We start from the raw sequence: 66,191 nt of genomic DNA, 5'->3' as shown, positions 1-66,191 counted from the left end.
TCAGACATAGATACGAAACACAGGAAAAGCAGCATGATAAACCCCAATGCTTAATCAAAACCGTTTTAATTTCTCGTGTTTGACGTTGAATCTTATAACGAGTTCTTCTTTTTACAGCCGATTGTCAAGTAAACTATTTGCCACTGCCGCAGGGAAATCTTAATTAAGACTTTCAAAACGATAGACGAGGTTTTACAGATCGTGCAGTGAGTTAGAATCTTTGTCAGGAATTATATTTACATTCTTAGCAGAATGCTATAAGCAAAGTCAATGTTTATTTTCGTTGCAATTTCTGTATTACGTGTCGACGGATTTCAATTCCAAGAGACCGGAAGACATAGAATGATTTGAAACATGCAGCGCTCGTTCACTGTACTGTTGTCTTGTGCTAAGATCACGTTGTTTTTAACATGTTCTGCAGAGCACACGATCGGGAAAGATCGTGTCGATGGTTTATATATATGCGTCGCACATTTCGAATACTGTTATCTTAAAATGCTCTGGCCAGTTATTCTGATCTGACATCGAATAAACAATATTAAAGAACAGGACAGAAGAGAACGAGTTATGTTGTATATGTGCCATCTATCCATTTATAAAAATCACAGTGACATACACTAACAATTCATAGATGTTGGTCAAATTTATTTGTTCTGTTTGTGTGAAACGCATTGCTTATCGGCCAGAGGTTTCTCATTCTGCAATACATTATGTATGTTTCGCAAGCTTTGGATTGACTCGAATGGGAAAGAAGATAATGTTTTATTAGACTTGCCATACTTTATGAATGTCGGCGTTAAATATGTATGTGCTTAGTAGACAAAACTCCCTCGTGCCTCGAAGATTAACGAATGTATAACACGTACCTTAAACACTTTTCAAGTTCTGCGAGTACAGCAAATAGCCAACACATTAAACTTCAACTTGTCTGTTTTCGAATAAGAATCAGGATACGAGGTTATCTTTAACCTATATATGTTCGCCGTCGTCATCATTTCTAAGTACACCGGATTCCAAGCAGTGTTACTTCCTTGCAGTAAATCACTGTCACCATTCAAATCACATGATCATGGATAGATATCACGTGATACATAAATAAAGAATACAAGGTATTGCTAAAACGTTGGTATGTTCGTCGTCGTCATCATTTCGAAACCGTCCTAGACATATATGCACTCTTACTCTAATAATACAATTGTTTTAATTTATCATATGGGATGATTAAATATCAAAAACAATAGTTCTTATGAAGGATGCCGTGTTTAACTTTTAACAATGGTGCAGACAACACGGTATTTCTACCTTATGCGACGATAGTTGATCACTGTAAATTGTTTAGGACTCACCAGTCATTAAATATCTGTGCGTTTTTAACTATTAAATACATTGTTACAATCTCTTTATCAGTAATTAATATTTTGTATAAATGCATTATTTGGTACGAAGTTAAAGGTTTAACACTCAAAATATATGTTTGTTATACATGTGTATGTATTGATTTTTAATACGAATGTCACTTTAACATGAAACTTAGTATATTAAACTCCACGCAGTGTTACTTATCTTACAGTAAATCACTGTCACCATGCAAACTACATGACCATAGATAAATATCACGTGATACATGGATAAAGGTTGTAAATAATCTTTGATTGTGATTTTGTTTTCTATTTCAACCTTAATTCACCTTGAATAACTGAAAATATTATAAAACTTTCCCCAAAATATGTATATATTTTGCCTTTTATAAAAATATATTAAACAGCTGATTTCAAGCTCATGATGGCAAAGATACTATTTTGTTTGCTTGTGTTGGAGATCCCTGCGTAGAAGATTGTTGGTACACATGTTCTCAATGACAAAATTAACTCAATCTTGGTGAATACCATTGCATAAATACAGAGTGGTGTGTTGCACTTAGCAAACGTATTCGTGTATGGTATTGTTCCTAGGATCATATTATATCACAATCCGGACTCTGGTAATTTGATATTGGTCATTGTAAATAAAAATGTCGCTATATATGTTACATTGTCCTGTCCCTAACTTAGCAATTATTCAAGTCGCCTATATCGAATCAAACCTCGTTCGTTTTTGGATGTAACGTCACTCAAACGGGGAAAGTAATCGCATAAACACGTGTGATTTATTTGACCAAAAAATGACGTATAGACGAAGCAACGATTTCTAGCACAACGAACAATCAGGAATCCAAGACGGTGACATTTCTTTTCTTTTGCAGGCAAATAATGGGCGTATATTACATTTTGAGGACCCCTGTTTCGTAAAGAAATCGAAAAGTGTTCTACAGAACTGCTTTGTCACGGTTTACTGATTATCCTTTTCCGACTTTGAATGACGACGGATGTTGTTCCATTCATATGCATAGTACTCTGGAGGGTTTTAAGAGGGAAATACGTTTTTTTTTTCTAAGCGGACGCATACATTTTCTGACATGACATGTGTAATAAACTATGACCTGAAATAAAACATAACTGTATAGATCATTTAGAAGTTAATACACTTGTTAACCCATTCAAAACACACTGGCCATTTTCCATCGAAAACCAACCTCGGACGAATGCCGGTACATCAGTAGAAGTAGTTCGTGTTTTTTTTTAAATAATAGTATTAAATAATTGTAGTGTTTTGACGTGTATTATGTATAACTAAGTTCAAATTGATTGCCAGTGAAATGTATTATTGCATAAATAATTAGGATCCCCAAGAGTAAAATCCTTTACTGCTATATTGGAATCACTACGCAATATACTTGCAGCGTAGGAATTTTTTTCTGATATTGTAAACCGTCCACATCCGAGTTTGGTTTCGAGGGGAAATGGCCGAGGTGTCGTTATTACACTTCATCATTTTCATTCCATATGTTTTCGCCAAAAACAAATCACTCTACTATTTTACCTATCCAGACTATGGATTACTATATGTCTGTCAAGGTATGAGGCGACAAAAATAAACCGAGTGCCGGGATGTGTTGTTGTTGATTGCAAAGTGATTCCCGCTGCACCTAAGCCATTAGACTTTGACTATATATAGTTGGGAAGCCAACTCCAAACAGAAACAGGTAATTCAGGTAAAACTATTAAGGAACTCACAATGCTTGAAATAAACCTTCTTATTTCTGATGTTCTGCAGTTGAATCTTATAATATAAATTATTTACCCTGCTAAATTTCACTCTTTTCTCTGCATTGTTTCACCTGGATGTCTAGTTAACTACACGCCCATTTCCCAGGTAACTATTACTAGTCCATTATTGAAAACGTCCGGTATTCTGGTTAAAGCCTAATTCTGAGCATTGACGTAATCTATGAAATTCACGATAACGTCTTTGGCTGAAGTTTGACAGATCGCACAATGAGTTAAATCCTTTTTGTCAGAAATTTCATTGAAAATCAAAGTGGAATGGTTAATGGATATCCAAAGTTTATTTTCTATGCAATATCTGTTTTACGTGTTGACGGTTGTCAATTCCAAGAGACCGGAAGCCAAGGCTCGAATGATTTGGAACATGCATCATTCGTGCAACGCACGTCATTGTAACTCTTCAGGCAAGAACGAGTGCGGGTGGTATCAGATTCATACGTCGAATGTTTTCACTTTATACTCCCCAAACATCATGTCCGAAATGGTGCATTTTGAGCTTATTTTATTACTTTCCCCCCGATATAAACATAAAAGTAAACTTGGACGATTTTCCTTCATGGCAAAAAGGAGAATACAATTTAACATCAATGGATAAATCTCTCTCTAATATATATAATTGCAAGGTTCCGATTGCCTTCCTGCCAGGCGCCCTGTATATCGGATGTTCATCAATCAAGTATCCTCGTAGACTTTATAATAAATATTTTACTTGACTTTTACTCATATAAGACATATTTTGAGAGCTTTGTAAAGCATCCGCATACACAATGCAAAGCTTTACTTAATTATATGCCTCCACAAAAGTGATAGATACGAAAGTCTGTACATACATAAGTACATCTAGAGAAAGATCGACTTGCAAATGGCAAATACATGGTCGTGTGTGGTTTTGGAAAATCAGTGTCCTATGGACACTAACCATCTGCTCGTTTAAAACTTTCATTATATTTCATTTAATTGTACAACAATATTCGGGTTTTAGTTTTTATTGAAACAACACAAGTCGAGTTCAAAATTCGATGGCAGGTTTTGTACATTGTTAAACATGGATAAATATGTGAAAGCTCGTAGAAAGTACATTAAACATTCTATTAATTATATGACTGTACAATATTTTCGTTTCAAAGAAAAAAACAACGCAAAAGCTAGTTTATACTATAGTCTGTCAGACATTGAGATTTGGTTGTTCTAATCTGGCTTCCATAAAACAATATTATGAAAAGAGGAGAGTGATCGTGTTTGTGCAGAGCACTTTGAATAAACCACGTATATGACCTATCAATGGGCTCTACTCTATTTTGTCTTACATGTTTTCCGGTCACCGACGATTTATTGCACATTTCTATGTATATAGCTTTAAATAACCTCTATCGTAACACCATTCATGGCGGCGATTTTTGAATCAAACTTTGTTTCGTTTTGAGATGTAATGCCAGTCAACCCACAAGAATAATCGCATAAACTTGCGTGATTTTTTCGACCATCAACTAAGAAAAGGCCGATGCAAAGATTTCTTGAACAATGAACAATCAGAAATCTAAGACGTCGCATATTCCATTTCGCGGACCGCTGTTTCGGAAAGAAATCAATAAGTATCCTACGGTATTGTTTGTCACGGTTTACTGATATTTCATTCTTTGAGGGATTTCTCTGTTGGAATTATAGTGAATGATATTCTATCCAAATATTCCACCCAAATGCGAAAATCTATGGTTTTCGGAGAGACGACTAGCGGTAGCTTTTGGGGTGAATTATGGCGAGACCCATCCCATGTAGCATACGGTAAAAGGCTTTGCATAGGCTCATGCAAGTTGATTTTTTGTTGATCTCTATAAAATCACGGCAAAAAACGTTGAATGCGGGAGTCGGAGAGTTTACCAGTAAATGTGAGGAGAAAAGAAATCGCAAACGATTTTAAGGCCAAAAACGTTTCCCTGTAAGGGTAATTACAAGTTCAAAAAGCGCTTCGCAGCCCCTATAATTACTTCACTTTAGGCTCCAAAACAGGACTGAGGCATAAAATATATTGAAGAAAAACAAAACACAAACACCAAGATTATATATTTGGCCGAGGTAATTACTCAAAACAAACCGTTTGAAGATCATTAATAAACTTGTCAATTGTAATGGCATGCGCACGTCCAATTGCTGGCATATATCATATGGTGTGCGCAGCACCGTTTGCTGGCATATATCTGCTATGGTCGGACCACCGTTTGCTAGCATATATCTCATATGGCGTGCGTAGCATCGTTTGCTGGCATATATCTCGTATGGTGAGTGCATCACCGTCGGCTGGCATATATCTCATATGGCGAGTGCATCACCGTTTGCTGTCATATATCTTAAAATGCGAGTGCATCACCGTATATCTCATGTGGTATGGGCATCACCGTTTGATGGCATATATCGCGTTATGCGAGTGCAGCATCGTCTGCTGGCATATCTTTCATATGGCGAGTGCGTCACCGTATGCTGGCATATATCTCCTATAGCGAGTGCCTCACCATCTGCTGGCATATCTCTCGTATGGCGAGTGCATCAGCGTTTACTGTCATATATCTAGTATGGCAAGTGCACCATCGTCAAATGGCATATATCTCATATGACGTGCGCCCACCGTCTGGTGGCATATATCTCATATGGCAAGTGCGCACACCGTCTACTGGCATATATCTCATATGGTGTGCGCACCACCGTCTGCTAGCTTATATCTCATATGGCAAGTGAATCACTGTTTGCTTCCATATATCACATATGGCATGTGCGTTACCGTTTACTGGCATATATCTCACATGAGGTGCTCACCACCGTTTGCTGGCATATATCTCAAATGACGTTTTCATCACCGTCTGCTGGCATATATCTCGTATGACGTCTTCACCACCGTCTGCTGGCATATATTTCGAATGACGTCTTCATTACCGTCTGCTGGCATATATCTCGTATGACGTCTTCATTACCGTCTGCTGGCATATATCTCGTATGACGTCTTCACCACCGTCTGCTGGCATATATCTCATATGACGTCTTCACCACCGTCTGCTGGCATATATCTCGTATGACGTCTTCACCACCGTCTGCTGGAATATAACTCATATGACGTCTTCATCACCGTCTGCTGGCATATATCTCATATGACGTCTTCATCACCGTCTGCTGGCATATATCTCATATGACGTCTTCATCACCGTCTGCTGGCATATATCTCGTATGACGTCTTCATCACCGTCAGCTGGCATATATCTCATATGACGTCTTCACCACCGTCTGCTGGAATATAACTCATATAACGTCTTAATCACCGTCAGCTGGCATATATCTCATATGACGTCTTCACAACCGTCTGCTGGCATATATCTCGTATGGCGAGTGCATCACCGTCTTCTGGTGTATACATCTCATATAGTGCGAAGCACAATCTGCTTGCAAATATCTCATATGGCGCGTGCATCACCGTATGCTGGCATATATCTAATAATGCGAGTGCATCACCGTGTGCTGGCATAAATCTTATATGGTGTGCGCACCACCGTTTGCTGGCATATATCCAATATGACGGTCGCATCACCGTTTGCTGTCATATATATCATATGGTGTGCGCATCACCGTCTGCTGGCATATATTTCATATGGTGTGCGCACCACCGTCTGCTGGCATATATCTCATATGATGTGCTTATCACCGTGTGCTGGCATATATCTCATATGGTGTGCGCATCACCGTCTGCTGGCATATATCTCATATAGCAAGTGCACCACCGTCTGCTGGCATATATCTCATATGGTGTACGCATCACCGTCTGCTGACATATATCTCATATGGCGAGTTCATCACCGTCTGCTGGCATATATCTCATATGGTGTGCGCATCACCGTCTGCTGGCATATATCTCATATTGCGAGTTCATCACCGTCTGCTGGCATATATCTCATATGGTGTGCGCATCACCGTCTGCTGGCATATATATCATATGGCGAGTTCATCACCGTCTGCTGGCATATATCTCATATGGCAAGTGCACCACCGTCTGCTGGCTTATATCTCATATGGTGTGCGCATCACCGTTTGCTGGCATATATCTCAGATGGTGTGCGCATCACCGTCTGCTGGCATATATCTCATATGGTGTGCGCATCACCGTCTGATGGCATATATCTCATATGGTGTGCGCATCACCGTCTGCTGGCATATGTCTCATATGGCGAGTTCATCACCGTCTGCTGGCATATATCTCATATGGTGTGCGCATTACCGTCTGCTCGCATATGTCTCATATGGTGTGCGCATCACCGTCTGCTGGCATATATCTCATATGATGTGCGTATCACCGTGTGCTGGCATATATCTCGTATGGCGAGTGCATCGACGTCTGCTGGCATATATCTCATATGACGTCTTCATCACCGTATGCTGGCATATATCTCATATGGCAAGTGCACCACCGTCTGCTGGCATATGTCTCATATGAGAGTGTGAACCACGGTCTGCTGGCATATATCTAATATGAGAGTGATCACAACCGTTGGCTGGCATATATCTCATATGACGTCTTCATCACCGTCTGCTGGCATATGTCTCATATGGCGAGTGCATCACCGTCTGCTGGCATATATCTCATATGACGTTTTCATCACCGCCTGCTGGCATATGTATCATCTGGTAAGTGTATCACCGTCTGCTGGCATATATCTGATATGGTGTTCGCATCACCGTTTGCTGGCATATATATCATCGGGCGTGCGCACCACCGTTTGCAGGGATATTTATCTCATATGGTGTGCGCATCACCGTTTGATGGTATATATCTCATATGACAAGTGCACCCCCGTCTGCTGGCAAATATCTCAAATGGCAAGTGCACCACCGTCTGTGGCATATATCTCATATGACGTGCGCTCCAACTTTTGAAGGCATATATTTCATTTTCTTTTAACAGAAATGGATTGGGTGTATCAGGGTCCAGCCATGCAGAGGGACACTTGTGATTTGCAATCAAATAAAAAATGGGGTGGGAAGATTCCTTTCAAATTATTTTAATTTCAATTTTAATTCGACGGTTTATAGTTTGTTTTTATTTGGTTTGAGATTAATTAATTTTTTTATCCAGATGTTTGTTTAGATGCGCCGCTATCAACAAAAACTCCAGTATTTATCTTGAATGCTTAATATTACCTGTGTTGATTGTGAAAGAGTGCTAGTTTTTAAGCATAGTATTTTAAAAAAATCTAGTTCGTCAATCTTTAAGTATATGGCTTTATGATCTAAACAGGTTTTGAAGCCCAAAACAATAAAGTTAATTATCTTGGAAAGGAAAGTGAGGTAGAATGATAACCAGAGATTTTAACATCAGAATGTAACTTTACATTTCGAAAAAATGAAATGCTTCAACAAGCAAAAATCACATATGTCTAGCTTAATATCTGGCATACCATTTAAAAATGAATTATGCACCTTTTGTTATATGGAAGATACACACCTGAGTGCGTGCTTTGATATGAAGTATTTTTTGCAGCCACAGGTTGTCCATCTTTGGAGTTATGTGCCCATGAACTTAAATAATTCACTAATTGCTGTATGACAGTTTATCTAATGAACTTTTCCATGAGCTACTGTCTTTAGATTTTCCTGATTAGATGCACCAGTGTTTAACATATTAACATTTATCTTAATAATTGTTCAGACATAGATACGAAACATAGAAACAGCAACATGATAAACCCCAATGCTTAATCAAAACCGTTTTAATTTCTCGTGTTTTGCCGTTGAATCTTACAATGAGTTTACTCTTCTTTTTTTCACAGCCGATTGACAAATAAACTATTTTCCATTGCCCCAGGGAAATCTTAATTAAGACTTTCAAAACGACAAAAGAAGTTTTACAGATCGTGCAGTGAGTTAGAATCTTTTTTGTCAATTTTTTTATTTACATTCTTAGGAGAATGCTATAAGTAAAGTGAATGTTTATTTTCGTTGCAATTTCTGAATTACGTGTCGACGGATTTCAATTCCAATGGACCGGAAGGCATAGAATGATATGGAACATGCAACATTCGTTAACTGCACTGTTGTCTTGTGCTAAGTCTACGTTGCTTTAACATGTTCTGCAGAGAACACGATCGAGAAAGAACGCGTCGATAGTGTCTAATAATGCTCTGGCCGATTCTTCTGACCTGGCAGCGAATAAACAATATTAAGGAACAGGACAGAAAAGGACGAGTAATGTCGTATATGTGCCATCTATTCATTTATCAAAATCACAGTGACAAACCCTAACAATTCATAGATGTTGGTCAAATTAATTTGTTCTGTTTGTGTGAAAAGCATTGCTTATCGGCCAGAGGTTTCTCATTCTGCAATACATTGTATATGTTTCGCAAGCAATGGATATATTCCAATGGGAAAAAAGATAATGTTTTTTTGATACGTGTCGTACTTTATGAATGTCGGTGTTAAACATGTATATGTTCTTAGTAGACAAAACTCCATCGTGCCTCAAAGATTAACAAATATATAACACGTACTTTAAACACGTTTCAAGTTCTGCGAGTACATTAAATATTCAACACATTAAACTTCAGCTTGTCTGTTTTCGAATAAGAATCAGGATACGAGGTTATCTTTAACCTATATATGTTCGTCGTCGTCGTCATCATTTCTAAGTACACCGGACTCAACGCAGTGTTACTTTCTTACAGTAAATCACTGTCACCATTTAAATCACCAGTGTTACTTTCTTACAGAAAATCACTGTCACCATTCAAATCACATGATCATGGATAGATATCACGTGATACATAAATAAAGGTTGAAAATACTCTTTGATTTTGATGATTTATTTTCGTATTTCAGCCTTCATTCACATTGAATTACTGAAAATGTTATAAAAATCTACCCAAAATATGTATATATATATTGCCTTTTATAAAAAAAATTATACAGCTGATTCCAAGCTTTACTCGCTCATGATGGCAGAGATACTTCTCTCTTTGCTTCTGTTTGAGATCACTGCGTAGGAGATTGTTAATACACATGTTATCAATGACAAAATTAACTCAATCTTTCCATTGAATTAATACAGAATGATGTGTTGCACTTAGCAAACGTATTCGTGTATGGTATGGTTCTTAGGATTATATTATATCACAGTCCGGACTCTGGTAATTTGATACTGGTCATTGTATGTAAAAATGTCGCTATATATGTTACATTTTCCTGTCCCTAACTTAGTAATATTTCAAGTCGCCTATATCGAATCAAACCTCGTTCGTTTTTGGATGTAACGTCACTCAAACGGGGAAAGTAATCGCATAAGCACGCGTGATTTATTTGACCAACAAATGAGATGTAGACGAAGCAACGATTTCTAGCACAACGAACAATCAGGAATCCAAGACGGTGACATTTCTTTTCTTTTGCATGCATATATTGGATGCACTTTACATTTCTTTGTGGACCGCTCTTTCGTAAAGAAAAGTATTCTACAGAATTGTTTTGTCACGGTTTACAGATTGTCTTTTTCCGACTCTGAATGACGGCGGATGTTGTTGCATTCGAATACATAGTAGTCTGGCGGGTTTTGAGAGGGAACTACGAGTAATATGAGGTTTTTTTTCTAAGCGAAAGCATACCTGCTCTGACATTACATTTGTAATAAACTATGACCTAGACAAAAACTTTAACCATATACATCATATAGGAGTTAATACACATTTTAAATCCATTCGGAAACTTCGGCAGGTACATCAGTAGAAGTAGTCGGCGATTTTTTTAATAATAGTTTTAAATTATTGTGAATTTTGTATTTCTAATTTCCAATTGATTACCTGTAAGTGTATCATTTCATAAATAATTAGGATCCCCAAGAGTAATGTTCTTGACTGCTATATTGAAATCACTACGCAATCAACTATCAGCTTAGTTAAAAGATTCTGATATTGTAAACTTTCCACATTCGAGGTTGGTTTCGATGGAAAATGCTGATAACAAAGCAACCAAACTTAAACATTAATTTCATTTAAAAAACAACAACAAAAACATAACATCTTCGCATGAGAGATACCCTGAGTTAGAGCAGTTCGTGACGAGGCCGACAGTGTTTGCGCTGATGCCTGTGCTTCAGTTCCCGTGAAAGTCAGTGATCTACACCAGAAGCGAGATGATACCGAACTGCTTCTTGTAGGCCAGGTTGATGACAGGGAACGCAACCACGTCTGTTGCTTCTTGCTGAACATTGCTAACGTCTAAGGAATAGTCAAGGAATAGTCAAACACATACGGCCTCTCGTGACGAAAGGTAGAACATGGTATTGCATGAAACGGTCAACTCAAATCAGTGTCAAAGCCTCTTACAAAATAATTAAACAATGTTATAATTTATTTCAGACGATAAAATAAAAATGGAAATATCGTTGCGTTAAATTAAGAATTAAATAGCATTACAAAACATTTCCACAGTACCAATTGTTTTGACGTGTTCCTTTGAAATACTGCAATTAAAAGCATCTGCGAATAGTAGAATCTTCTTTTACATCGTGAAGGCCACATCAAAACACTCTAACGAATATTTACGGTATTTTGGGACGTTTTCAGAACAAATTGGTCAAAAGTGTTTTCGTTGGCATTCCGTGTTTAGAAAATATCGTTTGAATGTTCCCAAAAAGTAAAACGTTTTAAAAGACTTTACGCACATTTTCTGAAAGCTTATGAATTGGTGCAGTTGGTAGGCTAGGTTTCGGATTTAGGAGCGAGTATATGCAATTATCGCTGCCATGTACACCATTTTCAATCGCTGCTGACATCGTCGGGTTGTGAAACTCGGCTGTTACCGGTACAAGTGCGCGTTGTACCGGAAGATGTCTCAATGTGTTTTTTTAGCACACCAGCTTGTGTACCGATTATGGATAATTGACACATCCGGTGTTTCGGCAGAGAAATAAGGTCCTTCTATCCGAAGTTGAACATCTTTTTTTGTTTGAATTATATCGGGTGATGCAATGCCAAATTCTCTAGGAGTCACTCACGTCGTACAAAAAAGTACGCCATTTTTGGTGTATTTTAAATGCGGATGTAGTGACCCAAGGCATATTTGACATAGTTATATTTGAGGTGAACAATCAAATCAAACGCCGATGAGATTTTAATTGCAAACTACGGATGATAGCCTTTTTGTATTAACTGTTTGATTTTAGTTTTGAGTTTAATGACACGAGACGAGCCTATTAAGATTAATGTTATCTAGATTTTCGTTCAAACATGTGGCATCAACAAATAACTCGGATAGTAATCTTGAAAGCTTAAATTATTTCGTAATACATTCTACCTCTCTGTTGCCCCGGTCTTTGGTATGTGCCCACTGTTCAGTGACAGTAGACCGCCATGAAGAAGAACCTGGGATTTTGGTAGATTAAATAGATTTATGCTAAAGGAATTCAGAAAATATCTCTTTTATAAATATCAGAAATTAAAATCTAGCTTAAAAAGGGACCTTTTCAGTGGAAATGCTTCGCAACAACAGTATTGTGAACTATCAATTCGTTTATGTATACGGTATCACATGTCAAAAAAGCATATTGAGAGTGAGTTTTAAGCTGTGTAATTTTGCAACGACCAGGACAACACTGATCTTGGTAGTCAAATATATTTCCAATGAAGCTTTATTAATTCATAAGTTTTGAATGTGATTACAAGCCATTAGACTTTGACGATATATAGTTGGGAAGCCAACTCCAAACAGAAACGGGTAATTCGGGTAAAACTATTATGGAACGCACACTGCTTGAACTTGACCTTATTTCTGATGTTCTGCAGTTGAATATTTTAATATAAATTATTTACCCTGCTAAATTCCACTATTTTCTCTGCATTGTTTCACCTGGATCTGTAGTTAACTATACGCCCATTTCCCAGGTAACTATTACAAGTCCATTATTGGAAACGTCCGGTATTCTGGTTAAAGCTTATTTCTGAGCATTGACGTAATCTTTGAAATTCATTTTAACGATTTAGGCTGAAGTTAGACAGATCGCGCAATGAGTTAGTCCTTTTCAGATTTTTCATTGAAATTCAATGTAGAATGCTTAATGGATATTCAAAGGTTATTATCTTTGCAATTTCTGTGTAACGTGTTGACGGTTTTCAATTCCAAGAGACCGGAAGCCGAGTAATGATTTGCACATGCATCATTCGCGCAACGCACCGGTTTCCCGTGTTAAGATCGTCACTGTTACATATCTGGAAACTGAACTTAAAAAGTTGGTATGGGGGTTTGGGATACACTCCAAAAATCATGTCCGAAATTGTGCATTTTTGAGCTTATATTATTACTGTTCCTTCGATATTGACATAAAAGTAAACTTGGACGATTTTCCGACTTGGCGAAAAAAGGAGAATACAATTTAACATCAATGGATAAACCTCTCTCTCTCTCTCTCTCTCTCTCTCTCTCTCTCTCCCCCCCCCCCCCCTCTATCTCTAATAAATATTTTACTTGGCATTTTACTATGGCAAGTCATATTGTCAGTGTTTTGTAAAGCGTCCGCATATACAATGCATGGCTTAACTTAATTGTATGCTACCACAAAAGAGAGAGATACAAAATTCGTACATACATAAGCACGTCTTGAGACAGATCGGCATTCCGGTGGCAAAAACATGGTCGTGTGTGGGTAGGGAAAATCAGGGTCCTATGGACACTACCCATCTGCTCGTTTAACTTTCGTTATAGTTCTATTGTACAACAATATTCAGGTTTAAGTTTTTATTTAAACAACAAAAGTCGAGTTCAAAATTCGATGGCAGCTTTTGTACATTATGAAACACGGAGTAAAAGCTCGTAGAAAGTACATTAAACATAAACATATAGCACTGTAAATAAAAAATAAAGAAAATAATTCATTAAAACTGTTATGCCAGTTGTTTATTACTTCGTTTGACGTAAACCACCCACATGTTATAGTGATTTCAAAAACAGAAGTGCATGGTTCTACATATAAGTGCGTTAATAAAGTGCATTTCAACAGCACTCTAATGAACATGAGGTCAATGTTTAATGCTTATGCAAAAATATAGGAAGTACCAAAATTAAAAAAATATATATATTGTAAGCAATGAAAAATGTCTTTGACATCGTGAATTCAATAGCAAAGTTTAAGACATATACAAAGTAGTGATTGCAAATTAGTGATCAAAACGATGATTGGTCAATTATATACTGCTATATGTCAAAGTGTTGGCAATAGCGATAGATCGATATATTGACACGTCCTCACATTTTTTTAATTTAGGCTTTCTCGAGTTATATACCGTGTGTTGTGGTAGATGGACAGAAAATAAAGAGTTGTGTTGTATCTATATGTAAGGCTCAGTCCATAGTTCCGTTTATCAAGATCACTGTTCCTTCTATTGAGGGAATAGGTGCTTGGTCAAACTCATTTTTGTGTTGTTGTTTTTTAAGTATTGTTTACAGGCTAGAGGGTTCATTTTTGTCAATCCTTGTACATTTAATGAGCATTTGACGTACTTAAACGCGAATATATTTCATGTTTTCTGATCAAAACATGAAAACTACAGGCACACGCCTGGAAGACAATCGACAGGCACACGCCTGGAAGACAATCGACAGGCACACGCCTGGACGACAATCGACAGGCACACGCCTGGAAGACAATCGACAGGCACACGCCTGGAAGACAATCGACAGGCACACGCCTGGAAGACAATCGACAGGCACACGCCTGGAAGACAATTGACAGGCACACGCCTGGAAGACAATCGGATATCAACCCTGTTTCGAGGCACAAGGTCAGGGCCACAACGGCACAGAACGAGATACACAAACCAACACACACCACAAACAGACCACATATACATCAAAATAGCTTTATCACTTACACGGTCAGTGAAACACTGGAGTTCACTGAAACACAGGAGTTCACTGAAACACAGGAGTTCACTGAAACACGAGTTCACTGAAACACAGGAGTTTACTGAAACACAGGAGTTCACTGAAACACAGTTCACTGAAACACGAGTTCACTGAAACACGAGTTCACTGAAACACGAGTTCACTGAAACAAACACGAGTTCACTGAAACACGAGTTCATTGAAACACGAGTTCACTGAAACACTGGAGTTCACTGAAACACGAGTTCACTGAAACACGAGTTCACTGAAACACGAGTTCACTGAAACACTGGAGTTCACTGAAACACGAGTTCACTGAAACAAACACGAGTTCACTGAAACACGAGTTCATTGAAACACGAGTTCACTGAAACACAGGAGTTCACTGAAACACGAGTTCACTGAAACACGAGTTCACTGAAACACGAGTTCACTGAAACACTGGAGTTCACTGAAACACGAGTTCACTGAGTGTTTTGATTGGTGTATATGTACAAAATCTCAAACTTGTTCCAACACTATGAGCATCGACTTAGATAAACATCTATTTTGTCATTAACAACATATTATGATTTTTACCAAATACACACCTGAACTGTCAATCATAGTTACTTTGCGCATGGACAGAATGCAGAGCGATCTATGATAAATTGACGACTGTACCAAAGTCACTATGATCTATGAAAATAAATGATGTTTTCACTATCTGCTATACATGGTATGGAGCTACAGTGAAAGGAGTTTTATCCTCGATTGGCATTGGCCAACAATTAAGTACGAATGCAAAATAAACGTGAATAACACTAACAAAACAAATACATAAATATATATTCAGTGTGTCGCCTGCATGATAACCGTTGGTTATTTATAAGTTTCGTTGAAACTAACACTTATTATCCACTTATTTAAAACCGACTGAACATAATAGCATGTCTGTATTCGGAAATAAAGCACACAAACATTTTAATAGCTTGGTTTTGTCTGCAATGTTGACGTTAAAAAAAGTACATTCCGGACAATGATGATAATGCAAGGGCATTTAGCATAAGAAAGGCGCTGTATATGTACGATTTCCGTCTTCATAGCTAAGAGAGAGTTCATGGCGCCTTCATCCAATCGAACCTTGTTCGATTGTGTATGTAACGTCAGTCAAACTAGGAAAGCAATCACATAAACACGAGTGATTTATTTGACCATCAAATGAGAAACAGGCGAAGCAAAGATACCATGAACAACGAACTCTCAGAAATCTAAGACGGTGACATTTCTCTTCTTTTGCAAGACTTTATTTGATGTATTTTACATTTCGCGGACCGCTGTTTCGGAAAGAAATCGAAAAGTATTCAACAGAACTGTTCTGTCACGGTATACTGACGTTTCACCCATTGTGCCTTTCCCACTTGAAATGGCAATGGATGTTATTCCATTGAAATACACAGAACTCTGGTTTTTCTGACAGGAAAAAGGCAATTCATATGAGGGAGTGGGGGTTTCTGAACGGAAGCATTCCTGTATTGATATTAATTAACTGTGACACATTCACGATGTCTTAATTTAAAGCTCACAGATTGAACGTTTGGACAACTTTATTATTTTTGTTTTGGAACCATCCATTTTTTTTTTGCAAAAATGCATGGAAACCTGTGATATATAACTGCCTTAAATCGCAGTATTTCATGATCAAAAAATGATATTTTATTTTTCTTATAGCGTTAGTAACGCTATTAACCATAAATCATTTATTTACGTAGATATGAACATCTACGATCTGATCTTTTGTCAGCAGTCCTATATGTTAGATATTTACTCAAAAATTGGCTCATTCAAAGACAACAAAATAAATAAGTGGTAAAAACATATGTGAGAGTGCAACCTTAATAGTGTATATTATACGATTTTAATAAGTTCCCAAATAGGCATGCAAAAGCAAAAATCAGATGGTCAAAATTGAAAAAAGGACAACGAGCATACCTGAATATTAAAAACAATTATATCATATTGGTTTTGGTAAAAGTAGTACAGGTGGTTCGATGCCCGAACCGTGGAAATTCACTTATGATGTACACTATAAAAACATGTTATGTTTTCTTTTATTCTAAAGCTGATCTAGTGAACCAATGCTAATATGATATATCAAATAATCAAACAGAAAAATACTGCGGCCGTGAGATTCTTTAAAGATAATTTTAATTGGTAGCAAATTGAGTTAACTTTCACGGGACGAGCCTAATTATGTAATATTTATCCTTATTTCTGATTAAACATGAGCTGTCAAGTAAAATCCGGTAGTAATCTTGAAAGCTTTAATCATAATCGTAATAAATGCTTTCTATTTTTACACCCGTCATTGATGTTTGCCCATTTTTCAATGACAGTAACCTGCCATGAACGAGGTTCATTGATACTGATGGTTGAACAAGATTTATGTAAACAAAGTTCAGTTCATTTCTGTCTTATCCAAACATTAGAAATAAAAACCTAGCTTGAAATACGAACGCACCGGAGAAGACGTGAATCTATAATAATGGTATTGATATGTCTAAAGTAAATCATCCGATGAAATGTTAATAAGTTACATTGAATCCTGAAATCCTGTTTTCAGTCACTAGTTACCTCGGCTTTTGACACCGTAAACATCTGTTTTTTTAAATGCTTTGTGTAGGATAACCAATTACTTTGCCTTTACTCTTTTGTTACTGTAGAAGGAAGAAGATATTGACATAATATTTAATTCAGAACAATGCTTCTGGCATACACTAATCAGAGGATTCCACAACAGTGGTGACAAAGTGTGGTACAATTTATATATAATATAGACACGTATTGAATATTTTGTAGTCCATTGTCATACACAAAAAAAGAAGTAAAACCAAATCATGATGCTGATTGTATGGCGTTGCTTAATGAACTTTTGACAAGCCGTAACTTTTGAAAAAAATAATGCTATATGCTTGTTAAACAAGAGCAAATGAGATATTATCTCCATAACAAATGTTACCCAATTCGCTAAGTACTAGAGTATGAAAGGACAGTCAAAGAGAACTTCGTTAAATTTTGACAATTGAACTTCCATAGATCTAGAGAGAATAATTATAATAGTGTGATTTAGCTGATAATCAAACTTTTTTCCAAATACTATGCTCTTAACAAACTGCTTACGTATAGGAGAGCGGTTGATACTTTGATCTGACTGATGATCAAACTCAGTCGAGATATAACACCCATTAACATTGTGGCCAAGTTTATAACAAATGGAATCTTTGAACAGCGGAAGAATGACACCGCAGACGGGGACGACGATGACAACGACGACGCCGGAAAACCTGATCCCTGTTTATTAATATGCCATGCTTCGCAGGCGCCATAACAATTAGGTGGAAACTAAAAGAACAAACTCAGTACCCTGAAATTTAACCAAGATTCTGTTTAAATGTATTAGGACCAAGATCTAACAAACACCAAACAGGAGACACATAACGCTGCAAGACAGAATATTGCCAATGGTTACTATCTGGAAGTCCTCTTTAACTGGATCCTCCCTGAACGTTCAGTTTTAAATTCTATCGGTCGGAGAACACAGAAAATATTAAGCACTTCTGCATGATTGTGTATAAATAAAATGCAATAAGTAAACTATGCATACGCAGGGCTCAAGTCGGCACCTTTGAGAACGGTTTCATGGCATAATTCCGAACAAAGAATCGTCATATATGTAGGATACGTCCCTATATTTAATGGGTGCACCTCACATAAGTGTATGGGAGATCACATCAAATATAAGTTTATCGGTTTCATATTTAATGATGCACCCATGTAGCTTTTGAGTATTATTCATTTATGAAACTTTAGCAGGAACCGCATTTGATGTCATAATTTTATGTAGCCATAATTAATATCGACTTAAATAATGTTACTCCCGGCTTGCCTTGAACCCTCCATTTTCACTTAATTTTAAGGTTATTATAAAAATCTACTTGATTGGTCTATAGAACAAATTACAAATAAATAAAATATTACCACTTATCTGATGCGAAACCATAACTATATGATGGAGACTTCACTGATCAAGTCCTCGCCTTTTCAGAGAGTTCACAAGTCATCAGGGACACGGGGTTGGAAAGCCATCTTCAAACATTCAAATATTTTGGCCCTTGCCTTGTACCACTAAACAGGGATTATTTTTGGATTTTCGACCACAAGGCTTGTCTCTCTAAGTTTTATTGTACATGTATTATTGTTTAATGTGTCATATGAATTTGATATTGAGAAAATCACAGCGCTTGAATATAAATTGCTGCAATTAACTTCGGTATGCAATTAATGAGTTTATTAAGCTATTGATATAATATACATTTCTCTGAATTGTTTCAGCCGAATTTCTATTACGATTATCTCGTGACCCAGAAAGTTCTTATTGAAATTCATCAAACGATTTATAGTTGAAAATCTCTGATATTCTATTTAAAACTAAATTCTGAGAAGCGAAGTAATCTTGGTTATTCGCGATTACATCTTCGCGAGAAATCTTTTTTCAGGAATTTCATTCATTTTCTGAGTAGCCAAGACGAAATGCTGCCAAGAAAGTCAAAGTATATTTTCGTTGCAAATTATGTTATTCATGTAGACGGTTTTCAATTCCAACAGACGGGAAACTGAAGAATGATTCCGAACATGCAACATTCGTGTGCAAAGTAGCAGCCTCATGTGCTGCTACGAGCACGTTATTTTATCATTCTGTGCCAAGAACGCGAGGAGGATACAACGTGTTGTGACGTGAAAATAAGTTTACAGTATACATACATGCTTTGCAACACGTAAAATTTCGTAAAAAGTACATAAAACATAACGATAAGAATTTTGAATAAACCATTCATTAAAACCTTTCATAATTCACTTAATGTTGGCACCTCTTTACACATACTTTACGCCTGAGGATTACTTCGTTTGACGTAAATTACCCAAAAGTAATCGTGATTTTGAAAACAGACGTGATGGGTATAACATCTCAGTGCATTTTCTTTCTCCATATTTAAAAGTACATTTCAATAACTCTCCGTTGGGGTCCATGTTTCTTACGTTCGCAAACATATATCTTTAGCAAAATGCTGAGATTTTTAAAAAAAAAATCGTGCATTCGTACTTATGTATTTGATAAAATTGACTCAAAAACTTAATTAAGACATATTAAATAGTACCAAAAAGATGATTACTACGAAATAAAAGCGTTTGATATTGTCAAATTCATGCCGCAATATTTCATAATGTGGGGTCATATGGATACATCGCCTATACTGAACATATGTTACGATGTGAAATCAATGGTGTGTTGTCAGTCCATATATCCACTATTTCCATCAATGACATTTCCTTTCCAACTTGAAGATTGTGCTTGGTCAAACTCATTTGTTTTGTCTGCTTAAAATTATTGCTTTCAGGCCAAAGGTTGGATATTTTTCAATGATTGTATATTGCATAATAATTTGATTTACTTGAATGGGAGCGAAAATATTTTTTATGAGTCTTGTCACGCAAAATGAATACAGTATCGATATTAAATGTGCTTATTACACAATCCATAGTATTATAAAAACGACAGTGTAATACCCTAACCACCTTTCCAGTTGGCATCTTATTTAAGTGAATCAAAATGCAACTGTCAACCGTTAATATCAGAGAGAATATTTTCATAATAATGCAGGCATATAAATTTAACTATATAACGTTTGTCGCGTGCATGATAGCCTTGTGTGTATTTAACTGTTTCGTTGAAATGATTTCATCTCTGATAACCAACATAGTTCAAACAGGCTGTCCACGTTAGCATATCTGTATTCAAAAATAAAACATACATATCAAACATTTCCATAGCTTTGATTCCGTTGTGGTTAATAAAACTTAAATTGTGGTAATAACAGCGAAACTGTCCAACGCATTCACTTAAAATTTGAGACAGGTACATTTGCATGTTTGTATGCGAAAATAAAACATACAAAGTGTTTCCAAAGTTTTGGTTTGGTTGAAGTTCATAAAACCTAAAATGTGGAAAATTATATCGAAACTGTCCAATGCATTCACTCGAAGATGTTTGCAATGACAATATGTTCTCACGTTTGCTAGAGGTGCACGATAAACTCGGGGGAAAAGACGAACATTGGCACTCGGTTGGTGGCTCTTAATTAAAGTAACACGTTTTTCAACGTTTTTCAATGCCGGTGAATACATAGAGTGTGACGTGTTGCATTAAACAAAAGTACTCGTGTATTGTATAGTTCCTAGGATTGCATAATTTTACAGTCCGGACTCTGATGATTTAATGTTGGGCATAGAGCATAAGAAAGGCGCTGTTTATCTACGATTTCCGACTTCATAGCTTAGAGAGTTCATGGCGCCTATATCGAATCGAACCTTGTTAGTTTTGGGATGAAACGTCAGTCAAACTAGGAAAGCAATCTCTGAGCTCGCGTGATGTATTTGACCAACAAATGAAGAGTAGGCGAAGCAAAAATTTCATGGACGATGAACAACCAGAAATCCAAGATAGTGACATTCATGTTCTTTTTTCAAGAATTTTCGCGGATCGTTGTTTTGGAAAGAAATCAAAACGCATTCTATGAAATTATTCTGTATCAAAACCTTATATTTGATAGCGTTTTACTCATCTTGCCTTTCCCAATTTGAAAGACGGCTAGTGTTTTTCCATGCAAATATGTATGCACGACTGGTTGGTTTTTTGAAACGGATTTATACTTTAATTTGAACGGAAGCATATATTTATTGACATTCATAAAACTATGACCTACACAAGACCACAGCGGTATAGATTATTATGTGATTGATAATTATTTCAACCTTTTGATTGCATGTGTTTTATCCTGAAAGTATGACACTGCTATTTTACATATAAATTGATTACAATATGTACGTCAAGAGATGTCATTCGGAACACCTCAGTCATTTTCCATCGACAACAACCTCGGATGTATATGGATGGTTTACAATGTTGGAAATACACTTTACTACACTGCAAGTAGATCGCGTAGTAATTTCAATTAAGCAGATAATTTTAATGACTTTACTCTTGGGAATCTGAACTATTCATGCAAGAATACACTTCACTGGCAATCAATTACAAATATATAAGTAATACAAATTACACGTTAAAACCAGTGCCGGAGCCAGACTTAAAAATAAACACCGAGGCAGAACGGTCTAGGGAGGTCCCCACCCCCGGAAAATATGTTTTGCAAGAAGCGATTTCCTGCATTCTGGATTATCTTTGGTGGAATATCTTTTGACATATTTTTAGAAAAAACAAATGTGCATTTAGAAAACAATTACTGACATAGTCATTTGATTGCCAATGCCATGCGATGGTGTCCTGTTTCGTCCCACAACTTAAGAATGTGTTTAGGGTTAACAGAAATGTTGTTCCTGTTGAAGTATGCAAGTGCCAAACCATTCTAAGTCGTGAGGCTGCCATTGATGTCCGACTTCAGGTCTTAAGCCGCCTCAGTGAACTGAAACTCCTTTGACAAGTGCAAGAACCAACAGGCAGACAAATAATTAATTTGAATATTCTTGAAATGTTGGGGAAAAAAGACTTCTTCACATGCAGCTGCACTTTCTTCCAGCGTCATAATTTTGGTACAGTTTTTGTTTAGCAAGGTCCATCGCAATACTTCCTGTTTAAAATCTCCAGGATTCAGTTCTTTTTTCAAATATAGACATTCCGCCTCGATGGTTTCTGTTCATTGAGGCAAATGAAGGAAGTCGAAGAGCTATTTTAAGAGCTATAGAAATTGTTATATGCCCAAAAAACACCGAGGCAGCTGCCTCGGTGTGCCTCAGAGTAGCTACGGCACTGAAAACACTACAACTTATTAATGATATTATTATTTTTACGAACTACTTCTACCGAAGAGGATGTTTTAGATGAAAATGGGTTAGGTGTTCCGAATGGAGTGGACACATAGATGTGGGTGTTGATGCTTACTTTGTTGATTCAAACTCACAGTCATATGACCGATCAATGTCTCGATGAACTAATAGATGGCATGAACGAATAAACTTGTTGGGCAACATGTCTTTTGCGAACTGTTCCATGGTTTGTCTGTCATGATTCAACCACAATTTGGCATCATATTAATCGTGTGTCAAATAACTAAGCATATATATAAGCATAACTTCACTGTTACCGGTACAAGTGCGCGTTTTACCAGTAGTTTTCTGATTTAATGATACATTGATTTTGACAAACCAGTTGGATTTAAAATAAGTATAATTTATATTTATAATTTTAAGTAATAAGTAAATTTTCTTGCTGAATTTTAGAACACTACGAACGAATATACATTGCTTTGCATTTGGCAAAACTCGTTGGGATGATTCAGTGCAAAAAAAGTTGAGAGTCACTATAACGTTGTGCAATTAAATAATATTTTCTTCTCATTTGGTGCAAAGCGGATCTATTGAACCAAGCTTAATATAGTGTGTTGTACAATCAAATCAAATTTAAAAAATGGGCCGTAAGATTTCTTCAAAAGCATTTTAATTGCAGAATATAGATGGTCGCCTTTTTATTCAAAGTTTTGCATTAGTTTTGATTTGACTTTCACGGGACAAGCCTAATTAGTTTTTGTTCAAACATGTGCTATCTGCAAAAACTTGGGGAGAAATCTTAAACGCTTAAATCATTATCGTAATAAGTTCTTTCATTTTGACCCCCGTCTTTGATATTATCCAAGTTTCCAATGACAGAAACATGCTCTGAAGGAGACCTTGGGATATTGAATGATGAAATAGATTATGTAAACAGCATTTAATTCATCCATGACATGTTCAGATATTAAAAATTCAAATCTAGCATATTTTTTTCATCATGACGTGATCATATAATTATGGTACTGTTATTTCTAAAATAAATAGCCTGAAGAAGTGTTCATATATGACATTAAGTGTTGAAATCATGTTTTTTAATTACTATTTACCTCGGCTTTTAACATCGTATACATAACATAACATAATATTTATTCAGCATTAAATGACATATCATCTATAGCCAAAATGCAAAACATATATGAAATAAATCATATGAAACAAATCATCGTGAAGAGCAAAGACATAGTCAATAGAGAAGTATACTATATATCATATCAATTCTCAACATAATTGGGTTCTGATCGTAACAAAAATGCATGATATAGCTATTTACTAACACAGTGCATAGTTTTTCCGTTGTCTGAGGACAAAAGGGTAATAAATTTTTGTTTTGTTGACCAATGGCAAAAGTATGGTTTAAAGAATTGTTTTCGTAGATTGTGATATTTTGGACATACTAAAAGAAAATGATATTCATTTTCGATGGTATTCATATTACAAAAGGTACATATTCTATCTGTTTTTGGGATGTTATGATGTCTTCCCGTTTCGATTAATAGGTCATGTGAGGAAACTCGAAATTTTGTAAGGGCAATTCTATATTCATTTATGTGTATACTATCTAGATATTTTTCTTGCTTGAGTTCATTTTTATACCAGCGATATGTTTCTAGTCTGTTTGAATCATTAATATCTGTATTCCACGACTGTTTATAAATGTCAATCATTCTTTGTCGTATTATTTCGATCGAAATCGGTTGTATATCTTGATTTAACCATATTTCTGACATTCCAATTTCATCTAATATTTTCTTTATTTGATATGCCCAATTCATTCCACTGTATGTTTTATTGTTGTCAACGTCATTTTTTTTACATTCTATATGTATTTTTGATTAATGATGTATTATTAGATTTTAAAATTGGTATCCAACTCTTAAGCATTCTTATTTTTCGTTCAGTTATCATTGGGTGCCTGCCTAGTTCACCATATAAGGCGGTTAGATTCGTACTTTTCCTGACGTTTAAAACTTTTCTCATGAATTTGCAATGAATTAGTTCAATGTTTTTTGCTGGATGGAATCCAATGATTTCTGAACCATAATTAAGAATTGACCCAATGAGACTGTCAAAAAGATTAGTTTTTTCTTTGATATTAATGTCTAGTTGATTATAAACGATAAATAAATTATGTAAGGCATAAAGGGAATGTTGTGCAATGTGTTTCTGTGTCCTATTCCAGTTTCCATTCTTGAACAAGGTTATACCCAAGTATTTAAATGATTCAACAATTTCTAGATTTGTATTATTCATGTTAAAGATATATATACGTGTGGATCCATATAAGAGAAGAAAAACATTGAATCAAAGCATCAATTAAAAGGCGCCGTGAAATAGCTTGTTGTGCAACACGAAATAATATCTAAATATTATAAATTGAGTAATGAGTAAGAAACAAAAACAATAACAATTATTTTGAAGCAAACATGTTAAAGCAAAAATGCATAACAGTCATAATTTCGTTTTCATGCTTTTATACAAACAAAATAAAATTCCGAACAAATTGCGTGCCTTTTTTAAACTTTAATGGAAAGATGCTGTGAACATTAAAACGGTACTGATAGAATTGTTTAACGCTCTGTAAACTTTCATTTAAGGATACCCATTGATTGCCTGTTCAAAAAACAAACATAAACAACTAACATTAAGATGCCATTCACGAGATAGTTATCCATAGATAACTATGCAAGCCAAATAAGAGGCCATGATAGAGAGTAATCCATATATTGCCCTACAAATCCTACAGGTGGTCAAATAAGAGGCCATGATAGAAAGCAATCCATATATTACCCTACAAATTTTACAGGTGGTCAAATAAGAGGCCAATGCAGAACGTTATCCATTTACAACCCTTCACGTTCTACAGGTGGTTAAATAAGAGGCGATAACAGAAAACTATCCTTTTGCAACCCTGTTAGTTCTACTGGTGGATAAAATAAAAAAAGCCAATGAAGAAAGTTCACCATATACAACCCTACACGTTCTACATGCGGTTAAGTAAGAGACAAAGCAGAAAATTATCCATATGCAACCCTGTAAGTTCTGCAGGTAGACAGAATAAAAAGCCATCAAAGAAAGTTCGCCATATACAACCATGCATGTTCTAAAGGTGGACAAATAAGAGACCAAAGCAGAAAATTATCCATATGCAACCATGTAAGTTCTACAGGTAGACAGAATAAAAATCCATCAGAGAAAGTTGGACATATAAAACCATGCATGTTTTAAAGGTGGACAAATAAGAAGCCATAACATAATGTTGTCCATATACAACCATACAAGTTCTTGGTGGACAAAACGAGTGGCTTTACGGAAACGCTATTGTACACAAACCTTCAAGCCCGTTCATGGACATTATCCAGACTACAGTCTTTGAAACCAGTAGTCCGTATAAATATACTACAACCGACAACATATGTCAAATAAGGACTTTAAGACTTCTGTACGCCACTGGTATCCCCAAATGTAGAGACGAATATGACAAGACTACTCTTGTTGGACATATTTCCATAGATGCTTCACAGATCGAGTGCTCATAAGCTTCTGATTTTATTAAGTTAGAAAGCCAACTACAAACAGAAACAGATCATTCAGATTCAGTTATAGGGAAAAACACAATGCTTAACAAAACCTTTACGTTTTAATGTCCTGAAGTTGAATCCTATAATGAATAACTCTGCTAAATTTTACTGTTTTGTTTGTATTGTTTAACCTGAATGTCTACTAAATAGTATGACCTTGCGCCCTGGAACATCTTATAAGTCCATTTTTGGAACGGCCTGGTATTCTGTTTAAAAACTTAATTCTGAGCAGTGACGTAATCTTGGTAATTCATGATTACGTCTTAGGGACAAGTTTGACAGATCGCACAATGAGAAGGAAGTTTTATGTCTGGAATTTCTTTCCATTTCTGGGCAGGATGCGAGGTAGAAGCCAAAGTTTATTTTCGTTACAATTTTTGTTTTACTCCTCGTCGGTTTTCACTTCGTAGAGGACGGATGCCCACGAATGATTTGGAACATGCAACATTCGTACAACGCACAGGTTTCCCATATAAAGATAACATTAACAAGAACGGATGAATAGTAAAATGCGTGGGTGGTTGAAAATGTTGCTTTACCTTTATGGCTGAAAAATAGATTCCATTTGTTCAATCAATGAATATATAAATATATAACTGATACCGAATGCCTTCCTTCCAGCAGGCTTGCCCTTAATTGAGAGAGATGACATTATAATCTACAAAAACTTTTTGTTTCCCTTTTATAAGCCACATAATCAGGTTGTGTTAAGCTTCAGGGTGCAAAATATATGGCTTTTCTTAGTTGTTTGCCTCTTCATAAGTAATAGAAATTGCATACCTTGGCAGTTGTTAGTGTTCGTCCGTCTGTACATATTTATGTAGGTACGTATGTCAGAACATGCAAAAGTACGTATAGGAACAGATCGACAGTTATACATGTGGCAGTATGTATGAGAGGGAGGCATCCATGTCCTATGGACACTGTTATGTCTATGTGTACGTTGACTAAATAACGAAATGCAGTTTATATTACAGAACTATCTCCGATCCATTTCCGGTGTAGAAATCAATAGTGAGGTTCATTAAAATGACACCTAGACCCCTAACCGTTCAGTCCTTTACCTAATCCAGTCCTCTACCTTTACATAATATGATATGTTTGTTGTGCAATTCGGGGATAGTGGTGTCAGTACCTTTGGTTGACCATACGTGTATTTAACAGAGCTCTGCTATTATCATACACAACATGTATAATGTTTCAAAATGATGAGAAATTCTGCAAAACATAAACAACAAAAACATCTTCAACAACAACAATATGTGTTCCATAGATGATTGCAATATAAAGCATAATAACACTGTACAGCATTACTCAGATTAAAAGTTTTTATTATTGCAAATATATACGGGTTAAATATTGTTTGGTGTGCAACAATAATCGGGTTAAAGTTGTTATGGGTTAAGGTTTTGATTGTACAACGAAAGTCGGGTTAAAGTCCAGGTATAAACTATTAAAAATGAACTATTCCAATCGCTTACGCTTTCATACACTATGAAACATTGAGAAGCAATATAATAGCTCGTGGAAAGAACACAAAGCATGAAATAGCACTGTAAATATAGATTTTGAATAAACCATGCATTTAAGATCTCGATCTCAAACATTCATAATTCACTGCAATGTTGGCACCTCTTGCACAAATTTTACGCAGAGGATTCATTTGTTTGACGTAAATTACCAATACGTAATAGTGTTTTTGAAATCTGAAGTGCTGGGTATTACATCTCAATGCGTCTTCTCTTGATCATAAAAACAAAACATTCAACTGCGTTCCTTGAAGTCAGTGTTTCTTACTTACGCATGAATATAACAAGTACCTAGATTTGAAAAATTATACATTCTTAAATACTTATAAGTTAGCATGTTTTTGATAGTATAGACGTAATATGAAAGAGACAAATATAAGATAGTAAGAATAAAATTAGTATTGATAAAAGATTAAAGATGGTGGTATTGTCAATTCCATATCGCAATAATTCATAATGTGGCGTCATTTCGATACATTGATATTTTGGCACATCCTTATTCAGGTTTCGACGCGCTATCAGTGATGTGCTGTTCTGTTATTCATGAAACAATGTTTTGGGGACGGGCATCTTTCTGTTTATCGAAATCAAAGTGACATGCCTTACAATTGAGAGAGTGGGTGATTGGTCAAACTTACTTTGTCTGTGTAAGAGTACTGGTTGCTGACCAGAGGTTGCATATTTTCCAATCATGGTATATGTTGTAAGAATTTTATTTACTGAACGAGAATAAAGATTATGTTTCATTAGTCTTGCCATGCAAAATGAGAATCTATTTCAAATGTGCTTAGAAGAAAAATATAAAAAAACACATCATAAGCATCGAAAGCATAATATTCATCCTAATTCACCTAACCAGTTTTGCAACAGCACATCCAATATTCAACTTTTGATGAATCAATGTGCGACTGATAACCGTTAATTACATGGTATATTTTCATATACAATAAATCCACTTATTTTAAACTGACTGTACATAAGCATTTTTAATTCGAACATAAAACACACATGCACACATGCGAAGGATTATCTCCACAGCTTTGGTATCGTTGTCGGTGTTGTCGAATAACCAACTTAAATAATAAATGTTGGTAATTACAAAACTGTCCAATTCATTCATTTGAAACTTGGTTCAAATGTTAAAAATGATGTACTTGGCTATCATTACTAAGTCACTTGTGTTCCATGACTAACCTAGCTGGGGGAACGAATTTTGGCACCCAAGTGGACGCTCTTAATTAAAGTAACACGTGTTCGACTTCGGTGGAATGTTGCATTTGCCAAAAGTACTCGTGTATAGGACGGCTCTGATGGAAGTGTTTAATGATATAATACCGTACTGAACAAGGATAAAAATGTCGCTGTATATGAAATATTGGATCGATCTTCGTAGCTAGAAGGAATTCATGCAGTCTATATCGAACAGAACCTTGATCGAGTTTTAATGTAACGTCAAACGGGGAAGAAAGTTATTCCACAAATACCCGTGATTAATTTGACCAACGAATGAAAAGGAGGCGAAACAAAGATTTCAAGGTCAATGGGCAATCAGAAATCCAACACGTTATCATCACTTTCTTCTTGCACGTATTTGATATTTCGCGAATCGCTGTTTCGGAACGAAATCGAAATATATTCTACAGAATAATACTGCACGGTTTACTGGTATTTCACTCATTGCGCTTTTTCAACGACGATAAATTTACAGAACCGGTTGGAGAGATATAAAAATATTTATCTGAAATACGGTTGGAGAGATATAAAAAGATTTATCTGAAATAAAGCACAAGTGTATTGACATAAATAAACTGTGACCTACACAAAACCATAATGGTATATGTTATCAAAAGGTTAATAATCCTTTTTAACCTTTTTATTGCTTAAAAACATGACATTACTATTTTACCTACCCTGTACGTCAAGGGAGAACACTGCGCAGGAGATTTAATATATCTAGCAACAAAAATATACCGAGCGCCGGGATTTATTAATGTTGATAACAGAGTGATTCACCTTCCCGATATGTAAATATTTAAACATACATTTTCTTCCCAAACTATTCTTACCGCGTAAATTTAAAGTAAGTTTCAGATGTTCATTCAAGATATCGTTGAAATATAAGCTGATATGTATTGCTAATAATTCCATCAAAATTACAGCAATGTTAAAGATAGGAGTAACTCCGTAATTGATTACTTCCATGGTTTGTCAACAAAATTTGTATTCAGCTTAATGACCATGTTGGCTGATTTACGTGTGAAGAATGAAATGTTTATAAAGTCAATAACTGGGCATAAATATGAGCTTACAGTAACGTTGAACAACTCTGTTTGCACAGTTTCTTAAAACAAATCAACTTGTTCATCAAACCAATCGCTGTGTCGTACGCCATTTTGTGTCCTTGCCGACGACGTCCCGTGTTGAAACTCGGCTATTGCCAGCACGTGTGCGCAATTTACCGGAAACTGCCAGATTATGGAGTTTTCATTCGGAGCTTCTCGACTATTTTTATCGAAAACAACCTCGGGTGTATGCCGGTTCATCAGTTGAAGTAGTTCGTATTTTTTTAATTATATCATTTATTAAATGTAGTGTTTTAGAATTGTATTTATTGATCTGAGTTTTAAATTCATTGCCAGTGAAGTGTAGTATTGCAAACCTTATTAAGACTCACAGGAGTTAAATCATAAAGTTGAAATGCTAAATAAAATTACTACGCGATCTAATTACAGCGGACTTAAACGTATCACTTTTTGAGTATGTAAACCGTCCAAATACATCCGAGGTTGTTTTCGATAAAAATGGCCGAGGAGTTCCGATTGAGGAGTTTTGACACACCAGCTGTTGTGCCGATTGTATATATTTGGCAAATCCGGTATTATGGCAAAGAAATTGAGTCCGTATCAATTGATCGATCTTCAACGTAACCTGTAACTATATATGAGGATCAGTAAACTCAATTATTTCGCCAAAATAAGAACACTTGAAATATTAACGAGCACTCCTCCATTTTAAGGCTACATGCTACAGGCCTACATACATAAATACCGAAAATCAATATCAAATATTGTCAGATCTACTTTTCGACATGACATGTTAAAAGAATTTATACGCCGGGGCTACCAAATGGGACTTATGGTGTTATGCGGTTTAAAAATAGTGCGACTTAAAATACCATTTTATTTAAATACGTTTATAAGATTGCTGCGTTGATGTGACCTTCAAAGCAAGCCGAATGATATTTGATAAATCTTGGTGAGGAACTGATGGAAATAGATAAATATAGATAATAACGCAGACAATTTAAATATGTTGACTAAAAGACCCTGCTTAACCTTACTTACTACAAATAGTCAAAACGTCCTCAGCCCATAACGGGTCTCATTTAATTAACTTAACACTAGCAATACACTTGCGAGAAAAGTCTAGTGTATAAAAGTTTTGGATTCTACTTGTATTGCCTGTGAATTGTAAAAAAGTAAAATCACGCTTGTCGCGCCTACATGCTTTCAACGCTTTCAGCTTTCATTAAACAAATATATCAGTTTGCTTTTGGTAAAATTCGTTTAGTTGATTCAATGCCAAAACCCCTGGAGTCATTAGTGTTGTACAATCAAAACAAAATGTTCTCTTTTGGTGAAAAGCGGATCTAGTGAACCAATGCAAATAAAAAATACATTTAAGGCGAACAATCAGGTCAAATAAAACAAAAGGGGGCGGTGAGATTCTTTCAAAAGGATTTTAATTGCAAAATATGGATGGTAGCCTTTTAGTCTTTACTGCTTAATTTTAGTTTTAAGTTTACTCGTACGGGACGAGCATAATTAGGTTAATACTTATCCAGATTTTATGTAAACATGCTCTATCAACAAAAACTTCAGCAGTAATCTTGAAGGCTTACATCATAATCGTAATAAATTCAACCTCTGTTTTGCCCCGGTCTTTGATATTTGCCAATTTTTCAGTGACAATAACCTGACATGAACACGTGAAATATATAATTATGGTATTGGTATGTCTTAAGTAAATTGCCTGATGAAATGTTCATACTTGGCATTGGATCCTGAAATCATGTTTTTAATCACTATTTACCTTGTTTTCTTTACATCGTATATACGGCTGGTTCCATATAAAATAGCCCATTTATTTTCCCATTTAAACTCTGAAATGAGAACTGCGGAGAAAACATCACTAACTAAAAACAACTTTTGAACAATAAGCCCTGAGCATAGTGATACATTTAACACTTCAACTGAAATTCCACAGGTGGACAAAAAAATAGGTCGTAACTTATAAGAGAATGCTATATGTATAAAACCTTGAGCAAGTTAAACAGATGGACAAAACAGGGGGCCATAAGAGAAAGTTATCCATATACAACGCTGCAATTCTACAGGTGGACACACTAAGAGGCCATACGTGAAAGTTACCCATATACAACCCTGCAATTCTACAGGTGGACAAAATAAGAGGCCATAAGTGAAAAGGTATCCATATACAACCCTGCAATTATACAGGTGGACAAAATAAGAGGCCATTGGTGAAAGTTATTCATGTTTAATCCTACATTTCTACGGGTAGAAATGCCGTGTTTTATGCTCATTTCTTTCGAATTAAACTCGGTATCCTTCATAAGAACCATAGTTTTTGACATTTATTCATCCTTTTGGAATATTTAAGCAATATTATTATTTGTGGTAAATCTTATTTTGGAGTAAGAATGCATCTTTAACAAAACGTATAAGTCTTTGGGTTCTTCTACTGAACTTCACTATTCCCCCTGCATTGTTTCACCCGAAAGACTAATAAACTAAACGCTCACGCCATCCATCAAACGATTTACTGTTGGAAACCTGGTTAAAACTAATTTCTGAACATTGGCGAATTCGTTGTACTAGTAATTCCTGATTACGTTGTCGGCAACAGTTTGACAGATCGCGCAACTAGTTAGAAACTTTTTGTGAGAACTTTCATTTAACTTCTGAGCGGCAGTCTAAATGGAGAACTAATGTGTATTTTTGTTGCAATTTCTGTTTAATAATGTGCGTACGGTTTTCCATACCAAGAGAACGGAATCCAGGGAGTGATTTAGAACATGCAACATTCGTGCATACAGCGAAAAACTCAATCCACCTTCATGGCGAAAATTTTTACAATTTAACATCAATGGATGTAAATGACATATTGTAAGGGTGGTGTAAAGGTTCAATATAAACTCTGTATAACTTTACTTGTATAATAGTGTTATGTCGCTACAACAGTGTGAGACATCTACACATGCTGTTGTCCGTCCGTCTGTATGTATTTTTTCCTGTATATAATATACATATGTAGGGCTCAAAACCAGGAGGGATGGGGGAGGGGAAATCTTAAGAACCAAAATAATATACAACGGTGTTTTACAACGACTGAACTTGACATCTTAAATTGTCATTGCACGAGTCGCAATACTTTATATGGTCTATGATAACATTATTATTTCTATGCAAACATGCATTTTATGTACTATTTCTAAACACGCCTTTATTGTGCGACTAAAGTCGGGTTAAAACTTTGTATTGTAAAACAATAGTCGGACATAAGTTTTATCATTCAGCAACAGTTTGGTTAAAGCTTTAATTGTACGGTAGAAGTCGTGTTAAAGCTTGTATTGTAAAAAAATGGTCGGTTAAAGTTCTTATTGCTCAACAATAGTTGGGTAAAAGCATTTAATGAACAGCAGAAGTCGGATTGAAGTTTTTTATTGCTCAACATTAGTTTGGTTTAAGCTTTTAATTTACGGCAGTAGTTGGGTTAAAACTTTTATCGTATAACAATAGTTGGGTTAAATTTGTATTGTTCAACAATAGTTGGGTTAAAACATTTTGCTCGGCAGAAGTCGGGTTAATGCTCTCATTGTGCAACAATCGTCGAGTTAAAGTATTTATTGCTCAACAGTAGGTTAAAGCTTTCATAGTACGGCAGAGGTCGGGTTAAAGCTTTTATTTTACAACAAAGGTCGGGTTATAGTTTTTATTGCTCAACAATAGTTAGGTTAAAGCTTTTATTGTACCTCAGTAGTCGGGTTCAAGCTTTTATTGTACCTCAGTAGTCGGGTTCAAGCTTTTATTGTACCTCAGTAGTCGGGTTCAAGCTTTTATTGTACCTCAGTAGTCGGGTTCAAGCTTTTATTGTACCTCAGTAGTCGGGTGAAAGCTTTTATTGCTTAATAATAGTTGGGTTAAAGCTTTCAGTGTACGGCAGGAGTCGAGTTTAAGTTTGTATTGCTCAAAATTAGTTGCGGTTAACCATACATTGTTCGACAGAAGTCGGTTAAAGTTTAATTGTCCATTAATTGTCGGGTTAAATGATACGTTTTATATGGTCAAACATGGAACAATTGAATATCGAGTGAAATGTAAACAAAATGCTTGTTTCAATGACAAAAACATTATCATAAGTTCATTAACTAGTATGGAATTCCGTAAGGGCCATCGTCCGTGCATGTGTTGATCTGAACGCGATATTCGATAGTACGATGATGAAAACGCGAAATCACTAAACTACGATAACGAAAAGGCGATGATACGACAGTACGATGATGATAATACGATATATTATCGTGATTTCGCCATCGCACTGTCACGTTCGACGTTGGATATCGAGCTGGCTCGACAAACGACGTTCGACATTGAATATCGAGATGGCTCGACAAACGACTTTCGACATTGAATATCGAGCTACTTGGAATATCGAGATGGCTCGACAAACGACGTTCGACATTGAATATCGAGCTGGCTCGACAAACGACGTTCGACATTGAATATCGAGCTGCTTGGAATATCGAGATGGCTCGACAGACGACGTCGACATTGGATATCGAGCTGGCTTGACAAACGACGTTCGACATTGAATATCGAGATGGCTCGACAAACGACGTTCGACTTGGAATATCGAGCTGCTGATGGCTCGACAAACGACGTCGACATTGGATATCGAGATGGCTCGACAAACAACGTTCGACATTGGATATCGAGCTGCTTGGAATATCGAGATGGCTCGACAGACGACGTCGACATTTGAGATCGAGATGGCTCGACAAACGACGTTCGACATTGAATATCGAGCTGCTTGGAATATCGAGATGGCTCGGCGAACGACGTCGACATTGGATAACGAGCTGGCTCGACAAACGACGTTCGACATTGAATATCGAGCTGGCTCAACAAACGACGTTCGACTTGGAATGTCGAGCTGCTTGGAATATCGACATGGCTCGACAAACGACGTCGACGTTGGATATCGAGCTGGCTCGACAAACGACGTTCGACTTGGAATATCGAGCTGCTTGGAATATCGAGATGGCTCGACAAACGACGTCGACGTTGGATATCGAGATGGCTCGGCGAACGACGTCGACATTGGATAACGAGCTGGCTCGACAAACGACGTCGACGTTGGATATCGAGCTGGCTCGACAAACGACGTTCGACTTGGAATATCGAGCTGCTTGGAATATCGAGATGGCTCGACAAACGACGTCGACGTTGGATATCGAGCTGGCTCAACAAACGACGTTCGACTTGGAATGTCGAGCTGCTTGGAATATCGACATGGCTCGACAAACGACGTCGACATTGGATATCGAGCTGGCTCGACAAACGACGTTCGACTTGATATATCGAGATGGCTCGACAAACGACTTTCGACATTGAATATCGAGCTGGCTCGACAAACGACTTTCGACTTGGAATATCGAGATGGCTCGACAAACGACTTTCGACATTGAATATCGAGCTGGCTCGACAAACGACGTTCGACTTGGAATATCGAGCTGGCTCGACAAACGACGTTCGACTTGGAATATCGAGCTGCTTGGAATATCGAGATGGCTCGACAAACGACGTTCGACATTGGACATCGAGATTGCTCGACAAACGACGTTCGACATTGGATATAGATCTGGCTCAAAATTGATATTCGAAATTACGTTCGCCATACCTTTTTGCCAGATATTGAATGTCGAGCTGGCTTGACAAAGTTAACGGCATCCAGCATTGAAAATCCATCTGGCCCAACAAACCGCATTCTAACTTCAATAATTCTGAAAATTCACATTGCTTACATAGTTCATACATGTAGATTCTAAAACCTGGTGAAATAATGTAATTGCTCGTAGAAAGTACATAAAACATAAAAATAGCATGCTAATATAGAATGTTAAATAAATCATTGATTTGAAACTCAAACATTCATAATTCACCGCAATACTGGCACCTCTTTCATACTCTTTACGCCTGATGATTGCTTCGTTTGACGTAAGTTACCCATAAGTAATCGTGTTTTTGAAAATAAAAGTGCTGGGTATTACATCTCAGTGCGTTTTCTTTATCCATAAATAAAACTTGAAAGTATGTTTGAATAACATTCTCGTGAGAGTTTATGAAGGGTGTTCATCCATTGTCAATCTTGCTTCACCATAGTCCTCATTAGCGGATCGAGAGGGGGTTGGGGACGTACCCGGCGCGCGCTCTCCTTACATTCGTCCAAATTTACTCTTTATGTCAATATTGGAGAAAGAAACACGCTAAAATGCACCATTTCGTACTATAAATTGTTAAAATTTTCATGAAGGGGTACCCCTAAACCCCCTGCCAACATTTTAAACCAAATAAATTCTGGTTCTGAGGGAGGGGCGCAAGTTAAAATGTTACGCACCCAAAATTACGCCCCCTCTAACGTCAAAACCTGGAGCCGCCCCTGGTCCTATTACCATGACTACCAAAGTCAAAGTCTTGAAAGTTGAGTCCGTTTTAACAGAATCAAGAATATGATAGCCCAGCAAACTATTTTTTTATTCTGTAATAATCTCTTTTCAAAGCGTATTTGATACTTTTGTAGAAAAAAATATCTAAAATAGTTTAATAAAATATTTGGTTTTCTTTGAAAAAAAAATCAAGTTCAATTCAGTATTATGGCTACACTGATTAGAAACTTAAAGATGCACTCTTACTCCCAAATAAGATGTACCACGATGAAAACAATGGTTCTTATGAAGGATGTCGTATTTAATTTGAACGAAAGGTGCAGAAAACACAGTAGCTCTACCTTATGAGACAATAGTCGAGCACTGTAAATCTTTTAGGACCCGCCAGTCATTTAATATATGTGCGATTTCGACTTTTAAATACACGGTCAAAATTTTGTTATCAGTTATTGATAATTTCCACAAATGCATTATTTAATGAGAAGTTAAAGTTTCATACACAATTTATGTTTGCTATACATTTGTATGTATTGATTTTAAATACGAGTGTCACTTTAAAGTTGCGCTCTCACAGATTTACCGGTTTGACAACTTTTTTTATTTTTTGTCTTTGAATGAGCCAATTTTTTGAGCGAATATCTGCACACCAGTGATATATGACTGCTGACAAAAGATCAGATAGCAGATTTTCATATTTCCGTTCGAAAATAATGTTTTGTGGCTAAAGGCGGTCCTAACGATTTAAGAAAAATGCATAAAACATCAATTTTTGATCATAAATATGAAAACCTGCGATCCGATATTTTGTCAGCAGTCTAATATCACTGGTTTCCAGTGGCTCGTTCCAAGACAAGAAATGAAAACAAAACTTGTCAAAACAGAAAATTTGTGAGAGTGCAGCTGTAAATGTTCACTCAAAATCTATGTCTGTTATTCATGTGTATGTATTGATTTTAAATACGAGTGTCACTTTAAGCAAGTTTTGCTTTAAAATATATTTGTTTTCGAGAAAAACTGTCAAGGTGTGTCAAACAATCATATATGATTGAGAACGGTTTTGTTTTCGGGTAAAACAACATGTTTATTATGATTATTATCAAACCATATTTGGCCAATTGCTCAGAAATGTGAACAAGTTAACAACGTAATCGTTGAGGTCGGCATGAATTGTTTGATGATGAATTCATATATAGAATAAATAAAACAGGTACCGCTGTTATATTTCTCGCAATTCTTGTTTAAAACTACAGATCACAAGCGTATCCAGTAGTAAAGATCTGACAGTTAACAATTGTTAACGTTGTTAACTATGACAGAGTTCTAAACAATCAGCCAAGCGGTAAATTGAAATGGTATATAATGTATGGATGGGAAAAACGAAACATGAATATCCATCATGGCCGCGAAATAGGTACTTGCTAGTTTTCGGTTGAAATATTATGGGGTCTTACATATTGGAAACGATCGCAGCTTTCGAGCGATACCAGAAGCACTTGTGGTTATCTGATGTCATTTTGTCCGATTTTATTATGGATGAAACACCTTAAAGTTTCTTAAGAACCAGACTTGCCTCTTCATGTTTGTCAGATCCGCAAAAAGCCTGTCACTTTCCATCGTATTTGCGTATTTACCTCGCGATATGTAATGAATATGACATCGCAGTGGCCCGTGAACTTTGTTTAAGAATTATCTATACAAAATCATGGGTCTTATGATAATCGTTAGGTTCATACTATATTGATTTCGTTCTAGAAATCAATCTTTAAATTTAAGATAACCTATCCCGGGCCTTTATTACTCTCAGCCGGCTTAAGACCCCGCCAGAGGTTGCCGGGAAGATAGGGCAAGCATAATTGATAAAGTTTGGTCTAATTTGTTAAATTAACAATGACTCAAATCAACCCAAGGTAAAACTTATCAAAAACGAAAAACGTAATATTTGCAAAGAGCTACCTCGCCTAAGCCTCTACGATAGAACAGTATTCCATCGTTTCTTTCAACATGTTGATAACATGTTTTCTCTGATTTTTAGCTCGATATAGATATATAAATATGACGACTTCATCGCTAATATATATGACATCAAAATTAGATTATGATTTTTATGAAAGAGACGATTACTATACGCACGTGTTGTCACGAATAGTCAGTAATCTTATTCATCAAATTCAATAAATGAAATTTCAATCTATGATTTGAAAAACTTGAAAAGGAGCTTTACTCAAAACATCAGCTCAAGCATATAAGAAAAATACAAAACTATACAAAATGAGAAAAGGCCATTCAGACGCTAAAGTTCAGGAAATAAAACAAGCACCAGTGCCACCCCGGGGCGGATAAAAGGACCATTATTCTTTGAATAAGCTAAAAACCTACAAATAAAATATGAGATAAAAGTTTTATTGCTGAGTTCGCCCATGTTCTTAGCGGGTTGCGTCCTTTTGAATGGACAAAATGTAATTAAATTCCCTTAATTCCTTCATGCACCGGAGAGCATCGCTACCGAATGAGTAGAGCTAACGGAAAAATGCTTTTAAAGATTAAACAAGATTTGACTTGACAAATCATTTCATTTTTAGTGTTATTTTAAATAACTTTATATTTTATGACTCGCCTCAAGATTGAACCCGTTAATAGTCTTAGAAACCATCAGACATGCCAGAAACATGTCAGCGTTAGCAGCAGCAGCAGCAACAGCAGCAGGAACAACACCGCCAATTGTGTAGTACAAAACATAAGTATACCATGCGATTAATTATGAATAGATTCCTTTCATAGAATTATACTAACATTGCTGAAATTTAAATTTGGAAGATCTTTTAATGGCTTGAATTCTGTATATTCTGACTATAACTAGGTGATTGTGTATTACACGATTTTAAGAAAGCGCGAAGCAAAACGTAATAGTTCGTTATATGCATTATCAAATATTATAAAATCGGATAGTATAATAGAATAGTTTTTTAGTGTTTTATGCATTTCACCATTTTGGAAATTGAATTTATGTTTAAGCACATTTTATTCGTGAAAATGAATTCCCCAGCTTTTGACAGACCAAATAACCCGATTTGGTGTTCGAAAGTGTTGGATAAGATAAGATAATTGGTCTTAAAAAGATTATTAATAATGCAATGGTTTGCGATTGAATTGGAGTTGTTCCCCTTTGATAAAGTTAACCCACATAAAAATGTGTTTAGTTGTGAAATATTATTCGGTTGAATTTTCTGTTTCAACTTATAAATCGGGGTGAAATAATTTTTGAGGAGTTTTCTTGCATACTGGTTGCAACAAAAGTTCAGAAAATGATAACTTGTATGGGAATTAAACTACAATAATACTCGAAGAAAAATGTTAAAGACTGAATGGAAATGTCATTATAAACATATAAATTAAATTTATCCGTTCTCAGCCGTGTTGCTTTAATAGATCAATAAGAAGCCAGTGTTTATATTACTATTTAGAAATACAAAAGAGCTATTAGACTCTTCTATTCAACAATGTTGCTATTTTTACTACTTCTTCTGAGAAGGCGGGGCTTCAGTACACTTTGTTTACGTATGTAAGAAAAGAGGCGTGATATTCGTATGCTAATTTATACATAAGATATCGTTAGATATGTTTATGTTCTCCGAATGACGTCAGAGGATACCGTTATCGGTTGCTTAGTAACTTTAACTCTGACCAATCGGAGCGAGGAAAGTGCTGTCAATCATACTACGTTCGCGCCTAAGCGGGACGCGCCAAGTGCCCACCCACGAAAACAGAAATAGATGGTTAATTTCTAGTAGTCTTACCCACGTGTGTTTAGATTTTCATTTGTGCTGTGTAGTTGTTAGGTTTAGTGTAGATTCTTAACATTATGAAGATGGAGTCTAATGGACCAAACTCACCTACGAACGGAACGGAGGAAATTCCCAACGATCCAGGGTAAGTCGCGTTTAATTGTCAACGAAATTAGTACTACTCATAGGTTAAATTGAAGATACTTTGATCGTGCCGACTTTGACATTTAGGTCACTGATTTTCGGTTCAAAATGGCTCTTTGTTTTCATGTATATTTTATATTACCGTTGCAGGAAGATGTTTATAGGAGGCTTAAGCTGGCAGACGACTGCAGGTAAAGTGTTACTTTGATTTGCACCTGCCTTACGCGATAATTGCCCGGTATACATGTATTGTTTACATGCGTTAATTAGAGAAAACGCCGCGAGAGTATTCGGATTGTTCGCTTGTTATCGTTGATTTTCTTTTGCCGTACAGTGCTATATGTTACTATTTGTAAGCGGTTAATAACTTTTGCCATCGGTAAATGTTTATAAAATGTTTTTTTTTCTTCTATTTTTCAGAAAAGCTAAAGGAGCATTTTGGAGACTATGGTGAAATTAAAGAAGCTATGGTTATGAAGGATCCTACTACAAAGCGCTCAAGGTGTGTGTTAAAATGCTCATAATATTGTGTGGTTATTATTTTGCAAAATTATGGGAAAATGCACAAAAATGAGGAATTGTGTATTTTTACTATTATGGATATAAGAGTATATTTGAGGGTCACGTAAGTTGTAGAAATAGCATCATAGACTAGATGAAATAGATAAATCAGATGAAGTAGATACTAGCAATGTTAATTGTATAGAAAAAATATAGTCAATTTAAATGTTTAACATGCATGAAATAGCATAGTTAACTATTAACATCATTTCGAATTGGTAGGATATAATGTCAATGCCAAACTAACTTATGAACAAAAAAAAATTTATGGCAATAAAATAATATGCTAATGATTATGAATTTATTCCCCATAAAATTTCTGTTTTCAAACTCCAGAGCTCTAACTCAACAACAAGCTAAAATCAATCCATTTAATGTCTCGGTTGTATGCCCAAGTCCTGTGTCATAAAACCACATTAATGATAGCCTTCATACCCCAATAAATATCCCCTCAATGACTATTTTATCTGACCAGAATGAAAGGCTGAAAAGGCAGTGTAGGACATGGCCAGAGTAACATTATAAAGCCCAGTTTACACATTGCTGTGAAAGGCATTGATTAGCTGCAGTGTAAAAGCAAGTGTTGCCCTCGGGGAATTTCCTCTCAAAAAAGTGTCCAATCTCCTAGCCATGAACTGATAAAATCCTACAATTTTCCCCTGACTTTCTTGCCTTTGCTTTTCTGGTATGTAATTTTGTGATCAATAAGTGTAGCAGGGCCACCAAAAAATGCTGATAACATCAAAAATCTGTCAAATTTGTATGTAAATAATGTAAGTCTGTTTTCACAAGCTTTTTATATAAAAACAGTTGATATTTGCGACTATAGATGCTGTAACCATGATTAAGGGGAATAATAATATAGGCTCCTATAAAAAGGTTTTATGTGAAATTGCTTGTCTAGGAAGTCAGTTGTTTTCCTGGAAGATTGTGCCAGAAATGAAATCTGTTTAAAGTACTGTCAGTTTTCCTGTGGTTTGTTTCATGAATGCCAAGGATTTTGAGTATGATTATCATACGTGCAAAGCTTGGCATTTTCCCCGACCTCTCAAATTTTTGCTGGCGCTAAATTACTATGATGGAGCAGTAAATTTATGTGCTCAGAACAAGCACTAAAGTAAAATACTATTTCAGACAGTATAAAATTACCTCCAAACGATTGTGCGTTTGTTTGTTTGTTTGTTTTAATGATGATGAGGTTCCCCAATTTCCAGTTGCAAAGAAATATATTACTATTCTCACTTTGAAATGAAGTAAAAAACAACACAAGGTATTTTAGTCTTTCACCTTAAAATGATGAAGAAATATCTAATGATGAATATCAGTTTTCACAAATCGATACTGTAATGTAAATTGTCATTACTGATATTGTTAGATGTAAAGCCTGTCCTTATAATTTGTTTTTCTGATCGTGTAAAGACAAAAGCTCACTGTTATAAAAATCAACGATTGTCAGGCACTTTGCATGCTAGCCATGATCACGATCAAAATCGGCTTGATGAAGTCATGAGAAAACATCCATAATAAATGAACTAGGCATATTTACAGTCGTCACCGATACTTTGATGTTTGTTTGTAGGATTTGGCTCACCGGTCACGAAACAAGAAATTTAAATAAGCCCCTGTGAGTTGCACTGTATCGGTTCGATGGCCATTAATGCTGGTCTGCTTGGTACTATTGTGCCTTTAATTGGAGTCGAGACTGATTTACTTGGGGTTTAAGACGAAAATGTTGGGTATTCAGTTACAGATTTTGTACGATTTTATTAGCGGGTATGATGAGTCAGTCCCCTGTATATATATATATTTTGTGCGAAATTTGTTGAAGTGTCAAGGTCATTTAAGGCGCTTAATTAATTTCTTAAGATTATGCAAGAAAAAAGTAATTGCAGAAACAGCGTTTGTAACACACAGTTAACATTGATGATTAAGTGCTGCGTGGCACCAGTTTTATGTTCATGTACCTGGCGGTTTACATTCGTCAGTTATAACTTCTACGAGTTTTTATTCAATTTCATGAAACTTTGCTGCAATGTAAAATTGTGCATTTCTCTATTTATGTGCAAGTGCACTGCTGACTGAAGTAAAGACTTAAACAAGGGCGTACCATCACGAATGTCACTTGAACAGATTTCATCAATCACTTATCAAAAATTGTTTAATGTATGTCTCGAGTGCATATCAATAAGAAAATAATTTTTTTTGCAAAATCTTGATATTTTCTTACAATGAGGAATTGTCACCTCTGATTTATAGCATTTTGCCTGCAAGTGAAATCAAGGTGCAAGGTGTTTTTACCAAAGCATGGCAGATCGCTCCAAATTAAAGAATTGAAGAAAAGACTTTAATTTCAAGTGGAGACGATGTTTGCTTAGTGAGTAAGCTATAACACTAGCACTTGAACATTCCGTCATCACTAGCAAAAAGCCTACCTTACTTTGTGTTTCATGGGTAATCTTATCTGGCAAACCATACCTTTGGAGTCCTTGGCAAATCTTTAATGCTTTTGCTTTCCTTTATCTGATATTTTTTTGGGTATGAAAACAGATCTGATAATTGGATCATGATTATTCACTCAAATCTCACAAACTTTTAAAATGTTGCCATTAATTTTTGTCCTTTCGTGTCAGGCCTTCCGTTGAACCACCCATGTTTATTTCATGAGAATCCGAACAAAAGTACATTGTTATGCTTTTAAGAGGTAAAATACCTCTGTATCATGACAGAAAAAGGCAATATACATTCAGTTGGTTTTTATATGAAATTGAAACATATTACTCTTGTTTTATTACGAAATTATAAATATTCAGCATAATTCTTTCAATTGTTGGTATTATTATATGATATCTTTTTTGATGGGCCCAGGATCAATTCACATAGTTTGGACTGAATATCGCAACAAACACTTTTTGGGAGGGGGGAAGGTCGGGTTAGGGTATCCTTGAGCTAGTATTCCTAGGTTTGAACATATTCGAAAAACACTTTTAAACAAATCATATTCTTTGGCATAAGTGACTTGATTTTCTATGATAAGAATATGTTTTGCTTCTTGCCATACATGTACATGTATGTCTGGGGTTTGCATGCAATATGGTGGTAATGTTAACGTCCTATAAATATACAGAAGGAACACCCTAAATATTCAAAAGGAATGCTCTAAATATACAGAAGGAATGCCTTAAATATGCAGAAGGAATGCCCTGAATATACATAAGTAACGCCCTAAATATACAGAAGTAACGCCCTAAATATACAGAAGTAACGCCCTAAATATACATAAACGCTCTGAATATACAGACAGAATGCCCTAAATATACAGGAATAACATCAGTCTTTGGAACAACCCTCAAACTGCGCTTTAGGTTTAACTAAGGCCAATTGTTCATCACAGCAATCATGGAAATAGCTTCCACTGTACAAATGTATCATCATGCTCAGTATGTATGTTGAATGTTACATTCATGTTAACAAGTTTCTTTTATGAGAGTCATGTATTAGTTTTCCAAGGCCTTTCATACAGATTGTTCTCTGGTTGAAATGTTTTGTTACTCCCGATCTGGCCAGACACTAATGCTTTTTACTTGCAAGTTCCATGCTTCTCTGACACATACTATAAGTTCATTAGACATTTTGCAGCAGTTATTTTGAGCCTATCAGATATTCCAGGAATGTCTCAAGATGAACCCTGTTTAATATAACATAAAAATTATGAAAACAACAACAACAGCAACAAAAACAATAAATAAAAACATGCAACATCTTTAACTCTTGAGCATGTTACAACAAGTAGCATCTGATTTTCTCATTGCAGAAATAAATAAAAAAAAATTATTTAACAATGTAAGTTCAAAATGTTTCATAAAGCTGCACTTAGGCAGTTTACTGAACAATTGAGATCTGTTATATTGTGAGTTGTCTTATATGATGGAATTTAAGGCACTGATGCCACCATGGGCTGAATCCGAGACCAAAAAATTAAAGGGTAAAAACTTTCAATTGTGAGCGTGCAGCTTTAAGCCATAATGGGGGGGGGGACATACCAAAGAACAAGGCACATTGTATATACATTGTTAAATGGTTGTTTTTATCAGTGTTTTTTAGCTGTTGAGAATTAAGTGCAGATTGATGTGAATTTTTGCATTCACAAACTAACGCACAAGAATGCATTTGTTGGGCGATATCGACTATGACGTTTTTCAATTATTTATCAAACGACTAGCTTTTAATGTATTAAAGCCCACTTACTTTGTAGTAATACTTTCGATCATGTCCTTGTTTTAAATTAACCTTTGCCAAGCAACATTGAAGAGTAATGCCCCTTCCTCTTCTGATTTCAAAGCTGAAAATTGATCTTATCATTAGGAAATGTACACAGTCGATCTCGAACGAAACGGTAAATTTCACTCTTAATACGTTGAACAAACAATGTCCATTCTAATTAAAAGCGTGTAAATAGCGATGATAAGATAAAAATATTGAGGGTAGAAAAACGTGTATAATAAATGATTGCGTACATTAAACATTTCATGACAGATTGCTTTGAAAGCATTCAATTTTAGCACCAAATAATGTTATAGAAATTCATGTCTTTATTGATGATTTTAATTGGCATGATTGAATTGTAGGCCTTATTGAAGCAGGCTTCTTTAATGTCATAAATTTAAATACCTTTATGATTGACAAGTCAGCTGTTTGAAAAGTACCGTTTTTACTCTAATAATCTAAAATTTCTTGTAATAATAACAAGATGGAACTAAGTAAAAATTGTAAAAATTTAAACAATTTTTGAAGGTTTTAAAGCTGAGAGAATAATAACACAATTTTTCATATAAAATGCAGAAAGAAGTCAAGTCAGACTTTCCCACCCCCTTGAAACTCCCACACCCCTTTCTCTCTTATTCCAGGCTTTCTGTGGGTTTCATTGCAAATCTTTCAATAGTCCTTTTTTATGTTTTTGAAGCTGTACTTTATTAATTACTGCTGATATCCATCCTTTATAGTAGCAATAGCTCCCAATATCCACCCAGAAAAGTACCAATTACTGCCAATATCCATCCTGAAAATTATTGATTCCTGCCGATATACATCCAGTTGCTGCCGATATCTATCCTGAAAATCATCGATTGCTGCCGATATCTATCCTGAAAATTATTGATTACTGCCAATATCCATCCTGAAAATTATTGATTCCTGCCGATATACATCCAGTTGCTGCCGATATCTATCCTGAAAATCATCGATTGCTGCCGATATCCATCCTGAAAAGTATCGATTGCTGCCAACATCCATCTTTAAAAGCATCAATTGCTGCTGATATCCATTCTTAAAAGTGTGGCTATCTTTTTTTACTTAAATGGTATGGTTCACAAGTCCTGCTGGCATTTAGTACTTTATATTGAAATTTTGCAATGGTTACATATGTATTTTAGAAGCTACATGTAACCATGACCTGGTATTTGGACATATCCTTAAATTGTTCATAATCGGTGATCAGAAATAGCACAAGCCCGAACGTACCACGGGCATGTTAAACTTTTTTCGGTTTTGTTACATGTTTATATATTCAGACTTGTTCAAGAAAATCTTACTATTGTTATGAACATACAGTCATCAGGATTGGCCAATTTTGGTCACTCGCAGCATAATGTCATGAATATTGAATAAGATCATGAAGGATATTCTAAAAATGAACGTATGACACGGAACTTGGTTGAAAGTATACTTCAGAGAATTTTCTTGGTCTTTTAAACCAAGTATGGTAATTGTAAAAGAATGGGCCATAATAGTCCTTACATAAATGATATCAAAGAATGTAAATAATTTTTGAATTCCTTGGTAGAAAGGAGATTCAATAGAGTTGTTTTGCCATTCTTTGTATATACAATATATATGAAAGAATACCTTACTTACAAATATTTGTTTTGGCAAAGGTGATCATAGATTTTTATAGGCGTGCTTTGGAGTTTAAATTAATTCATTTAGCCAGTGACACACATTTCGAACTTTTTTTAAAATGTATTGATGCACTGTTTGCGCAAGAGAAATCCTCAGACAAAAATAACTGGATTTTTTCCGTTTAGTCAGTACTTATCATTTAACAAAGATGCCTATTCAGAAAGTTTGTATTTAAAGAGTGTTAAATTGAATGCCCTTTGAATGCATATGTAAAATTGAATACCCTGTGTATGCATATGTAAAATTGAATGCCCTGTGAATGCATATGTAAAATTGAATGCCCCAGTGTATGCATATGTTACTTTTGTTTATTTTCAGGGGGTTTGGTTTTGTAACCTACAAAGATCCTGTTAGTGTAGACAAATGTTTAGAAAACGGACCTCATATATTGGATGGGAAACAGGTATATATTCAAATCAACTAATCTTTATTAGCTGTGCAGTATGGCGACGCTTTCTAGTGGTATAGGTGTCTGCCTCTAGTGTTATAGGGTTTGGGGGTTTGAACCCCATTAGAGATTCGTTTTCTCGGCCTCTCTGATTAAACACCAGTTCTTGTTTCTACTGAGGAAGCCAATAGATCATAAAAATCTTCTTATATATTGCCTTTGAATTGATCTTATATCATTTAGTACATTGTATTAACTAAACTGTACAAGAAATTAAAATATTATCATCAAATTTGGTAATAAGGTTGACACATCTTCCTGAAAGTTGCAAGGTTCCAGTCATAAATCTGTACCATGGAATTTATGGTACAGCATGAACTGTAAAATATGTAATTTAAAATGAAATACAATTGCAGTCACTGATTATAATTGTTCTGCTTAAACTAGAAATAGACTGGTTTTATTGGGTTATGATTCATTATGGTAAATTTCAGGAAGATTGTTAGACTGAGTAATTGCATATAACAATGTTTTATTTGATTTTGATGTCTGATTGTAACAGCATAATGATATATTTCAGACTATTCACATTTCTACTTCCAAGAAAATGCAAACAATTTCATGCCAGGAGTATGTAACTTTAAGGAAATCTGGACATGTAGAAAATTCTAGTGTTTCATTGTCCAGATGGTTTAAAGATGTTTGTTTGTATTTTGTGGGAAAGTGGGTTGTTGATATTTTATTTCACAGGAATAGTCACTCACTTCCTATTTTTTGGTCTAAATAGGTCCTAACCCTGTTTTTATGACCCATAGTACTTTAAACCCCAGTAATAATACCAACCAATGTAAATATGTAAATATGCACATGTCGAATGTGATAGGTGATTGTGTACCCTCGACATTTTTACGATGTTTATGGTCATGATAAGACGATCTCTATTCTGTCCTTGATTATCAATAACTGACCTCTAACTTCAGTTATGTATATGAAGCACGAGTTTTTAGCACATAACTGTCAAATATTAGACTTTTCATTGCAGAATTTCATGCTGGTTTCCAGTGGTTTTTGACAGTTTTCAATGTTTATTGCCCCTTTCTATCCAAATATGAACACCCTAGTTTATTAGTTGGGAAGAAGGTCAAACAAGCAATGTATTTGCTGTTGTAAATTACTTATTCTAACTGTTTGTTAGGTTTTTGTTTGGTGAAGTTTGTTTATTGTAATTGATTATGGGTAAAAGTACACACAATTTTTACACCTGTGCAATAGTCTCGAAATATCCATTGAACCAATGCGGATGAAAGGAGTTTGTCCATTATTAACTTTCCAGTTTTCAAATACGCACAGGAAGGGGGGCTAAAGTTTTCTCAAACACCTCATGTTTACTTATTTATTCAATAATATGAAATAACAGTTACATCACAAAGGGTGAAGTTCGATTTTGTATTTACCGATGTTTGCTGACTTCTAGGGTTAGCGAATACGAAAAGAGGGCGGCACAATCTTTTGTTCTCGTCACCATTCAAGCTTCCATCTACAAACTAAAATATAGAGGCTGCTTTCTAAAAATGTGTCAGTCAATGGCGTGCTAATATTTGCGAGGTATTTAGCATAAAAGCTCTCCCTGTCCATACCAGTTCATGATTCAAACTCGAAAACTTGTTTCTCAAGTTTTTTCATAAGGCCGTTTGCAATCAGAGTGACAGCTAATGTCATAAAGGAATAAGTAATCACTGGAGTGCAAATATTTTATGCAGCTGACCCATCGTTTTGAGACCTGTAAATCTTGTATTGTACATTGCTATAAGTGATAGATTTCTTACTGCGCTATACGGTATTCTATCACTAATTAGGACTAGTTTTGACGTGGTGAAAGTTTTTCGTTCAAGTTACTGGATTTATTTTGTTTGAACAGGCAGCTTTTCTGAACGGACAAATTGTTTGCATTTTCTTGTTTGGCGAGTTCAGAGTTAGGGTTTAATTGAATTTTATTGAATTTTGTGCTCAGTTTCATAAAATTATCGAAGCATAATGGAAAACTTGTACTACGTTTATCCTCAGGTGGACCCCAAAGTTGCGTTTCCCAGGAAAGCACAGCCAAAGGTAAGTGTTTCTTCCGTATTATTTTCTATATGTTTAGATATTTTATCACAAAATCATATCTTTTATTGAAACCTTTAAGGTGAAACATTTACATGTACGATTTTTGATGTTTAACATCTGTGTTTATCAATGTTTATATGAACTGTATAATAATATGGTAATGATGATATTATAATACTGGCATTCGCCTTGTACAAAGATTTTATGCTGAAATGCCTTAGGTACAGGTCTTTAAGATCACTACACAAAAGCCTTAAGACTTGTTTATGGCTAATTAATAGAATTGGATATAGACATTACAACCCTTATTGCATAATAACAGACAACGATGATGGTAAAATTGTATATTTATACATAAATTAATGTATACTCAACTTTACGGTAAGGTGAACTTCAAAAGAAGTCGAATGAATCAGTGCACACGTTTTTACATTGAATATTTCTTATGCTTTTCATCCTTTGACAAAAAACATCAGCTCAGCCAAAATGTACATGACTGTGTCAACAGTTTAATGTTTATATTTCTTAAGTCTAAGTCGTTATATTCATGATTTCTTATTTAATCAAGCGAAAATGAGTGTAGACCATCTATTTTCTCACCAAACAAATTGGATACACGATGCGTCACAGTTAAGTTTTTCTATTGTGATGTTAAAGATTTATGATGATATTGAGGTTTTACCAAAAAATATTTTATTTATTTATCTCTTAAATTTTTTTAATTCTTGGACAGAAGTTTTTTTAAGTTTCAGATCTTATACATTATACATTGCAAATGTTAACAATCGGTTTATTTTGAAGTTCAGAGAATTCATCTTTTTGACATAATCATTTGTAAATGTCTATAATACCTCCAAACTCTTAATGACCAAATATTGAAAGGAATTTTAAGCTTAACAAGAGTAAAAATTTGAGCAATTATGAAAATATTGCATAATGTTGGCTGTAAACATACATGTATGTGTGAGAGTTTCCATTGAGAACAAATAGAGTTTTTATGTTGTAATGTTCCCTTTATGAAAGTTACCATTCATTAAGTTTGTTTTTGTTTCTGCTTAACTTAGTGTTCTGTAACCTCCTATTGTCCTGAGTGACCCTTTGCAAACAGATTAGTTCAGCAGTAAATAATATTTGTGTAGTGGGATTATTTTAAATGCTTTTTGAATAGACATCTAAAATTTAGATGGAAAACACTATTAGTAAAAAGTTTCATCCACATGTAATATTGTTCTTTTAGTCAACATGCCATTTTTAATCCTTTGGACACAAATGTCAAGGTTCTGATGTCAAGGCCGTAAAACATTTTTCCTTTTTGTAAACTTATATATTCTCTTTCATGAAAAGTTTCATGTTTAAAATAATGAGGTTAAAATACTTTTGAAAAAGAATGAAACAAGTACATTGTGTCAAAAAGTAGAAAACCACCATCACTACATCAACATGCCATAGTTTTCCTTAAACTTAAGCAAAATAATTGTATTACATGTAAATTATATCCTAAAATAGAAATGGTTCTTTCCGAAGCATCATGTGAACTAAGAAATGATGAATGTTCATGGGACTTTCCATGTGATGAATGCTTATAGATGCTAATGCATCATATGGGGTATACGTTTCTGCATTTCCTTGGGGAACGTGCTGTATCGTACATGGCAATCTTTAACTAAAATGTATGATGTTGTTATGTAAAAAAAGCTTTTAATTGCTCCTGCCTTTAAAAGATAATTTTTGCAGAAATTTGATGTCTGATGCTTAATCCCAATTTCATGTTTCTAAGGTGACTTTAAATTAATTGCTAGATTTTCATCCCCAATTTCATTTCATCTGCCCCTTTTAATTTTATTGACTCAAATAAAAATGTTGGACTGAGGTCTGTATTTGAGTTTATTCATACCTGCGGTGTCAATGCATAACATTCTCATGTAAAAAAGGAGAATAATTATGAGCAGCTAGTTATCATGGTTTTTCTAGAAACACATGTATATGGTCGATCCTTTATGCAATTAAAAAATCATGAACACATATTCAATGGCCTTATGCATAGCAAGGGCTCAGAGGATAAAACAGATCCAACAACATATACAAAGTACAAGTGATATACATCTGTATTGCATTATAAGATCTCGAATAAGATATAATTCAAGATTCTTGACAATACTTTGCAGTTGTATGAGAATTGTTAAGATACCTCAGGTGACCTATTCCAGGCAGAGGGAATTCAGTTCCTACAGATCTGAGTGATTCTAAACAAAAGTCAACGTCAGAAAATGCAGGTGCCTCAGGGGATATGAAATGGCTGTGAGGCCACTGTTCGTTATACAATTTTATTGCTACGCACGTCTATATTTTTCTGAAGACGGTACTCTCCGGGAAGAGACACTGGATTTTTATTCCGGACATGACTGCTTTTCAATATCGTCTCTTGTTTTTCACCCCCGAAAACTCATCTAATGCGGAATTGATTTTTGTCTTCGTGGAAGCTAGGTTCGTAACAAGATGTGACGTTTATAGAATCGAGACTAACATGAATAGAGCCAGCATACTTTCCGCTTTGTGTTCGTATGTTAGAATCCCATTTGTCAAGATTAATTAAATCTTATGGGTTTGCACAGCTAAATTAAATATCATTTTATCAATTTTCCTATAACCAGTCATGGCCTGAATCTCGTGAGCGCAGTGTTTGCTAGTTTTTAGGCTTTAAGGCTTTTGGCTCAGTTTGGGCAATCACGTTATCTCGTGAATTGTGTGACCAAAGGCAGAAATTCCTCCAGAGTTTGGAAGATAGCGGGAAAACAACGGATGTCTTGTATACACAGCTTAAGTGGACACGTTTAATTATAGAGTATGGATTTCGGAGAGATCAATTTCGTTGACATGTGCCTATGTTTGGGGTCAGTCTGAAACCGGCTTAACATCGAACCAAGTGAAATCAGATGCCCCATTATTTGATAGATTATAGTACGTTTGAATCTTGTTTGACAATTTTTCACGCAGTGGAGACTTCGACAACTTTGTTAAATGTACTGCTAGGGTTTTTTGACATTTAGATGATGAATAGATATATAAATAAACAGTTGTTTGATTAAACACAAAAACAGGTTTATGAAAAGAAGTATACAATATAGAATGATGTTAATGACTTTTCTTAGTTCAGTTATGATATGAATGTTGTTTTAAGGATGTTATACACTTCATTTTTTAGGGTATACCTGTCATTTCATTTCGGTCACAATGTATATAAAACAGATGATGTTTATTTTCGTATTAACCTGTACTGGAAATTGACATGATGTGGGTTTATACTGCACGCGATGACAATTGACTCCATCCTTAACAATGCATTGATGAGTCAGTATAATAAAAATTAGATGATGTAATTATGTAAGTTGGATAATGTTTTTGTTCATCAAATATTATATTTGTCTTTGTAAATTGGCAATGGAATTAAATAAACTTTTTTGGATGAATTTTTCCTTTGTTGCCTAATGCAAGAACTCACTAACTGCCTTTATTTCTATATGCAGTTATTGAGTTGTTGCACTAGAGTGACAACATATATTTTTATTTTTTTTATCTCCTCATGATCTGATAAAATAACTGTATGGAAAGAGTCTTCATCCTGATTTGAACCCAAAGAAATTGGAAATGGATGTTAAATCTCTCTTTCAAATTTACGAATTTATCAGGCTTAAATTTTCATCTCAACAGCCAAAGCAATTCCTTAAGTGTGTGATAAAGTCCCATCATTGGGATGTTTTTTCTGCGTAAAAATTGGAACAATACTTCACAAAATACGATTAACGATGGTGCAGTGTCTTTCTAAATTTGATTTTCAGCTGCCTTCAATTTTGGAACAAGAAAATGGGGTATTGATTTCTATCTCAGAGACTTTCAGGAGATGTTAAGGAACTATTGAGGGCACATAGAATTTAATCTGATAGACATGTAAGGGCAATAAAATATCTTTGCTATTTGGAGGACCAGTAGGTTTTTTAAGGAAATCTTTTCACACTGATTTGGAGGTCCGTTGGGAATTTCTTTTTCGCCCAGACTTGGGAGATCCATTATTGTTCTCAGACTAAATAATCCAACTGTAATATGTGGGTCCTTTACCGAAAGACTGGTTCCACTACTTTGACCTTATGCATGCAGCTACTGGTGTGAGCTGCAAGTGTTTTCAGACAATTGGATATGCTGGTAAAGACTCCAACTTCCGAATGGGCTAGACCAGGCTTTACAAATCCACTTTAAATTATAACTGATGTGCTCATATATTTTGATCGCTTTCTATGCCCTCCCCAGTTTAATATGACTTCTTCCTGGGCAAAAAAATGAATATAATTAACCTTTTTATTTTGAAAACCTTGGAGGAAAAATTCGGAAAATCAGGTGGGGTGGGGGCTTTTGGTTATGACAAAAGGGTATGGGGGCAATTGATAGTTTTATGATAATGTTAACATAATAATATTAACATGTAGTTCTTTGCATTTTTTATTTTTCATTTTCTCATATTACAGATTTGCAACACAATTTCTATAAGCTCGCTGATACGGTCATATACATTTGAACATGAAAGGATTCAGATACCAAATGCTTAAATTCAACGTATTTGGGTAGTTTACGGTTGATGCTCAGTCTAGTAGGAGCTAACTTGTTCAAAAAGTGACTCGATTATTTAATTTTAAGAGCTTGTTATAACGTGTTTCCATGGCAATGGGCCAAATTGATTTGAGAAAGTTTGTCAATGTTTGTTTGTTTTTGCCGACAGTAAATATGGTAGAAATCGTGTTCAAATATATGAAGCATTGTGGTATATCTAAGTCATATACGTCCAATATTTACTCAAGCTTCCACCATAGTAGGTCTTTAGAATTCATTGTCGATTTTGTATGACTTTGAACTTTATTATTTACACTAGGGAATTTTTGTTTACTTCTGAAGTAAACCCGGTGCCTTTGATATAAAAATTCTTTATATTACCTTCATAATAGCTCCGTATTTTTATCATAAATTCTTTCAAAAACTGACCTTTTCCTACAAGGGCTGGTTATGAAGTAGTCAAATTGTGCTAATGCTATTACATGTTTTTTTAAAAGGCTTATTTTTACACTTCACAAAATATTTCCACAACACAATAGCATATTAGGTGTCGTTATTTTAAGTGTTTCTTTAAGTTTAAGTGATTGGCCATTCAATGTTGTTTAAAGTACCGAGACAATGTCTTACACATAATTCTTCAGTCTGTTTGATGCAAGTTCTTAAAATTTACCTTTAAGAAATATTTATCACCTTTTTTAAAATTGTCACCTATGAAACAATTTAAGGCGTTAATTACGTAATATTTTTATGTTATCTTATTATTGATAATTTAATGATAATAATCTTTTATCAACAACATAGATGTTTATATTAAATCTTAATGATACTTATAATTATTTTATAACAGGGGAAAATGGCAGAATAAACAAAACAATTTCATTCTTTAATTTAAATGCCCATCCATCTATGACAAATTACACCATTTATAAATTTTACTTTTTAAAAGTAGAAAACCGATTTACCCAATGTGCCTATGGGAAAAAGTATACATGGAGCTCACTGAATTAGTTGAAAAATAATAGCTGTTTGCCTGATGTACTGTCAAAATTGCGGAATGCCCGCAAACTGCCATTGTTGTGCAAGGTCAAAGATGGTTTGAAATTAGTCTAAAGTGGTATAATTATATGTTTGTTAAGTTTTGGAAAGTAATTGGCGGTATAGTGTAGACTTGAGATAGCTGGGTGATTCACCGAAAATTATCCTTGTTATGAGAGAAAATTCTTTTTTTGCATTGTTTTCTTTGTTTTTTGACACATAAGAGACAATGCAATAATGGCATTGCTTTTACTAAATTCTTCGCTAATTAACAAAGATTATATATGATTCTTTTTGGTATTTCATTATAAGAGAGACATTTTTCCTGTCTTGTAGTCAGTTCTTATACACAGACGGATTCAAACGGTTTCAATGTGTAGAGAATTCAGGTTTTAGATTTTTATTGTTAGGATTTTTTTACAAGAAATATTGAAAAAAAAATGTATCCGTCTCCAAATATGAGTTTTTCATCTCCTTATTCAACAGAGACCATAACGACAACAAAGGTATGGTTTTGTTTTGTTATTTTTAGAAACAAAAACAACTGTCTATTAAATTGATACATGTTAAGAGATAATTTTCATATTTCTCGAATATAATGTGCTTAAAGTTTTACTGAGTGGAACATTTTTATTAAACAAGTAAGTTGAACTTAAAGAACAAACATGTTTGTATTGATTAAAATCTTCTTTTAAATCAGTTTTAAGGCATGGTTATAACACAATCACCTCAGAAAAGCTGCTGATTCTAAAATGCAGATTTATTGTTTTGATAGTGGGGGAAAAGATGGCAGCATCGAGAATTCCATTAATCTCTGGTAGTCTGCTGGAAGTATCTGTGAATGTAATAATATTCCATCTCCAATGTATGATTAATGAAACCTCCATGTTTTTGCCTCGGTGTTTCCGATTCCAGATTTTTGTGGGAGTGTAGGTAACTATCATAAATGTACCGTAATTATAATACTTGATATAGGGTTCTTGCGTGAAATTGAGGGAACATATCCCTTACGATATCCTATCTAAGCACCATGGTGCTTTCAATTTGGGGAAACCAGTACACTTGTACTGTCAATATATAAGCCCGGAGTTGTTATTTTAGCATCACCTGTTGGATATAGATGGCTCCAAGATATAACAGATGAATGTTGCACATGATTTCTTTGTCTTGAAAAATCTGAGTTTTTTAGTTTAAATGACGCATCTTTCCCAGTTAGAGAGGTCCCAGCCCCATTCCCTAAACTGTGAGAAAAAAACCCACTGCTATAAAATGATTGATGGTGTGTCAGGTATTGTCACATTATGTACTTACTTAACTAAAGTAATTGAAATGAGATATTTTAGATCCCGCATTTAGTCGATTGACAACCACATTATAAATTCAGAAGCCCTTCATTTATTAAAAATTTATATTATTGTTGGAAGATAAATTACAAGTTTAAAGCATGAGTTATCGAAATTCTGGCCATAAATTACAAGTTTAAAGCATGAGTTATCGAAATTCTGGCCGTATGATTTGTTTTGTATCATTAGTACTGTTGCAATGCATCCTTTGAAATTATAAATAACTTTTTAATACAGTATTAGTTGAGCAGGAAACAATTCTGGACAGAATTAATGAGTTTTCATGAAAAACAACTGAAACAGAAAATTAGTCAAGAATGCCTGGATAACTTTGGAGTGCTTTGCCAGGACTGGTGCTGGAAATTGCGCGATCTTTTACACAGTTTGAGATGAAATGCAGAACAACACAAATCACTGAAAATACCTAAAAACGAAAATGGATGTATCACTTCTGCCATTCTATCTCATTGCTTATAATCAAGGGGACATAAATCTTCAGAGACATACCAGACAGCTGGTGCATGTCCTAGTTGAAGGCTGGCTGATAAGCCATTAGGCTGATAGCCTTCTGTGGCTTGTCTTACAAGATAGTGTCATTGTTGGGCTATGTTCTTAGCTACTGTGCTTCTGCTTCTTATTGTGTCTGCCTGCTTATAATGATTACCTGGCAACTGCTTTCACCATGTATGGTTCTAAAAAGACTGCCAGTTGTCCTGTCAGGTTGCTTTTCATTTCGGTAGATTGTTACTTTGTGTGCTGGGTCTTGTCTTAGCTTCTGTGTGTTAGCCTGAGATTGAACACCTGACAACTGCAGTTTCACTTTTTATGGTTGTCCAAAAAATTCAGTTGTCTTTTCCGGTTGCTTCTGTTTCAGAGGCATTGTTTGCTGCTCTGCAGGATTGGTCTTGTCTTAGATACTGTGTGTAAGCCTGAGATTGAACACCTGGCAACTGGTTTCACCTTGTATGGTTATCCAAAAGTTGTCCGCTTTCATCTGCTGCTTCTGTTTCATTGTCCATGTGCTGATGAGTTTTGCCTTAGATTGGATGTTACTTGTACATTTCAACTATGCATACATATCCTTATTATCATTGAGAAGTTGCTTAGTTCTGTTCTGCTATGTTTTTAGTGTTGTCTTGTGCTTCCTTCCTTCTTGCTGGTTCTCTTCATAATGTCCTTGTTGGCTGTGTCTTGTCTTTAAGCTTAGCTATTTTATTCTTTCTTTGTTTGTACTCGGTATGCTTGACAGCTGTAGTAATTAGTATATATTTCTCTGTCATTTAGTACTCGATCATATCAATAAATATTTCAATACAAACAACAATCTTAGAAGGTGTTACTAAGTGCAGTTCATTATCACTAAATGCATCTTCTGTCACTGCATTGGCATAAACAAGATATATGCTTTCATTAGTATAGGTTGCACTTTCGATCCTTAGATAATCCTTATAGTTTAATTATTAGGACAGCAAGCTAAAAGGTTCTGAGTTCTTCTATATTCAAGGTGTAATAAGAACATTTTCGATTTCAGCCCTCGTTATTTTAATTGCAACTTTTCTTGATCAGCCTTTATCATGTTTACACTGTCATGAAATGGTTTTCCAATGATTTCCTTGAATAGGTTATGAGGATCGCTCTAAAAGAAGAAAACAACAACAGCAATGAACAGTTTATAGACTCAAAGAATTCTGGAGTGTCATTTTTATGGGAAACTTGTAAATTTGTAACAGCAAACCTTATCTTAATTTCATTTAACTGTCTGCACTCTGTGCTCCTTGCTGTCAGATTCACAACAGTTTTCTATGCTAAAGGAAAAATTACTTTCAAGGCTTCTGAAATTCGCAGGATTCCAAGACTGGTTGTTTGTTAATTGTAGCCTAACGCTTTCTGCTTAGCAGCTGTCAGAGTTATTGCAACTGCTTTGGAGGATAATTTTTATGACTACACACCATAAACAACAGATGATAATATGTAAATAACTTAATGAACCTGACCCCCAATTTTTTTTCTTTTCTTGACTTCTAATACTGCTAGGTTCCTTGTTTCTTAGCATCTTTTACATGAATAATGTGTGTTTGAATGAAATATCTGAGGTTTGTTTTTATTTAAGTGAATATCTAACTTCTTCGATCGATTGCCTTGTTTCGTATCATAGATGAGAGAACTCGTTACTATGTTGATGTTTTGATTCTAGGAATTCATTTTATTTCTAAGGAATGTTCGTAATTGTAGCACCTGCTAATGAATCACCTGTTATGTCCTTCTGAAGTTCCAAGCAATGTTTGACCTTGTCTTCATTATCAATGAAAACTATTGATCAGCATAGATGTGTAATTGGACTCATTTCTCATCTCAGAGAAGCTTCCAGTAATGACCATACCATTTCTTAGTAATTTCAAACTAATAATGACATTCCAGGAAGAAGGCTCTTTCAGAAGAATGAATATTAAAAAGCAGATGATCTTTTTAAATTTCTAGCGTCTGATCAAATACATAATGAAATATACGTTGTGTTTTTTTTTTATGAATTCATATACGTTGAAACAAAACAGCAGTCTGAGTTAACACTTTTGATGCCCTAATATATAAAATCGGAATTTAAAGAATGTTTGACATACAAAAGGGTACACTGGTGGTAGAAGGAAATCACCAGAAGTCAACAAATCGCTACTGTGTCTTGGCAGGCAACAATGTTGTTATCGATGATTTTATCTTTTCCTTGAACGCTCATTTCCTTATATTAAAGTCGATCAAATATTAACTGATGCTGAGAAGTGCTTTGGAAGTACTGAGCATTATAAGGAAACTGTTGTTGATTTTCTGATAAGAGCTCATTTGCGGTAGATTCAAGGGTTTGTTTTTATTACCATTAAGAATATATTGCACTGTACTTTGGTGTGTTTTTTAGACACTAGGTTTTTCCTCCTTGATGATCAGGATTGGAAGCCAATTTAGCCGTTTATCAGATATTCTGCCTAAGAGATAAGATAAAATTTCATGAAAATCTGATAAAAAAATTACAGCTAGCTTATCACTACCTATCCTTTGCAATTTCTTCCAAGATTGTAAGGATTCTTTGGCACCTGACTGTCCTGATGTGGAGCAACATAAAGTTCATGAGTTTATGCAGTTTGTAAATACAGATGCAGAGGATTGCAGCCAGATGTATATTGCAAAGAAATAAACGAGCTATCAAAGATACAGAGAAGTCCTTTACAATGAGTGAAAGTGAAAACGTTCCAAGTGACATTAAACAAAGAAGCCGACAAAACATCTTCGCTTTCTTCCAACATTTAGAGCAACGTAGATAAAGAAGAAAAGTATTGCAACAGAAGAAAGGGATGGCTTTACTTGTTTGGAAGAGCATTATAACATCCATGGGGATAGTATATACAAAATGGTGTTGTGGTCTCGGGTATTCTCTTGTTGCAAAAAATGAGGTTTCCATATGAAATACATGAACCCTGAAGTCTGTTTATTCCATTATGTGATTAGAAGAAATAACCTGGGAAGCCATCTTTTTTGCAGATATTGAAAGAAATTTGGCTAGGTCAAATTTCAAGAATGTTGCGTTATTCTAGGGCCAAAAAAATAAAATGGTTTGGTTAGGGTTACATCTTATTCAAATACTGGTTGTGTTGGTTATAGGCTTTTTTAAAGCTTTATATAAGTATGTAATAGTCATCATTGATGAAGTGTCAAAGTAATACTCTGTATAAAGCTTTAAAGGTTTTGAACAACAAATTAAAACACACACTTATAAAAATTGTAGGTAGGGTCAGTCAACCCGAACCAAATGAATTTTTTTCTTAGGCCTAGTAAACAGTTTTATATTCGTATAAGTTCTCAACTTTTACCAAATCATTCGGGTATTGCCTTTTCTTTCTCTTACAATATAGTAAAGCTTTATAGACTCAGACCATAAGGCTCTGCATGCAGAGTTCTAGAGAAGATAGTCTTGCTGAAATAAAAAATTCTCATGAATTCAATTTAAATTCTATTTCTTCAGTGTATAATAATAATTTTCAAAACTCTTTAAAGAATAATTTAGCTTTGTTGTGAACTTGATAGTTCAAAACAGGTGTATTCAGAACGTCTTCTTGGAGTCAAAACCACCTTTGTTCTAAAGCAAACAGTCTTTTACTTTGAAATTGCGGATTTTGTTTGACAAATGTTCTGGTCTGAATAGATAATTATTGATACTGGTTCTAGTTTCTAATTTGTTGAATTTTTGTGTCAAAATGAATGCCGCCTTTGTAACTTTCTTCCCACCGTTTCATATCTGAAGTCTAAACAGAAAAGTAAACATGCTTTTGTGCTACGTAGATTGTCCATTGTGTTTCGACATGTTACTTTACAGGGTATGAAAACTGGACCGGTTGCTTTTGACAAATTATCTGTAATCATTAGCGAGTTTTTAGAGGCAAACAGTCATACATTATTTAACAATTGGGGTCGCCTTTGACATAAACTTTCTATGGTAATGTTGTAGTTATGGTACCTTTTAAAATGGTGGACTGAAATCTAGCTCAAACTTTGAAATTGCCAAGTGATATTGATATAAGACTAGATTACATTGACATCTTAGGTTGAGCAATATTAATTTGAAGGCTATATATTGTCATTATTAGGAAAGCATTAATGTAATATGGATTGAGCTGAAGAATTATACAGTAACTGGATATGCCATCAAGGTTTTTTCTCAGATTTTCAGGGTTATAGGATGGAGCCCTTTAAGCTCATTGCACCCAGTCCTTCCTACCAAAAATACCCCATTTTACTCCTGGATACTTGAAGCCTCATATTAAGACACAAATCTTTATGGGAAAATAATACTATGATTTAGGCATTCACTAGGGGTTACTGACGATCATGTGGTTTCTCTTTGAAGAAAAGGAGCCCTGCAATCTTGCAAGGAGATTGAAATTTCTACAGGTAACTTTAAAACTGAGGAAAGACTAATAAATTAATTGAATGAAAATATTTGTTTAGAGGGAAAATAATCTATATCTTACAGTCTTGTCTGCCATAAAATCCTCAGCCAATTGCACTTCCTTGCAGATGGGCCATAAAAATCTTTTGCCTATGTTTTAAATGTTAAAAAAAAATGTTTGTGTAAATTGAATAAGGATGATTGATTGTTTGTAATTAATAGGGTCTTGGTCTGAACAAATCAAATGTTGATCTGTAAATAGAACGCTGAATTTGATATGACAACATATGCCTGCAAAATTGTCATCCGTTCAATCCGCTGAATAGAATCCTTTTAGAATTCCTGTATTTTTAGTGTCATTTCAGCCAAGTTTGTATTTATCTGTTAGCTTTTTCAAGTATTAAATGTAGCAACTCGATAAAACAACGTTGCATTAGTTATTTAAGAACTTTACACCCACAAATGTAATGTCTTTATGATTATATCACAGCGTAATCGGTATGGAATTTTCATGGATTACTTAATGGTCTGGAATAATTTAATTAAAATCTTAAATTTCAAGTACAAGATAGATAATAAGCAAGGGTTAATTCCCTTGCAAAATTTCACACAGCTTATTTTTTTAAAACTGAGGTCAACTAAAGGGAAGTAATTCTTAAAGTTAATTCCTTTGAAACATTTCACACACCTTTATTTTTTCAAACTGGCTTAAGTCAATTAAAGGGAAGTAATTCTTAAAGAGTTGCCTTAACAATATGGCTCCACATCTATTTGTTCAGGATGTTAGGTGGGGTTTGATATAAGATCATTATTACTTGTACAGAGTTCATTATTCATTGATTACAAACGGTTAACATGCGGTTTACATGCGGAAACCCATCTTACGGCCATCTCATTTGTAATAAACCAATTGATTTTACGCCATTTTGCCCTTTTTTACAGTTCTTAGATTGATCAACCGGTAAGGCAGGTTTTCACAAGAGATGTTTTGTTCTGTATGTTTTTGTTTTCTTGCAACAGCTGTTGGCTGCTGCGTTTACTGCTGGATTTGTTTTGTCTTCCGTTTTTGTTTTAGTTTTGCGTTCTTTAAAAGCAGCATCCACAGATGTTGCTGGGAGTTAATTGTTTTATATTGAAATCAAACATCTGATTACGTTTACTACCTAAACATATGGTTATTCAAATGCTTGATGATCATATATGATAATGAAAGCGATTGAAATGTGTTGACGTAGGAGCATAGTAAATGATTTTGACAGCAATTCATCATTTTTATAAGGAAAATTGCTCTGTTGAGCAAATATTAAAATATTGAAAATGAACAGCAACTTGTTGATTTTCGCATAATTTCAGGTTTATGTGTGAAAACATTTATAGCGCATATTCAAACTCAATACTGTAACCTGATCGAGCCAATTTATGAGTTGATGATCATTTTCGCCCTAACAGTGAAAATGCGGACAGTTTTCCTTGACAAATTGATTGGACGCATTAAGCACTGATTTTGTTCTTTAATATTGATAAGCTTGACGTCTAAACTTGGTTTTCATAGTGTAGTGAATGGTTTGGAAAAAAAATTGTGATTGAACCTTTTTTTAGGGCGATGATACTATCAGTATAGTTCAAGGTCATTTGTAATTTGTACAAACAATAGATATGTCAATAGAGAACGGTTTTAGATTTTCGGTGTTTGATTTTGGTCTTTGACACCTTCAAAGAAGTAATAGATCGGTAATTGTAAATTAATTGACAATTAAATACTACAAGCGCGTTACAAATTCAAATACAATATACAATAATTGATCTTGAATACCTTAAATGGAGAACAATCAACTTTCGCTTTTTATCTACAAAATATCTCAAAAGCCATTAGTAATATATTTAAAGGCGTTTTTTCCCCACATATTGGTTATAGATTACCAAACATTTGGAAATAATTTTAACTTTGTACGATTTGTTTACAGGATTTGGTGAGGAGTCAAGTGCTGCTACAAAATAAATTAACAGACCTCGGTCCGTTGTGTTTCTCACAATTTTTTTTTGAGCTACCATTTTTTCGTTTTTGATCGAATCAACGTTTCATCACTTACAACTCAAGAGTCTTGTTTGGAGTTAAAATTCCGAAGTTCGTCAGAGTTTGGCCCTTAATGTTGTCCAGAAGTTAAGGAATAGCGATGGCTCTATCTTGTTTCCATCATCAAAACTCTTCAGCATTTATCTCAATGGGTATGACTCTTGAAAAAATATTTAAGCCCATTTAATCTTAACATTTTGATAATTTTTAGAATCTTTTAAAAATTGGAAAGTTAAGGGTAGATTTCTCAGTGCATTCCCATTTGTATATTTTAATAACAATATTTTGTCTATTTCACCTTGGTTTCAATGTCAATTTTTCTTTTGATTTATTAACATTTTTTACGTTAAATGAAAGATCAAGCTTTTCCTTGACTTCAGTAACTATAAACACTGTAATTAAAATGCAAATGGTTTACACTGTGAGCCTGATTTAGAACGAGTTTAACCCTGACTAAATTTAACTTCATTGATAATTACATGCATGACAAGCATTGTTATACAACATTTAGGAAACGTGAAATTTCAAATGTTTTACTCAAAATGATGATGCCCGGAAGTAATGAAGCGCATTTAGAGAAAATACGAAATGTTGGCACGAGTTTCAATTAAATATAATATATTATTAATTAAACATCTTGCCATACTCCAAGAATGATCCTGAGGCATTTCAGCATATTTTTCTTTCTTTTTATGAATCAAATTCACATTTTGATGATATTGGGTTCAACTCAAACTTTACTATTATATAATTCTGTTCCATGTCAGATAATACATAAGTTAATAAACACATGATTTCTTTTTCCAGATGGTCACGAAAACCAAAAAGATATTTGTTGGTGGGTTGTCCGCACAGACAACGGTCGAAGACGTGAAAAAGTACTTCTCAACGTTCGGAAAGGTAAGTCAACTCATGAAGTAAGCCATTGGTAGATTTCAGTCATAAGCTTTTAATGTAAGTCATTATTAAAGCCTAAGATGTAAACATTTTGTTACAGTTATAAGATAAAGATGCAAGTCTTCAAGCTTATACAGTCACACCCCGTTGACTCAAATTCCTCGTTTGCTCAAACTAGATCATCAGTAAAGGACCAATATCTTAATACTGAGGGTAAACAATACCACTTGGCTCAATTTTTCTGAGGCTCGAGGTATTTTTGCCGGTCCCTGGGAGTAAAAGCAACAGGGTTCGACTGAATTGAAACTTTATAACCCTATTTTAACAGCAAATTTCATTCATTTAAAGAGGAACGTAGCATAGCTCAAACATATATTAAGTGGCTCCCGTTGTACATGTCACAGTGCAGGAAGCAAAAACTTGTCCTTCTCAATATCCTCAAATTCTTGTCATGGTTTATTGATTCCCTCGGAGATACTTTCACTGCTCAGCAAGGAACGAGCAAGTTATGTGACAACAATCCTGCTCTTTCTTAGATGCAACGTTGATTGGCATGTAATCTAATAAGGAAACAATAGATCGCCCAGTTCCGAGCTGAAAATTTAGGCCTGCGGTCACTCACTGTCAGCTTTTGTCGAGAAAATGCTAGCTAGGTGCCATGTATTTTATTAATTTGTGGTGAAATTTACCAAGTCGTGGGTTTGGTGCCACCATTTCGGCAGGAAACAAATGCTGAATAATGCCCATAGGAATGTAGGTAATCTTTAATCATTCAACTCTTAAAAAAGTTGTTTTTGTTCCAGCTTTACTAGTTATTACCATAAAGAACACACACACTTTCATTTTTTAAAATTTCTGGACATATCTAAAATTAAGTTTGTCATAAAAGTCGTTGGGATTTCAAATTTTTGTAAAAATTAGACGTTCAGTTACTTTAATTTGATATCTGTCTATTGAGAAATTCTAATCAATTTTTTGAGTGATAAGCTGTCCTGTCACCATTTACTTTCAAAAATTGATCTTCAATATTTAACATGTTTACTTCAGTAATTTTAAACTTGAGAGAGTTTTTTATGGCAATTTCAAATCAATTTTCCTTCTGCATCTAGGCAAGTTTTCACACGCTCGAGAATAAAACACAAATCCGCTGTAAATAAACCATAACAGGATTTAAAATTTAAATGTATGCATGATATCTTAATAAAAAAAATATTGCCTCGTTTCATTTTCTGTGTTCGTATTTACACTTCAAGACTTGAATAGTTTCAATCCATCGTTGAGTCTGAAAGGATTTTTAATATTGATTTCTCCATATAAAATTATCCTCAATGAATATTATGATAAATAGATGTCAAAATTTGAAAGTTCAGAAGTCATAACGTGTCTCAAACAGTTTGAAAAATATGATTATCATACGATACGCTTTATAGCTAATTCGGATTCAATACGTTTCTATTACGTATGAGTACCTGATGAATTATAGGTGTATGAGTGAATTGCGCTTTCAATGCA

General features: G+C 35.0%; 1 protein-coding gene across 1 annotated transcript; it reads left to right on the top strand.

The window, feature by feature from the left end:
* The first annotated feature begins 40,632 nt into the window (after positions 1-40,632).
* On the top strand, positions 40,633-65,215 carry LOC128230715 (RNA-binding protein Musashi homolog Rbp6-like). The gene is made up of 7 exons (XM_052943161.1): positions 40,633-40,789; positions 40,939-40,979; positions 41,209-41,290; positions 47,623-47,707; positions 49,757-49,798; positions 64,590-64,682; positions 65,084-65,215. Exons 1-7 carry the CDS (start codon positions 40,722-40,724, stop codon positions 65,213-65,215), a joined length of 543 nt encoding a protein of 180 aa, XP_052799121.1. The 5' UTR covers positions 40,633-40,721.
* The last annotated feature ends 976 nt before the right edge of the window (positions 65,216-66,191 follow it).

This window comes from Mya arenaria, chromosome 4, assembly GCF_026914265.1.
Source record: "Mya arenaria isolate MELC-2E11 chromosome 4, ASM2691426v1".
Classification (NCBI taxonomy): domain Eukaryota; kingdom Metazoa; phylum Mollusca; class Bivalvia; order Myida; family Myidae; genus Mya; species Mya arenaria.
This window is presented reverse-complemented; position numbering and strand designations above follow the sequence as displayed.

Excerpts from the sequence above, each read along its gene's own strand:
- LOC128230715 (XM_052943161.1), top strand. The coding sequence starts at position 40,722 with ATGAAGATGGAGTCTAATGGACCAAACTCACCTACGAACGGAACGGAG. Across the intron at positions 47,708-49,756 it reads ATATATTGGATGGGAAACAG|GTGGACCCCAAAGTTGCGTT; the intron begins GTATATATTCAA and ends GTTTATCCTCAG. Across the intron at positions 49,799-64,589 it reads CCAGGAAAGCACAGCCAAAG|ATGGTCACGAAAACCAAAAA; the intron begins GTAAGTGTTTCT and ends TTCTTTTTCCAG.